This window comes from Bos grunniens, chromosome 27 (assembly GCF_055505025.1).
Source record: "Bos grunniens cultivar Pamir isolate PY7600 chromosome 27, Bosgru_T2T1.0, whole genome shotgun sequence".
NCBI lineage: Eukaryota > Metazoa > Chordata > Mammalia > Artiodactyla > Bovidae > Bos > Bos grunniens.
The window spans coordinates 31541909-31613997 of NC_141191.1; the positions used below are offsets into that span (position 1 = coordinate 31541909).

Here is a 72089-nt window from a genome sequence, read left to right on the forward strand (position 1 = left end):
AAGTTGTCCATTTTATTGGCATATAATTGTTGATAGTAGTCTCTTATGATCCTTTGTATTTCTGTGTTGTCTGTTGTGATCTCTCCATTTTCAATTCTAATTTTATTGATTTGATTTTTCTCCCTTTGTTTCTTGATGAGTCTGGCTAATGGTTTGTCAATTTTATTTATCCTTTCAAAGAACCAGCTTTTGGTTTTGTTGATTTTTGCTATGGTCTCTTTTGTTTCTTTTGCATTTATTTCTGCTCTAATTTTTAAGATTTCTTTCCTTCTACTAACCCTGGGGTTCTTCATTTCTTCCTTTTCTAGTTGCTTTAGGTGTAGAGTTGGGTTATTTATTTGACTTTTTTCTTGTTTCTTGAGGTGTGCCTGTATTGCTATGAACTTTCCCCTTAGGACTGCTTTTACCGTGTCCCACAGGTTTTGGGTTGTTGTGTTTTCATTTTCATTCGTTTCTATGCAAATTTTGATTTCTTTTTTGATTTCTTCTGTGATTTGTTGGTTATTCAGCAGCGTGTTGTTCAGCCTCCATATGTTGGAATTTTTAATAGTTTTTCTCCTGTAATTGAGATCTAATCTTACTGCATTGTGGTCAGAAAAGATGCTTGGAATGATTTCTATTTTTTTGAATTTACCAAGGCTAGCTTTATGGCCCAGCATGTGATCTATCCTGGAGAAGGTTCCATGTGCGCTTGAGAAAAAGGTGAAATTCATTGTTTTGGGATGAAATGTCCTATAGCTATCAATTAGGTCTAACTGGTCTATTGTATCGTTTAAAATTTGTGTTTCCTTGTTAATTTTCTGTTTAGTTGATCTATCCATAGGTGTGAGTGGGGTATTAAAGTCTCCCACTATTATTGTGTTATTGTTAATTTCTCCTTTCATACTTATTAGCATTTGTCTTACATACTGCGGTGCTCCCATGTTGGGTGCATATATATTTATAATTGTTATATCTTCTTCTTGGATTGATCCTTTGATCATTATGTAGTGACCTTCTTTGTCTCTTTTCACAGCCTTTGTTTTAAAGTCTAATTTATCTGATACGAGTATTGTGACTCCTGCTTTCTTTTGATCCCTATTTACATGGAAAATCTTTTTCCAGCCCTTCACTTTCAGTCTGTATGTGTCCCCTGTTTTGAGGTGGGTCTCTTGTAGACGACATATGTAGGGGTCTTGTTTTTGTATCCATTCAGCCAGTCTTTGTCTTTTGGTTGGGGCATTCAACCCATTTACGTTTAAGGTAATTACTGATAAGTATGATCCCGTTGCCATTTACTTTATTGTTTTGGGTTCGAGTTTATACACCATTTTTGTGTTTCCTGTCTAGAGAATATCCTTTAGTATTTGTTGGAGAGCTGGTTTGGTGGTGCAGAATTCTCTCAGCTTTTGCTTGTCTGAAAAGCTTTTGATTTCTCCTTCATACTTGAATGAGATCCTTGCTGGGTACAATAATCTGGGCTGTAGGTTATTTTCTTTCATCATTTTAAGTATGTCTTGCCATTCCCTCCTGGCTTGAAGAGTTTCTATTGAAAGATCAGCTGTTATCCTTATGGGAATTCCCTTGTGTGTTATTTGTTGTTTTTCCCTTGCTGCTTTTAATATTTGTTCTTTGTGTTTGATCTTTGTTAATTTGATTAATATGTGTCTTGGGGTGTTTCACCTTGGGTTTATCCTGTTTGGGACTCTCTGGGTTTCTTGGACTTGGGTGATTATTTCCTTCCCCATTTTAGGGAAGTTTTCAACTATTATCTCCTCAAGTATTTTCTCATGGTCTTTCTTTTTGTCTTCTTCTTCTGGAACCCCTATGATTCGAATGTTGTAGCGTTTGATATTGTCCTGGAGGTCTCTGAGATTGTCCTCATTTCTTTTAATTCGTTTTTCTTTTATCCTCTCTGATTCATTTATTTCTACCATTCTATCTTCTAATTCACTAATCCTATCTTCTGCAAGACGATACTTTATACACATATTTTTTGAAGAATCATATAGGAAAGACAACTGGAATGGAATAATGGGGATTCTATGCATAATGGCTTTTTTCACCCCATGGGCACAAGGCATGGCCTATTCTTGAACTATTCTCGTCTTAATCTTGACCATAGATCATGTCTCCTTTACTTGATCCCTTCATGAGTGAGAACACAGTGTCTCTTATCTTCTCATCCCTAAGAGTTAGCATAAAACCCAATAAAATATTCTTAATGTTTATTAAATGAATAAACCAAATCCCAACTATAAGCAGCAAAATAGACATTGGTCACTTATGTATCAGCTTCATTGCTGTTTTGAAAAGCAAAGTTTGAAAAAGGCTTCCTTACCCTCTTGTACCTGTTGGTGGGTATGTAAATGGATATAACCACTATGGAGAACAGAATGAAGTTAAAAAACTAAAAATAGTTTAAATACTAAAAATAAAACTACTATATGATCCAACAATCCCACTACTGGGCAAATAGCCCAAGAAAGCCATAATTCAAAAAGACACATTGCCACCCCTGTGTTCATTGCAGTGCTATTTACAAAAGCCAGGACATGGAAGCAACCCAAGTGTCCACTGACAGATGAATGGAGAAAGAAAATGTGGTCATCTATACAATGGAATATTACTTGGCCATAACAAGGAATGAAATTGGAGCATTTGTAGTGATGTGGATGAACCTAGAGTCTGTCACACAAAATGAGTTAAGTCAGAAAGAGAAAAACAAATATTAATGCACATTAATGTATATATATATATATATATGCGAAATCTAGAAAAATAGTACAGATAAACCAAATTTGCAAGGCAGGAATAGAACTGTAGATGCAGAGAACAGACTTGTTGACACAGGAAGGGGAAGAAGAGGGTGGGACAAACTGAGAGAGTGGCATTGACATATATATACTCCCATGTGTAAATAGCTGGTAGGAAGTGGCTGTGTAACACACGGAGATGAGCCCGTTCCTCTGTGATGACCTAGATGCATGGGGTTGGGTGGCGGAGAGGTCCACGAGGGAGGGCGTATATGTATATACATATAGCGGATTCATGGTTGTTGTACAGCAGAAACTAACTCAACATTGTAAAGCAATTATACTCCAATTTAAATAAACAAGTAAAAGAAAAAGTCTTCCTTATTTAGAATCCAACAGTATTCAGTTCAGTTCAGTTCAGTTCCCTGTTTTCTGTCTGGATCACTGGGCCATGACAGAGGTTTATGGAATAAATGTTACTGTAATTACCTTGGAGGTAAAAATAAGGAAGCAAGAAAAGACTGGGCTTGTTTTCATCCTTGTGTTATGTCCACTCTGAGGATGTCTCAATATATATCCATGGGAAATGTGAGCTCCGAGAAGATGAAAAGTTTTAATTGTAAAAGCCCGTGTTGTTAGTGCAGTCAAGAGAGACAGCAATGAGGAACTGCCCAAGATAAGTGAAACATCATGTAAATTGATCAGAAAATTACTGGCAGTTATGCTATCTCCAACAAAATGATTCATGCTGATTTGAGGAAGTATTTCTTGCCTCTATTAACAGCCTTAATGTTAGGAGCAGTGGGAAAGTCATGGAAGCTGAAGAAGCCGGCAGGTCTTACAAATTTTCTGCTCCCAGGAAGGGCATACCTGCTCTGCGCAGATCTTTAAGGGCTTTAGTTTGCCACAGGGAATTAAATTCGGTAGAGCTATAGCCAGGTGCTCTCTTTTCACCCTTCCTTCACTTCCCGGCATCCAGCATGACATGGAATGTCTGGCTGGTGAGCTCAAGTCCTAGAGATAAATGCATGACTTTACATCCATTTATTTTCTTCAATGAAGTCAGTAGCTTATTGGAAGGCTGTATTCATTGGTTGATCTACTCTGCTTTTTATTTATTTATTGGCTTTCTTTATCAATGTTACTTATTTATTTTAAAATTTTTATTGGAGTACATGCATGTGTGCTAAGCTGTGGCTGACTCTTTGTGACCCTATGGACTGTCTCCCACAAGGCTCCTCTGTCCATGGGATTTCCAGGGCAAGAATACTGGAGTGGGTTGCCATTTCCTTCTCCAGGGGATCTTCCTGACCCAGAGATCAAACCCAAATCTCTTATGTCTCCTGCATTGGCAGGCAGGCTCTTTACTACTAGAGCCACGTGGGAAGCCCCTTTATCAACGTTATTTATTTATTTTAAACGTTTTATTGGAGTATACTTAATTTTCAAGTTTGTGTTAGTTTCAGGTGTACAGCAAAGTGAATCAGTTACACACACACACACACACACACACACACACACATATAGCCATTTTTTTTTTCAGATTATATCCCCATATAAGTTATTACAGAATATTGAGTAAAGTTACCTGTGCTCCATAGTCTGAGTCCTTAATGAGTTTGAATGTGATTTTGTGCTTGTGTAACAAAGGTGTCTTTGTGTGTTTTTAACTTCTCTGCAGTAGTGATTATCCACTTAGCATATTCTGCTTTTTTTTTAAAGTAGCTCAGCCTAGGACACCAAACTCAGAGAAAAAGAAGAAGCGAAATGTTTCACTCCCTCCCTTTGCAAAACATCTGCTTAAGATTTACAAAAGACTGAATTATAGTGTTTCACTCCTAGTTCATCACTCACCTTGAATAAATCAACTCTCTCTGAATCTTAGTTTTTCCACCTGTATATGGGGAATCACATTTACACATGCATCCAGTTGGGCAGAAGTCTGCAAATAGAAAGCAACCAGAAAGCAGAATTTGTAATCTTTTATTTTTATACTGTATTTGATTTATTTTAGGAATTTTGGTAATCATCCTCTTAAATCATTTCTAAAACTGTCAGTAATTTGCATCGTGGTTGGGCCAGAAGATCGCAAAATTGAATATTCATATCAGTGCAAATCATTTCAGTACTATTCCTCTATAAACCTGGAGGAAATGAACTTTAGTTTAAATTTTCATCAGCACAGATACTAAGTAGCTGCCCTGGCTCATTTGCAGAAGAGCCACCTATTATACCGCATTCCAATTTATAGTCTGAAATATGTTTAACACCTACTGCAAAGTATTTCCTAATGTCCTCCTAAAGGTCTTTTTATATGATTTATAGTAGTTTCCCTAGAAAATCATACAATCAGTTTTAATGTGTATTTATTAAATTTCTGTTCTGTGTCCAGTACTGGGTTTGTAACTGACGATGCTACTAAAGAAACATGAGAAAAATCTCTGCTGACCGAGAGCTCAAAAATCATTTGTGCTGATTTTCTGACTCCAACCAGATTGAATTTTATGGTGTCTGTGTCAGTTGACCTCTTAGGAAAAAAAAAGTATACCATGTACTGGAGTAGTTGGAGAAATCTTTGAAGGTGATGGGCTGAGCTGGTAAGTGATGATAGAAACATTTGGAGGGATCACGAAGGTAGATTGCGCAGGCTGCTTAACTCTTGGGAGTATCATTCACATAACAAAGTAAATAACACTCCGTAGAGTTGTGCAGTGTCCAAATCACCGAGGATACAAGAGCATAACTTAATGGGAAGTAGAGGCAGAATAGACTCTGAGCTGTGGGTTTCTATGAATCACACATATGATATTTCACAGCCATGAGACCTTGTTAAAATTATCTTTTCTAAATCTGCATTTCCCCACAATTAAAATCAGGTTTATAAGATAGTTTCTTATGCACATGTGAGGATGGAAAAAGATAAGGGTGGTTAAATATTCAGTAGACTCCTGGTCAGTGAAGTACATTTTAGTTTTTGCTACTGCTTTTATTTTTAATTAAGAGCTTGGGAGAGCCTGTGCAGCCTTTTAGCTATTCAAGTTATTCAGGAAACTTCGAATGTGGAGTGAGTGTGCATGTGTGTCTGGGTGGGGGTGAGGGTGGCGTAGCGTCTTTCTCACTGAAGATTTAAAAGGGCAAATCTTTTGTGGACATGGGAGAAATCTTGAAAAGAAAGGCTGCATCTCTATAATCGTATAATCCATTTCCTGCTTTTTGATAGATTATTCAAAATCTGCTGATAAGAAAATGCCTGGGCTGGCCCTGTTTTGCTGTTTATTTGGAGTGTAAACAGACATTGATATCAGCGCTTCACATGTTTATAAGGCTGGATTTTTCCAGGAAGAGTAATGCAGTGAGAGATGACTATTTCTGAACAAAGAAGTATGGAAGAGCAAGACCTCTTCGCCTAGTGTGCCCTGCCAGAAATGCTCCCACTGATGGGAGACACACAAATGCCTGACCTTATATCCTTTGTTTGGAAGAAGGAGTGTGTGTGTGTGCATGCGCACACGCACATAACCATGTGTGTTGGGGAAAGGATTAGGGAGAATAGGGATACAGAGATTTTTATAGATACGTAGAATTTTACAGATTTGATACAAGGATATGTGGCCCTAACTCCTGTTTCCTATTTTCTTAAAAGGAGCTAAACATTTAAATACATAGTTTTACTAGTTTATAAGTGATTTTAGTCAAAAAGTATAGGCATACAATAAAAATCGGGAAAATAGGATTATGGCGTTTTGTTCCTTCTTAACATTATTATTTCATTTCCTCTTGGTCTATTTTCCCTGCATCTTTTTTTTTTTTTTTTTGCAGTGCTTTCACCATAGTGTAAATATTAATTTGCATATTCCTTTCTCACTAATGATATAAGTATTTTTTGTGTTGCTAAATCTTTTTCATTACCACTCATTTTAATCTCCGGAAAGCACTGTTAAGACTGAATATAAACATTTTATGCCATTATCATCCTACTATTGGAGAGCGTAATGGTTTTTTACTATAAATACTATTTTGATGGTCATCTTACTGCATAATTTCTTTCCTACATTCCCACCACCGCCCCCCCCCGTCCCGCCACCTTTGGAAGGGATTTACCTAATAGAATTACTAGTAAAAGGATATGAAGATTTGCATGGTTAAATGTATTTTATCAGGGCCTATTTCTTGAGAAGATGTAGATGTGTAGATTTTACCAATGCATCCTTCTAAATTCCCACTTTCCAGTCCCCAGATCTTATCGCCAACAATGCTTCTAGAAGATGTAGAACATCAGTGCTTATGCAGAAGTCGACTAAATCTCAGTAACCCCTATAGGCAGTGGGATTCCAATAGAGGTCTGAATCATCCTGCTTGTTAAATAAGAGCAAAGTCTAAATTACAGCTAAAGCCAAAAATCTTCTGATCTTTATTTCTCTTGTTTCTGGATGTAGAGGGTAAAAATGTACCTCCTTGGATGAGTCGGGCAGTGGTAGAGTAGCTCAGCACAGATGTGGTATTAAGGAGGGCGTGGGAATTGCAAACAGCTCGCCTATTTCTAGAGCAGTGGAGAGGCCAGAACTAAACAAGAGCGATGCATGAAAAATGGCTTAAATATTAAGCAGCTACGTCCTGCCATTCTGGTCCGAGTGGGTGAAGAATATGCATAAATAAAAATTAAATACGAGAAAAGGTCTAAAAATAAAATCATACAAAGCTCATGAAGCTGAAACTCTGAATACAAATACAATCCCACGTCTTTGGGTGAAATCCATAACCAGTTTTCGGCAATACCCACCTGACTCGCTCACTGAATTGCAAAATGAGAGAATATAAATCAGAGTTGACAACGAGGTCTTATTTCCCTCTTTAGAGGTTTTAGCTGAATAATAAATCATACAGATCCAGCCTCGTGGACCTCTTAGGGTTCAGAACCATTCTCTTTGTTGGAGCCTACAAACAATAATTCCTACTATGCGATACATGTACAAAGCGAACCTCCGTCCCTCACACTGTCACCTCCCGTTCCAATTAAGCAGATCAGTAAGGAGAGAGAAGGTTTACTTACTCTAGTCAGCCAGAACACAATTGGCTACTCATCTGAAAAATCTCCCGATTTCAGTTCTCGCTGCAGGTTGCTATCAAATTATTTTTTAAGATAAACTTTTCTCAGATGTTACATGTAATACATGGGTATCTGCCTGTTAAAAATTCCAGCCCTCTGATATGTAGAGAACACTACATTATAATTTGAGCTAGCCTCCAGTCACCTCAACTGTCTCAGAATTAATTTCATTAATATAGTTAGTCATAGAAGCACACACTGTCTCACACCATACTTTTCATATACATTTTATATTTATATGTATATATTATAGACAAACATACATATATAATTTAGTTTTTAAAAATTAATAGTATTTTACTATACATATTACAGATACTGTTTTGTGACTTCTAATAATATGTTTTAGGGATCTCTCTGTCATTATAAGATATATGTATACATTTATACATACACATGTAGACATATAGATGTCTACATGTATATACATATAGATGTATACATGTGTATGTATAAATGTATACATATATCTTATACTGAAAGAGAAACTCCCCAGGTTAGTAGGTGCCCAATATGCTACTGGAGATCAGTGGAGAAATAACTCCAGAAAGAATGAAGGGATGGAGCCAAAGCAAAAACAGTACCCAGCTATGGATGTGACTGGTGATAGAAGCAAGGTCTGATGCTGTAAAGAGCAATATTGCATAGGAACCTGGAATGTCAGGTCCATGAATCAAGGCAAATTGGAAGTGGTCAAACAAGAGATGGCAAGAGTGAATGTCGACATTCTAGGAATCAGCGAACTCAAATGGACTGGAATGGGTGAATTTAACTCCGATGACCATTATATCTACTACTATGGGCAGGAATCCCTCAGAAGAAATAGAGTAGCCATCATGGTCAACAAAAGAGTCTGAAATGCAGTATTTGTATGCAATCTCAAAAACGACAGAATGATCTCTGTTCGTTTCCAAGGCAAACCATTCAATATCACAGTAATCCAAGTCTATGCCCCAACCAGTAATGCTGAAGAAGCTGAAGTTGAACGGTTCTATGAAGACCTACAAGACCTTTTAGAACTAACACCCAGAAAAGATGTCCTTTTCATTATAGGGGACTGGAATGCAAAAGTAGGAAGTCAAGAAACACCTGGAGTAACAGGCAAATTTGGCCTTGGAATACGGAATGAAGCAGGGCAAAGACTAATAGAATTTTGCCAAGAAAATGCACTGATCATAACAAACACCCTCTTCCAACAACACAGGAGAAGACTCTATACATGGACATCACCAGATGGTCAACACCGAAATCAGATTGATTATATTCTTTGCAGCCAAAGATGGAGAAGCTCTATACAGTCAGCAAAAACAAGACCAGGAGCTGACTGTGGCTTAGACCATGAACTCCTTATTGCCAAATTCAGACTGAAATTGAAGAAAGTGGGGAAAACCACTAGACCATTCAGGTATGACCTAAATCAAATCCCTTATGATTATACAGTGGAAGTGAGAAATAGATTTAAGGGCCTAGATCTGATAGATAGAGTGCCTGATGAACTATGGAATGAGGTTCGTGACATTGTACAGGAGACAGGGATCAAGACCATTCCCATAGAAAAGAAATGCAAAAAAGCAAAATGGCTGTCTGGGGAGGCCTTACAAATAGCTGTGAAAAGAAGAGAAGTGAAAAGCAAAGGAGAAAAGGAAAGATATAAACATCTGAATGCAGAGTTCCAAAGAATAGCAAGAAGAGATAAGAAAGCCTTCTTCGGCGATCAATGCAAAGAAATAGAGGAAAACAACAGAATGGGAAAGACTAGGGATCTCTTCAAGAAAATCAGAGATACCAAAGGAACATTTCATGCAAAGATGGGCTCGATAAAGGACAGAAATGGTATGGACCTAACAGAAGCAGAAGATATTAAGAAGAGATGGCAAGAATACACAGAAGAACTGTACAGAAAAGATCTTCATGACCCAGATAATCACGATGGTGTGATCACTGACCTAGAGCCAGACATCCTGGATTGTGAAGTCAAGTGGGCCTTACAAAGCATCACTACGACCAAAGCTAGTGGAGGTGATGGAATTCCAGTTGAGCTATTCCAAATCTTGAAAGATGATGCTGTGAAAGTGCTGCACTCCATATGCCAGCAAATTTGGAAAACTCAGCAGTGGTCACAGGCCTGGAAAAGGTCAGTTTTCATTCCAATCCCAAAGAAAGGCAATGCCAAAGAATGCTCAAACTACCGCACAATTGCACTCATCTCACACTCTAGTAAAGTAATACTCAAAATTCTCCAAGCCAGGCTTTAGCAATATGTGAACCGTGAACTTCCTGATATTCAAGCTGGTTTTAGAAAAGGCAGAGGAACCAGAGATCAAATTGCCAACATCCCCTGGATCATGGAAAAAGCAAGAGAGTTCCAGAAAAACATCTATTTCTGCTTTATTGACTATGCCAAAGCCTTTGACTCTGTGGATCACAAGAAACTGTGGGAAATTCTGAAAGAGATGGGAATACCAGACTACCTGATCTGCCTCTTGAGAAATTTGTATGCAGGTCAGGAAGCAACAGTTAGAACTGGACATGGAACAACAGCCTGGTTCCAAATAGGAAAAGGAGTTCGTCAAGGCTGTATATTGTCACCCTGTTTATTTAACTTATATGCAGAGTACATCATGAGAAATGCTGGACTGGAAGAAATACAAGCTGGAATCAAGATTGCTGGGAGAAATATCAATAACCTCAGATATGCAGATGACACCACCCTTAGAGCAGAAAGTGAAGAGGAACTCAAAAGCCTGTTGATGAAAGTGAAAGAGGAAAGTGAAAAAGTTGGCTTAAAGGTCAACATTCAGAAAACGAAGATCATGGCATCCGGTCCCTTCATGGGAAATAGATGGAGAAAACAGTGGAAACAGTGTCAGACTTTATTTTTCTGGGCTCCAAACTCACTACAGATGGTGACTGCAGCCATGAAATTAAAAGACGCTTACTCCTTGGAAGGAAAGTTATGACCAACCTAGATAGCATATTCAAAAGCAGAGACATTACTTTGCCGACAAAGGTTCGTCTAGTCAAGGGTATGGTTTTTCCTGTGGTCATATATGGATGTGAGAGTTGGACTGTGAAGAAGGCTGAGCACCGAAGAATTGATGCTTTTGAACTGTGGTGTTGGAGAAGACTCTTGAGAGTCCCTTGGACTGCAAAGAGATCCAACCAGTCCATTCTGAAGGAGATCAGCCCTGGGATTTCTTTGGAAGGAATGATGCTAAAGCTGAAACTCCAGTACTTTGGCCACCTCATGCGAAGAGTTGACTCATTGGAAAAGACTCTGATGCTGGGAGGGATTGGGGGCAGGAGGAGAAGGGGACGACAGAGGATGAGATGGCTGGATGGCATCACTGACTTGATGAATGTGAGTCTGGGTGAACTCCGGTAGTTGGTGATGGACAGGGAGGCCTGGCGTGCTGCGATTCATGGGGTGGCAAAGAGTCGGACACCACTGAGCGACTGATCTGATCTGATATCCTATATATATATGTGTATATGCATATTATTATTATGTATATATGCACATAATAAAATGACAAGAACTTCTCTGACATTAAGATATATATGTATATAAATACATATTAATATGTATTACCTATATATTATATATATACACACATATATATATGGCTGTGCCTGCTGCTGCTGCTAAGTCGCTTCAGTTGTGTCCAACTCTGTGTGACCCCATAGACGGCAGCCCACCAGGCCCCCCCGTCCCTGGGATTCTCCAGGCAAGAACACTGGAGTGGGTTGCCATTTCCTTCTCCAATATACATAATGGCTACCTTATTCTATTTAAATGCTACATTTCATTCCATTTGCAGTTGTACAATAATTTACCCAACCCTTTAATACTGAAGAACACTTGAATACTTTTCAGATTTTCAAAAGCAATGCTATTGTACAGCATGTGCATGCGTGTGTGACTGTGTGTGTGTGTTTGTGCATGTGTGCATTTATTTGTGAATCTATCAGGATAGACTTCAAGACTTAAAACAGCTTTGTCAACTAGGCTTGAGTATTTAAAGTTATATTAAATCTTATGAAATTGTTCTTCTACAATTTAGAGGAATACCATTTCCCCCACTATTTGCCAGTATTGGTATTAGAAATAGATTTGCTGGAGTGGGAAATATTGCTTCTTGTCATTCATGACATGTCCCTGAATGTTAATGAAATTCAGCTTTTTTAATGTTTCTCATCTGAATTGTATTTCGTTTTTTGCAAATTTTCTATTTACATTTCTCCTAGTTTTTTTTCTCATGGTTCTTTGTCTTTTTAAATTGAATTTTATATATTTATATAAAATTCTATAAAATTTATATGCATATGAAAGCCTTTTCTGTTTGGTCAAAAGTATTTACTTAAGATTTTTGTTGACTGTGTTATACTAGGGAGAAGGCAGAAGGGATGGGGACTAAGGAGAGAAAATAAGTTATATTGTGCTCTTATAGTATTGTTCTGAAGACAGAGCTATTCCTGTTGTTTAGAAGAATAGACAGCACTTTGTAAGATCTGAAAAAGATTATGAAACATAAGTGTTAAGGACTAAATCAGTATATATAAAAAATTGCTCGCTTTCAGTATGTTTCCCTCTCACTTCTATGTTTTAGTTTATATTTTCATCCAGTATCTAAATGCAGGTTTATAACTGAATCCAATAAAATGGCTATTTTTTGTGTAAGACAAGTGATAAGGTCTTATACTTTATACTCTGTGTCTTGTCATGATTACCCATCATTATATTTCTTTGGCTTACAGAACAAATCTTTATTCTTCATCAGGAATAGATAGATACATGGGACTTCCCTGGAGGTCTGGTGGTTAAGACTCCATGCTTCCAATGTGAGGGGCATGGGTTCGATCACTGGTTGTGAACTAAGAAACCAAATGCTGTGGAATAGCCAGAAAAAAAAAAAGCCCAAATACAATGAAAACAAACAAACAAAAAAACAGAATAGATAGGTATAAATGGTAAAACTTACAATTTCCTAAATTTAAACTACTCCTAAGGTCTAATATTCAGTTCTAGAATGAAACTTATTGATTAAATTCCTATAAATGTATAGAACATTCAACATTCAGCTCAACATCCAGAAAACTGAGATCATGGCATCCGGCAAATAGATGGGGAAACAGTGGCAGACTTTATTTTCTAGGGCTCCAAAATCACTGCAGATGGTGACTGGAGCCATGAAATTAAGATGTTTACTCCTTGGAAGGAAAGTTATGACCAACCTACACAGCATATTAAAAAGCAGAGACATTACTTTTCCAACAAAGGTCCATCTAGTCAAGGCTTTGATTTTTCCAGTGGTCATGTATGGATGTGAGAGTTGTACTATAAAGAAAGCTGAGCACTGAAGAATTGATGCTTTTGAACTGTGGTGTTGGAGAAGACTCTTGAGAGTCCCTTGAACTGCAAGGAGATCCAACCAGTCCATCCTAAAGCAGATCAGTCCTGGGTGTTCGTTGGAAGGACTGATGTTGAAGCTGAAGCTCCAATACTTTGGCCACCTGACACGAAGAGCTGACTCACTGGAAAAGACCCTTGATGTTGGGAAAGATTGAGGGCAGGAGGAGAAGGGGATAACAGAGGATGAGATGGTTGGATGGCATCACCAACTTGATGGACATGAGTTTGGGTAAACTCTGGGCGTTGGTGATGGATAGGGAGGTCTAGCGTGCTGCGGTCCATGTGGTCATAAAGAGTCGGACATGACTGAGTGACTGAACTGAACTGAAATATATAGATGTTTGAAATAAAATCAAATACCTTCCTCACCTGCACTTTTCACTTACTTTCTTCACCATAGATGTGAAATTTATTTATTCAGAATTCAAATGCCTATAGAGGCAGATCTCGTTTTATTGAGTTTTGATATTGTGCCTTGCAGGTTCTGTATTTTTTACAAATTGAAGGTTTGTGGCCACCCTGTGTCCAGCAACTCTATCGGTTCCCACTATTTTTCCAACAGCATTTGCTCACATCATGTCTCTGAGTCACATTTTTGTAATTCTTGGAATATTTCAAACTTTTACACTATTATTCTATTTGTTATGGTGATCTGTGATCATCGATCTTTGATGTTGCTATTGTTACTGTTTGGGGGTGCCAAATTAAAATTTAAGTCTATATTAAAATTTCAATATAGCTTTAGATTATTCCCTAGGTATTTTTGCACTTTCTACTTGTGCTTATTATAGACATTTCCCCAGTGGATTGTAAATACTTCTACATATGTCTCTCCACTGTTTTATTAACATCTTGATAACAAGGATCTTTTTTCTCCATTAGTGCATCATTAATGCCTGAAATAATTCATAAAATATAGTAGGTGATCCAACAAACATTGATTTTTTAATATACAGTTGTGGATGGAATCAGAAGGCAATGGCACCCCACTCCAGTACTCTTGCCTGGAAAATCCCATGGATGGAGGACTCTGGTAGGCTGCAGTCCATGGGTTGCAAAGAGTCAGACACAACTGAGTGACTTCACTTTCACTTTTCACTTTCATGCGTTGGAGAAGGAAATGGCAACCCATCCAGTGTTCTTGCCTGGAGAATCCCAGGGACGGGGGAGCCTGGTGGGCTGCCATCTATGGGGTCTCACAGAGTCAGATGTGACTGAAGTGACTTAGCAGCAGCAGCAGCAGGATGGAATACCCTCCCTTGCTCACCAAATTATATTAAATGCACACCTGTGGCTTGGTTGTGACCTGTCTTTCCTGGCTCTTCTTTAGTTCCTTCCCTGACAGGGACTTCCCTGGTGGTCCAGTGGTTAAAACTCTGTGCTTCCAATGCAGGGGGTGTGGGTTCGATCCCTGGTCAGGGAACTAAGATCCCGCATGCCTCATGACAAAAAAAAAAAAAAGAAACAAACAAACAAACAAAAAAACCCACAAAGCAGAAGCAATATTGTAACAAATTCAATAAAGACTTCAAAAAGGTCCACATCAAAAAAACACAAAAAATATTAATGACGTTTGGAGGGATAAGAGGACAAGAAGGTTATTGCTACTGTAGCTCTGACTTTAGAAGCAGCAGTGTTCCTTCTATAACAGAAAAGGGGGAGAACAACTCTTTTGCTGTTATAAGTCTCATAAATTGAATAGTGATGATTGTTGAGTATCATGAAGGAATAATTTTAAAAGTCATAGAACTGTGCTTTGCTCCTCATGGAAAAACTGAGTGATCACTCTTTTTTGGTTTTATATTGGTGTTTTTTTTTTTTAACTTTTTATTTTGTATTGGGGTATAACTGATTAATAAACAATGTTGTGATCGTTTCAGGTGAACAGCTAAGGGTTTCAGCCACACATATACATGTATCCACTGAATGATAATTCTAATGAGAGCAGCAAACCACTGTTTTGCTTCTCTCCTTACTTCTTTTATTTTAAAGCCAGGATAGGAATGGTTTCCTTATTTCAAGAGCTGAAATCTTAAGGCTAGTTTTGTTTGAAAGAAAATATATATGTTTAATATGAGCTCATGGAGATTTTGAAATTGCAGAGCATTTCCATGGGCTTACATAAGAAGAGGGAATGCTTCTCTCAGGAATTATACTGACTGCTGTCTCCCGAATGTCCTCCTGCAGGCTGGTAGGTACTGGTTTTCCACTTCTTTATGAGTCACTCCCAGAATCATGTAATTTGTCTCCTCCACATAGAACAATAGCTCACCCATCTGAGATAACTGGGCGGACAGCTATTGATCTTACCTTCTGCAGGCTCTCCAGAGCTCTTTCTAAGACTCTGTTTTACCCCTTTCATTTACCTTTGAAATGGATCGCCCCACCACCATGCAATGTACGGTCATATAAGTGTAATTGTGAAAAATGCAAATCCAAAGCTGCGCAATGAAAATATGAAAGTCTTATGAACATAACACAAAATTATGCTAATGCTGTGAATTGAAAATTCTTTTTCCAGAATCACAGAATTCCAGAGTTGGCAGGCAGCATGAGCTGTGTTGACATTGTGACTGCCACATGGCATTGCCACTTTAGCTGGTGAACAGAGAGAGCTGTGTCATTTGACAGGATTAGTTTTACAAAATGTGTATTTCCAATTAAATGCGGCCTTCAGGATTCCATCCCTCAAATAAAATGCAACCAATTTGCATGAAAATGATAAAAATTGCTCCACAGAAGTTGTGCATAATTTGTAATCTGTAATAAACAAGACATTTATATGGTTGGATAAGAAAAAAAAGGATGGAAGAAAAGTCAGGATCCAGGAATAGATGGTGGTAGTGGGGAACGAAAGAAGCCAGAATGAAGACATTCAGAACAGAGTGAGCAACAGAGAGATAATTGATGCAGAGCAGGCTTCTCTGGTGGCTTAGATGGTAAAGAATTTGTCTGCAGTGCAGGAGATCTGGGTTCCATCCCTGGGTAGGGAAGATCTCCTGGAAAAGGAAATGGCAAGAATACTCCAGTATTCTTGCCTGGGAAATTCCATGGGCAGAGGAGCCTGGTGGACTACAGTCCCTGGAGTCCCAAAGAGTCAGACACGACTGAGTGACTAACACTTTCACTTTTACTAATGCTGAGAGCAGGGGAAGGACATGGAAGCACAGGCAAGCCCAAGAAGGACTAAGACTTGGAACAACACTAGCATTCAGGCCTTCCCATTTGGTCCATTTATCTCTAAATGGAGCCAGGAAAGACTAGAAAGGGCAAGAACAGAGACTCTGCTCAGAGCTTCAGATCAGCAGGTGCCCCTTGGCATCCATTAGCACGACTTGGGGACCAAGATATTCAGCTGGCTCCTGTCTAACCTTGAGTCTTCCTCCTGTATTAACTGAGGGTGTTCCCTGGCTCTGCTCTTGACTTCTAATTCCTCCTTTGTTGTTCCTGGGATCTCTGGCATTCCATCTTGGATAAACACGTGGGTTTATTCATTTCACAAAAAGAGTGATGCTAGCTACCACTTGGTGGATACTTTGCATCAGGTTTTCCTCATGGACTTTTTCCAGTGATGTAAGATACTGATATCCTCCTCCAAAGGAGTACTACACTTAGATATTTCAGGGGTTTTTTAGACATCTTCTGTTTCTATTATCAATGTGATCAGTCTCTCATTAAAGTAAAAATTATAAACTTAGCTTATAATTACAGGGAATAATTGTACAGAAATAATGAAAAACTATGTTATAACATTTTAGTACAGAGTTTCATATTAAATCAGTATTTCTACTTTTCAAGAAGTAAACATGTCTAATAACTCTCACTTCCAAATCAAGACTTTTTGTAAGGAAAAGAAAATAGCTATATAGACAAATACCTTATGATATCACTTTTTTTCAGAATCTAAAATATGATACAAATGAACCTACCCACAAAACAGAAACAGAGTCACAGATAGAAAACAAACCTATGGTCACCAAAAGGGAAAGGGGTGGGAGAGGGATAAACTAGGAGTTGGGAATTAGCAGATACAAACCATTATATATGAAATAGTAGAACAACAAAGTCCTATTGCAGAGAACAGGGAATTATACTAAGTATTCTGTTATAAACCATAATAGAAAAGAATCTAAAAAGAATACACACACACACACATATATACATGTAACTGAATCACTTGACTGCACACCAGAAACCTGCACAATATTGTAGATCAATCATATTTCAATTAAAAAAAAAAGAGTTAACCTCCAGCTCTTTAGGCTTTTCATACTAGTGTTTATTTTTTCCATATATTTAGAGATAGCTCCCCATACAGCTATATGATTCACATGTATCTTTTAAAGAAGTATACACTCTATAAAATAGTAGTAAATTGCTATGCATTTCAGTTTTTATGTAACACAGAGAATGGACATTGTTTTGCAATGTGAATATAATTTTGAGGGGAATAATTCCTATTAATTAAGACCTTATGAGCAGGTACTATTAGGCAACAAGTTCAATCATCCTGCCATGTTTTTGTGGTAAATGTTGGTCTTGGTGTATAATCTCTACTCACTGTGTTCTTGTATTCCAAGTTCTTGCATGCAAATTTTAAAATGCTTAATCTAAAAATCATGCTTGACCTAAAAGATCATGGCATCCACTTCATGGCAAATAGATGGTGAAACAATGGAAACAGTGACAGACTTTATTTTGGGGGGCTCCAAAATCACTGCAAATCATGACTGCAGCCATGAAATTAAAAGACATTTGCTCCTTGGAAGAAAAGCTATGACCAACCTAGACTGCATATTAGAAAGCAGAGACATTACTTTGCCAACAAAGGTTCATCTAATCCAAGCTACAGTTTTCCATTAATCACGTATGGATGTGAGAGTTGGACGATAAAGAAAGCTGAGTGCTGAAGAATTGATGCTTTTGAACTGTGATGTTGGAGAAGACTCTTGAGAGTCCCTTGAACTGCAAGGAGATCCAACCAGTCCATCCTAAAGGAAATCAGTCCTGGGTTTTCATTGGAAGGACTGTTGCTGAAGTTGAAACTCCAATACTTCGGCCAACTGATATGAAAACTGACTCATTTGAAAAAACTGTGATGCTGGAAAAGATTGAAGGCGGGAGGAGAAGTTGATGATAGAAGATGAGATGGTTGGATGGCATCACTGACTCAATGGACATGAGTTTGAGCAAACTCTGGGAGTTGGTGATGCGCAGGGAGGCCTGGTGTGCTACAGTCCATGGAGTCTCAAAGAGTTGGACATGACTGAGTGAGTGAACTGAACCTAGAACATACTTTATGTTTTTAGGTTCACCTAAAAACATACTGTGATTTGATGCAAAAATAGCTCCCCAGCAGTTTGTGTCACTCCTTCTACACAATCTCTGAACAACTTTGAAATGGCAAACCCTGGTAGGAAACTGCTTCAAGTTCCTAGCTGGTTAAGGAGTTTTATACATTTTATTAGTGTAATAATAGATTTTATAGTCAACTGAAATATGTAATTATAAGTGCATATCATCCATATTACCAGCTTGATGCTTGGGCTTAGCTTTGCATTGATTGAAGCACTGCAGCTTTAAAATTAATGATGAAGAGAGTTGATGGTCATTTAAGTTTTCCCACATGAAGGAAAGTATAGGAATAAAGTTTGCTCAGGTAGTGGGGGATGGCCTAAAAGTTCACTCAGGTTTTTCCGTAAGATGTTATAGAAAAACCCGAACAAAATTTTTGGTAGGTAAAGATAAAATGTTGTGGATGAAGAGAGAAAATATGTCATGTGATCTGGGTGCTGTGGGTTTTTTTTTTTTTTTTTTTTTTCCTTTTTTTAATTGGGGAATTGAACAAGTGGTCCTGCCGTGGCTTTGGGGAAAGAGAGACTGAGGTTGTACAGGATGGAGGTTTTGGAGAATAATGGGCTATTCATTGGGTCTGCTTTCATGGTCTTCACAAGTCACAGTTAAAAAATGGAGTCTGTTTTTAATTATTTTGTGTTGCTGGGTTGTTTGTTTCTTTTTAAATGCTACTCCATCCAGAGACTAAATAACTTGGGGCCTGGGAAGTAAGTGTTCAGGTCAGACAGGTATGTATGTCTGTATGATTGGGGAGCAGACATGGGAGGTGCCAAATCAGACTGGGATTCAGGGGAGGGCAGAGAGGGAAGCTGGAGGAGAGGAAGCATTTGAAAGAAGAAGGAGCAGCGTGGTTCTTTGGATGGGCTCTCCCCGAATCTTCTACTTGAAAGATCCTGTGATGAAATATTGAGAAGTCCTCTGGGGACTCCCCGGGTGGTCCAGTGGTTAAGACTCTGCACTCCCAATGCAGGGTATGTGGGTTGCATCCCTGGTGGGGAAACTAAGATCTCACATGCCACAGCCCATGGCCAAAATAAATAATTTTAAAAAACACATATGAATACTTATAAGAAGAAGGCCGCTGGTCCCAAGTCACCCAGATTCTCATCCCTGTGTGTTGTAGTTGCTAACTCGTGTCTGACTCTTTGCAACCCCGTGGACTGTAGTCTTCCAGGCTCCTCTGTCCAAGGAATTCTCCAGCAAGAATCTGGAATAGGTCGCCATTCCCTTCACCAGTGGATCTTTCTGACCCACAGACTGAACCAGAATCTCTATTGTATCCTGCATTGCAGGTAGATTCTTTACTGCTGAGCACCAGGGAAGGTGAAAGCATTAGTTACTCAGTGCTGTCCGACTCTGTGCAACTCCATGGACTGTAGCCTGCCAGGCTCCTCTGTCTGTGAAATTCTCCAGGCAAGAACACTGGAGTGGGTTGCCAATTCCTCCTCCATGGGATCTTCCTGACCCAGGGATCGAATCCGAGTCTCTAGTGTCTCCTGCATTGGCAGGCAGGTTCTTTACTACTGAGCCACCTGGGAAGCCATTCTCATCCCTAGGCCTTTAGCAATTTACTTGATTTGTCTGGCCTTAATTTCCTCCTCTGAAAAGTGGGAACAAATGGAAATTACCTATCTTATAGGGTTATTGTAAAAACTATGATATTAACATGTACCTGAAGCATAGCAGTATGGTGTAAATTGTGAATGATCACTATTACAGCATGGGATAAAGCAAGAGAGGATGCAACATACGCAGAGAAACAAGCAATTCTGAATAACTGAAATTCAGAGTTCGGATGGGAGATGAGGCTGGAGAGACAGAAAGGGACAAAAGAATTTGAATTCCATCCTGAATGCAGTAGGAACCATTGAAAGGTTTTGACAGGAGGAAGGATTAAATTGTGCTTCCCATGAAACAATATGTTGAACTCCCTCAGAGCCCTCAGGAATAACCACCCTGCTGCCATCTTGATTTCAGACATCTAGTCTGCAGAAGCCTGAGAGAATACACATCTTCTGTCTTAAGCCACTCAGCTTGTGGTGCTTTGTGTCAGCAGCCCTAGAAAACTAGCCTAAGGGTAAGAGGGGTCTTTTTTTGGCTCAGAGAAAAAATTACCAACTGAGGTAATTAGGGAGTAATTTTTATGTATCAGGAAATTTTTCAGAGAAAGAATGTTTAATTTGTAAATAAACAGAAAGTATAATACAAAAAAAAAACACAATGAAATATAACTTTGTTTTTTTCATGTGGGAGATAATTGGGCTTCCCTGGTGGCTCAGATAGTAAAGAATTTGCCTATAATGAAGGAGAACTAGGCTTGGTCCCTGGGTCAGGAACATCTCCTGGAATGGCAACCCACTCCAGCATTCTTGCCTGGAGAATGCTATGGACAGAGGAACCTGGCAAGCTACAGTCCATGGGGTCACAAAAAGTCAGGCATGACTGAGCAACTAACACATGAAAACTACAAAGAAAAAATATAACTTTGGTTTTCATGTGCGAGAGAAGAGTAGAAAGGAGAAAGCATGAACGTAGGGAGCCTAGTTGGAGCAAACAAGAGCCTCATTGTCCCAACACTCTGCCTTTGCTTCTGGGGGTTTCTCAAAGCAGACCCCAGCTCTAGCTCCCTGTAGGGGAAGGGGGGAGGTGTCGCATCCATGCATCAAGTACAGCTGTCCTTTCCCAACCCCTAGAGGGCATGCTGCCATTGTGAGCAACGAAATGCTGCTGGATTTAACTCTGGAACCCAGCACTCCCTCTGTAGAGGAACTTATAACACATTTGAACCTTGTTACTGGGAGACCATATATATAAAAAGTTGAAGCTTTAGATCTATTAGAATTTAGAAAGCAAGTAGCTCAGGCTAGCCTATGGAAATAACTGAAGTGAATTTTAACAGTTAAAGTATAACAACGAACTGCTTTCTGCAGGTCCGTTTTCCAGGAACTGCAGAGACAGGCAGCGGTAGGAGTCTAGTCTTGTATTCGCTCACGTTTTCCTTAGTGCTCAATACAGATCCAGTGCCCCTGTGCGATGAACAGGTGAAAAGTCCATGGGTTATATGTGTAAGTGCTGATTTATGCTTTACTTCTCATGGAGGTGGTATCACTACCACTGTCAGGAAAGATGCTGAAGAAGGCCAATCCTGCCAGAGAACCTGACTCCTGGGCCCTGGGTCACTAAGCTCAGTCTGGGAAGGAAGTAGCTTACTGAGTTAAAAGAGATCAGGTAGCTCATATTTAGAGCAGCCAAAAACTGGGGTTAAGTGCTTGCTTGCTCTTTGAGGGGACAATCAATATGATACTGTATTCCAGCAAGAGAGTGGATAAAAGTGTACCCCAAACTATAAATTAAATCAGAATTACCCCAACTGTGCTCTGTGGAACAATGGGATCCTTCGTGAAGTTAACTATGTTGAGATGAGGTGTATTTTTTTCTTGTAAACTTCACTGGGTTGTACACTATTCATTTTCAGGGGTAGCATAAACAGACACAACTTCCTAGAAGTTAGTTGATGATGGAGAATTTCTGTCAGCATCTCCCAGGATAAGGCTTCCCTGGTAGCTCAGCTGGTAAAGAATCTGCCTGCAGTGCAGGAGACCCTGGTTTGATTTCTGGGTCAGGAAGATCTCCTGGAGAAGGGATAGGCTACCCACTCCAGTATCTGTGGGCTTGCCTGGTGGCTCAGATGGTTAAGAATCCACCCATGATGTGGGAGACCTGGGTTTGATTCCTGGGTCAGGAAGATTCCTTGGAGAAGGGAAAGGCTACCCAGTCCAGTATTCTTGCCTGGAGAATTCCATGGACAGGGGAACCTGGAAGGCTACAGTCCATAGGATTACAAAGAGTCAGACATGACTGAGAGGATTTCACTTCACTTTTCCCAAGATACCAATGTTGTATTGACTATAGCTTGGGTTATAAGGTATTAAATCATAGAAGGCAATTCCAGCTCATCCTCTGCCTCTTTAATAAGCATATACAAAAATTTCGGAATTAGAGAAATGTTCAATGATCTAAATTGTCTCTGAATGAAACAATTCCTTTAAAACCATCTTATTATCTTAAGTTCTTTACAGTGAGGATGCCTCTGTCATGTGTACGCCTTCATGCAAGGGCAGTTGCTCCCCTAATCTATGTAATTAACAAAAGCCACATGCACATCTGCTTAAGAATATCTTCCAAAGGCCAGCCATGAGGCCCAGACTTCCAAACATTCATTTTATGTTTATCTTAGGGGATCATTTCTAGAAAGCTCCATTAAAATGGAGCCAAGACTTACAAAAGATCAGCCATAAATTCCAGGGATAGGGTTTATCAGAGACATTTAGAATTTAGACGGTAAACAAGGAATCGTTAAGAAAAAGAACACCAATACAGTATACTAATGCCTATATGTGGAATTTAGAAAGATGGTAACGATAACCCTGTATGCGAGACAGCAAAAGAGACACAGATGTATAGAACAGTCTTTTGGACTCTGTGGGAGAGGGTGAGGGTGGGATGATTTGGGAGAATGGCATTGAACCATGTATAATATCATATGTGAAACGGATCGCTAGTCCAGGTTTGATGCATGAGACAGGGTGCTCGGGGCTGGTGCACTGGGATGACCCAGAGGGATGGGATGGGGAGGGAGGTGGGAGGGAGGGTCAGGATGGGGAACACATGTATACCCGTTCATGTCAATATATGGCAAAACCACTACAATATTGTAAAGTAATTAGCATCCAATTAAAATAAATAAATTAAAAAAAAACACAATAGAAAGATTAAAAAAAAAGGACACGGAAATGTGGGACATGGCACACTTCACTAAGCAGAGTTAGTGATGTGGATTCCAAAACATGATTCTAACTTTTCCAAAGGACTCTATTGGGCTACACCCCACATTCCTGCAAGTTTTACAGTTCCCCAGGCTCAAAATTGAAGAAAGTGCCCAGGGACAGCAACAGAGTCATCAGTGGCTTATTGGACAAGGGGATCTTACATATCTGAAGGAAAATGTCCCAGAGTGAAACCCCACCATGTGCAGGAGATGGCAGGCAGGATATGGCAACAATCTTTACTACTCGGAGGAGAAGGAGGTTACCATTTAAAAGGGATTGATGTCAGGGTGGCTCATCAGTTACTAGGGAAACCAAAGGCTGGAGCAGGAAGCAAGCACATGGGTAGTTACTGATTAAACCTTATGATTAAGAGAATTGAATAGTCATGTGAGTGAAGCAGGAGCTGGTCAAGTAGGGGATATACAGATAGCAAGGGAATAGCCATCTTGAATGGCCTGACCATATAGGCTCCTTTCAAACAGTGGGTCTTCTTGGTAGGCTGATGGGAGATCCTTTCCAAAATGGAAAAGAAACAGTAGACGGAGAAGAGAATGGAGTCCTTAAATTTCTCTGTAAACAATCTTGCCCCTAACAATATCTATCAAGACTTCCTGAGTCCCCAAGGATAACGATCATCTAAAACAACACCATCAGCCATACCAAACCCACTAAAACTCTTCAGGCACACTGAGGCAGAGAACAGGTGGCTAAGACACGATGTCACTGTAGATTCTATCTCTCTTGATGTCTGGCCATATGTGCAATTTCATATAATTCACACTCATGATTTCATGAAGTTCAGGATTTAAAACCTTTCGATACTTTGATGTTTGACAGGTATGCTCTGTCATTCTCCTTCACGTTTCCCTTTGTATTTTCAGCTCCAACAGGTGCAGATTTGCCAAAATGAATGTTAATTGCCTATTTACTGTCTCCTGGCTTGTTCAATTTACTCACAGATCATTTCCTATTCAGAGCCCTGCAGCAGTTTGTCTCTCATTTACTTCCTTAATCAGTTCAGGTTCTAGAAAAACCACATTAAAAAAAAAATAGCCTTTCAAAACCTCACCTTCATCCATAAAAGCCCCCACTGCACTCAGAGAGTAGTTAGTCCTGTTGAAAAGCAGACAGCAAGAAGCCAAAGGGAGAAAAACATCCCTGGGCTGAATTTCCGTTAGAACCAGTCACAAAGAAATGAGGGAGTAATGACTCTGCAGATAGATCTTTCAATAAGCTTAATTCGACCTTCTTGATTTCTCATCCATTCAAGGGTTTTCCTGGAGTTCATCCCTTCTACTTAGTAGCTCAGTGGTACATCTTAGTTCCATCTCACTGATCTCATCACCCGAAATCTTTCATTCCATTTGTTCTGATGGTTAAGGAAGAAATACAAGCAGAGAGCAAACACTGTGGCTTATCGTGAGAGACTGTTTAACAGGTCTGATCAACCAGAGCTCAGAGATGAGAAAAAAGGTGATTTGGGGTTTATGGGTGTACTTATAATGTCTGTTCCCAGGTTACCAAACTATGTGTTTGCAGTAGAAAGCTCAAACTTAAGACTTCAGTTTCCCTTTTTAGACATAAAATTCATATATATATATATATATGAATACATACATACATACATATGAAGACGTATTTTTTCCTTTATTAGCTCTCTTGAACAATAGGAGTCAAAGACCAAATAACTTGTCAGCATCTATAGGATTGGTGAATATATGACCAAACTAAGAAAAGGAAGCTGGGGAAAGGTACTATAATTCTGAGATTTTCTATTTTCAAACGTAAAAGCTCCATGCACAGAGTTGATGCATGTCTGGATTTTGGCATCGTGATGCCTGTTTATATGAGGCACAATCAGTATACGGTTCACACGTGCAAACCTCAGCAGTGGTAAGACCAGACAAGTGCCATTATCATGCAATCTGATTTGATTGGACCCGTATACCTGGATCTTTAAAAAGCAGAGACATTACTTTGCTAACAAAGGTCTGTCTAGTCAAAGCTATAGTTTTCCAGTAGTCATGTATGGATGTGAGAGTTGGACTATAAACAAATCTGAGTGCTGAAGAATTGATGCTTCTGAACTGTGGTGTTGGAGAAGACTCTTGAGAGTCCCTTGGACTGCAAGGAGATCCAACCAGTGCATCCTAAAGGAGATCAGTCCTGAATATTCATTGGAAGGACTGATGCTGAAGCTGAAACTCTAATACTTTGGTCACCTGATATGAAGAACTGACTCATTTGAAAAGATCCTGATTCTGGGAAAGATTGAAGGTGGGAGAAGGGAAGGACAGAGGATGAGATGGTTGGATGGCATCACCAACTCAATGGATATGAGTTTGAGTAAGCTCCGGGAGTTGCTGATGGACAGGGAGGCCTGGCATGCTGCAGTCCATGGGGTCGAAAAGAGTTGGACATGACTGAGCGACTGAACTGAACTGAAATGATACCTGGATCTACATTGACAAAGATCAGAGAAAGTTACAGCTTAAGTGATTAGCCCAAAGTTACGGCTGACAGCTGAGCTGTCCAATATGGTAGCTGCTAGCCTTGTGTGGCTGTTTAAATGTAATTTTAAATGCATTAAACTTAAATAGGATTAGAAATTTAGTTCTTGCATCACGCTAGCCTCATTTAAAGTGCTCAGTAGCCATACATTGTCAGTGGCTACTGTATTGGTCAGGGCAGGTATAGGATAATGTCCTTATTGCAGAAAATCTATTGAGGAACACAAGAGAATTGCCATTTTGTTTTATGGATATTCAGCTCACTTAAGGTAGCTCTGTGACTACACAGAACATTCTAGTCTTTATGTCCCTGAAGCAGCCATATAAGAAGAAATAATTGACTTAATCTAGATAGGAACTTACTTTTTTACTATCAGAAGGAGCACCCACATTGAACTGAAGTCTTTGTGGGCAGAGATGGGAGTGGGGAAACTATTCCCAAGTACGGAAGTACTAGGTCACAGAAGAATTTTCTAGAGCAAGAGTCTATCTCCTTATCAGGACCTTTATTTTTTCTCATGGGAAGACTATAGAACATGGGCTTCCCAGGTGGCAGTAGTGGTAAAGCCAACACAGGAGACGTAAGAGAGGTGGTTCGATCCCTGGGTTGGGAAGATGCCCTGGAGAGAGAAATAGCAACCCACTCCAGTATTCTTGCCTGGAGGCTCCCATGGACAGAGGAAGCAGGAGGCTATTGTCCATGGGCTTGCAAAGAATTGGACATGACTGAAGCGACTTAACACACAGCACATACACTGATGCCCTTTTCTCTGTTAATTAGAATCATCTTACTCTGTAGTTTAGTGAAATGCCCCACCTCTGCCATATGTATTTTGCGCTTGAGATCACAGATGTAAATACAATCTTATTTCTTACCTTCATCTTCTTTCTTCATAAAGTCAGATTATAGCCTACCAGGCTCCTCCATCCATGGAATTTTCCAGGCAAGAGTGCTGGAGTGGGTTACTATTTCCTTCTCCAGGGCATCTTCCCACAACCCAGGTTTCCCACATTGCAGGCAGATGCTTGGCCCTCAGAGCCACGAGGGAAGCCCCAGATTAGCTTAGACAACACTGTATACCCTCTAGGTGTTCTACCTCTTCTTTTTCCAAGAGTTATCTTTCAGGAGTTCTTTCTAAACCTTCTGACTTCTTACCCAGAGATTTGTTTCCTATCATTCTACCTACATGTGTGTGTCTGTCGTGGGGACTGGACAATTTGCTTGAAACCAAAACAAATTCGGTCTTTTGAGAGGTGCCATCACATATCCATGGACAACACCCTTGCTTTTGGTCCTTCATCTCTTCTGAGAGCTTCGACATGCTGCGTTGTCCTCCTCTGAGGGCTACATATCACTCAGGTGAGACTGTTTATGTGGGTTTAATAATAAACTCTTAAAAAGTAACTTTAAAGTGAAAACGTTCGGCAAATACACTAAACAATTTTTATAGGTGCAATCATTTCAATAATGTTTTCAAAAAGGCATAGAAAGGTTTGAAAAGAATAAGCCACATTAACAATGGCTATATCTGTGTGGAAGAAACATGCATCATGCAAATCTTCTTTATACCACTTGGCATTAAAAATACTTTCTTATAAGAGAATCATTTGAAATAGCATGTATAAGGCTATGATTGTGGTGTGTTATTTTCATTTCTTTGTTCCCTTCTAACCTATATCAACATATTTATATAATTTTGTATAATTGTATTTGTGGTCTCCAAGCAATTTTGTTTTCTATTTTTCTTGAAGCAATGGATAAATACATTTTAAGTTAGAAAACATGAATTGTATGTCAAAAAAGAAAAGACATAAATCTAGTTCTGGAGACCTTGATGTCTAGAGATGAAAATAATAAACAAGATGTATCTTGATAAATGTTAGAATAGAGGGACAAAGTTCCATAAAAACATAGAAAAAAACAAAAGTGGACAAGACAGAAAAGGTTTTATTAAAAAAAAAAAAGACATTCAGACTGGCTCAGGATGCCACATAATTATATAAATTAATTTTTAACAGCTTCATTATATTTCAGTCAATTTATATGTCAGATTTTACTTAATATAATTGTTTAATTATAGCTATAACAATGTCCATCTTAGTTGCTTTCAAGTTTTCACTCCCTTATGTAGTAGTGTTACTATGATCACATTAATTCAAAAACCCTACATACTAGGAAGTCAGCTAAAAGAAATTGTTGAAAATATATAGAAAAAAACCTGCAGTATTACAGTATTTACTTTTGATTTATAAACATTTCATGAGTGTTGCTATATGTTGCTGAATTATTATTATTTTTACCTTAATTATGATTATATAAATTTATAATTTTTGTACTTACTTGGATCCTTCTTCATCCTTTAATATTTTTGTCCTTTGGGTGTTTTTTGGCCTTGGATTTTTTTTTTCCATTTTTCTGATCTACCATATGTCTGCACTAACATTCCTGGTGCATGCTTTGGCTCAAAATATCAGCTATTGAATCAGCAGTTGTCATCTGGATTTCAAAGTGAGCCATTCTGAGTAGCCTATGTAGTGACTAAGAGATCAACTTGGTGTTGCCCTGTTATGTTTTAATTCAAATGAAACTAGTATAGATACACACACATATTTGTAATAACTACTTCTGTGTAGTAAAAGCCATCTTAAAATGTCAAACGAGGGACTCCCTGGTGGTCCAGTGATTAAAACTCCATGTTTCCATCACAGGGGCCATGGATTCAATCCCTGGTTGGTGAACTACAATTCCTCATGCTACACAGTGCAGCCAAAAAAGAGAACCAAATAAATCATTAAAAATGTGGACAAATGAAGCAAGCAGTAATACAATATACAAGCGCTCAAGAAAAGTTATGTAAAAATGACAAATGACTATAGATAAAAACAGACATTAAACATGGAAATATTTCATAGAGGAAATACAGTTGAATCATAAACATATGAAGGAATCTTGTATGAAATCAGAAAAAGGCAGGTTAAAACGGTGAGGAACCATTTTCTTTACTCAAGAGAAATACAAAAGTTAGAAATGATTGCTATATACTGTGAGCAAGAGTGTGGAAAAAAGACACTTGAAACAATGTTGGTGGACATGAACAGCTCTTGAGAAGGCAATCTGGTAGTAATTATGAGCGATTTAAATGCACATACATCATCAAGCAGTTTAGGCTAATTTATGCTTTTGTGTTCAAGAACCCCATAACTGCAGTCATTAACAACCACCAAGACTTACTACTAATTCTTTGGTCTCCCTACATATCCATCATGGGTTAGCAGTGGGAAAGAAAACAAATACACGCCAGTTTCTACAGTGCCAGGACCCAGATCCCTTCTGCCTATGTTTTATTGGCCAGAGCAGGTCACATGACCAGGTCACATGACTATTTTCTTGTGAAGCAGGGACATACAATCTCTGGTGAGCCAGACAGTCTGTAGGGAGCCTGGACAAGTGTTCTGAGGAACAATACATTTATCTTGTATACCTTCATCCTCTCACCAGGCAGTTCCTCTCAGAAATCAGCTTTTCCACAAAACCATCTGGACAAATGCTCAAAGATCAAGGGTGTGTATTTTTATAACTTACTTTTAATTGGAGGATAATTGCTTTACGGTGATATGTTGGTTTCCGCAGTACAATGTGAATCAGCTGTAAGCTGAAGCTGGGATACTTTGGCTCATTTCAGTTCAGTTCAGTTGCTCAGTCATATCTGACTCTTTCAACCCCATGGACTACAGCACGCCAGGCTTCCCTGTCCATCACCAACTCCGAGAGCTTACTCAAACTCACGGCCATCGAGTTGGTGATGCCACCCAACCGTCTCATCCCCTGGTGTCCCCTTCTCCTCCTGCCTTCAATCTTTCCCAGCATCAGGGTCTTTTCCAATGAGTCAGTTCTTTGCATCAGGTGGCCAAAGTATTGGAGTTTCAGCTTCAGCATCAGTCCTTCCAATGAATATTCAGGACTGATTTCCTTTAGGATTGATTGGTTTGATCTCCTTGCAGTCTATACTTTGGCTACTTGATGCAAAGAGCCAACTCATTGGAAAAGACACTGATGTTGGGAAAGATTGAAGACAAAAAGGAGAAAAGGGCGACAGAGGATGAAATGGTTAGATAGCATCACTGACTCAATGGACATGAATTGGGGCAAACTCCAGGACACAGTGAAGGACAGGGAAGCCTGGCATGCTGAAGTCCATGGGGTTACAAAAAGTAGGACACAACTTAGCAACTGAACAATAACAACAATACATATATACCATCCCTTTTTGAAGGCTTATGCATCACAGTATAAAGGGGAGGCAAACTAATACTCTAGACAATTACTGCAAAGAATGGAGTAATGCTTCATAATGTTAACATATGAGGGATGCATATGTTATACTAAGTTAAACAACTGTAAGTTGTAACACAGTGTACTCATTTCCTATCACTTGCTGTAACAAATTGCCACAAATCTAGTGACTCAGTTCACTTCAGTTCAGTCGCTCAGTTGTGTCTGACTCTTTGCAACCCCATGAATCGCAGCACACCAGGCCTCCCTGTTCATCACCAACTCCGGGAGTTCACTCAGACTCACGTCCATCGAGTCGGTGATGCTATCCAGCCATCTCATCCTCTGTCGTCCCCTTCTCCTCCTGCCCCCAATCCCTCCTAGCATCAGGGTCTTTTCCAATGAGTCAACTCTTCGCATGAGGTGGCCAAAGTACTGGAGTTTCAGCTTTAGCATCAGTTCTTCCAATGAATACCCAGGACTGATCTCCTTTAGAATGGACTGGTTGGATCTCCTTGCAGTCCAAGGGACTCTCAAGAGTCTTCTCCAACACCACAGTTCAAAAGCATCAATTCTTCGGCGCTCAGCTTTCTTCACAGTCCAACTCTCACATCCATACATGACCACTGGAAAAACCATAGCCTTGACTAGACGGACCTTTATTAACAAAGTAATGTCTCTGCTTTTGAGTATCCTATCTAGGTTGGTCATAACTTTCCTTCCAAGGAGTAAGTGACTAGAACAACATAAATTTATTCTCTTACAGCACCGAAGGTCAGAAGTCTAAAATCAAGGTGTCAGCAGAACTGTGTTCCTTCATCGGGGAAGACTTAATCAATTTCTTTGCCTTCTTTCCTTTTGGAAGGCTGCCTGCATTCTTGAGTTTATGTCCCCTTTCTCGAGTCACTAGAACCTCTTGCTTGTCATAACATTTTGTACTTCAAGATCTTATGCTCTTCTAAGGACCCTTGTGATAACATGGGCTCCCCTAGATAATCCAGGGTAATATCCCCTCCTCAAGACCCTTAACCACACCGGCACAGATCTTTTTTCCACATAAGGTCATAGATTCATATGATCAAGTGATTAGAAATGTGGACATCTTTGGGGTCATTATTCAACCCACTGCAAAAGGTATTGATACCATAGAAGTCAATATTTATACACACAAACACAGACTCATATACACACACATGCATGGATAATTTTTATCCATACATGGATAATGTATGGATAATTTTTTTAAAAGGCTGTAGGAAAATATAACTAATTATTGACATAGTTATCCCTAGGGATGGGGGTAGAAATAGGTTAGGAAGTGGGAAAAACTGCACTTTTTACCTTGTACATTTCTATACTATTCTGTACTATTTCATATTCTAGAGGAAATCAATGAAAAGAAATATGTAATTAATGTGTAATTAAATATATTAATATGTGTTTGCTAGCTTTGATCTAAATAGAGCAATGGGACACTTTTATGAATTCCATATTTTAGATATTTTCACCAAAAACCCTGCTTATTTTTTAGTGTTAATGGAAAATTATAGCTCTATGAACTAATACAATAGCTAGGATACCTCTGTCTTCTGAACCAAACTTTGGGCCTTTTAAACTTAGAGAAGGGCTAAGGAACTTAGGTATATTATTATTTTCTTTATTTACTGTTATTTTGTGAGACATCCCCTGTCTAAACACAGTGGTAGATAGGAATCCTCTCCTCAGAAAAACATACCTCAACCTTAACATGATTATCATGTAATTTTGCCCACTGGCTCCAGTTTAAGAACCTCTGTCCCTAAAAATGTTTGCAAAAACAAATATTGTCTTCCTTAGGGATGTATCGCTAAGAATAAATACTCAGCTATAATAGGACTACCCTATTGGGGTCAAATTCTTTTCTGAAGCTGCTCTATCCCCCTCAGTAGCTACTAACCACACGTGTCTACTGGAATGTGAGTTTCAATTAATTAAAATTAAGCAATTAAAAACTTCAGTTCCTCAGTCATCCTGACCACATTTCACAAGCTCAATAGCCCATGGCACTAGCTCCTGCCATATTGGATATCACAAATATGGAATATTTCCCATCACTGCAGAAAATTGTGTTGAGCAGCATTGTTCCAGATCAGGTGCTCCAGGCTACAAAGTGAATCAAGATGAAATTTAGGTTAAATTATTCTAAATAATAAATTATTTAAAAAGAAGCTATATTTCTTTAGCTGTAGGCACTGTCATATAGGTTATCTTATTTATGCCCTTTAACACTCGTGTGAGGGAAGTAATATCTTTCTTTTACAAACCTAGGCAGTTGGAATTCAGATGGCAAACTTTGGCATAACCTGCATTTTCAAACCCCAGATATTGTTTGTGCCTAACGAGCAGTCTTAGATACTCTAAGCTGACTTTCCTATTTCAATACTTCAGGCTCACACCCCTCTGGAAGATAGAATTTTAAAGCTTTCCACCTTCAAAGGTGTCATATTCATTTGTTATGCATAGACTAACTATTTTCTGACTATTTTCTCATATGTTTGTATGTACAGTAATAGGACATCTTGCCTTAAGTTATGCGGGCAAATAGTCAAGGCTCAGCAATTGTAAAGCTTATTCCCATAAAACAGAGTTAACACCAGGAAGTGTATTTCTCTCCCTCTGCCTGGCAATGGCACCTCATTGCTTTGCCTCTGGACTAAGGCATTGTTTGGAATTTGAAATGATACTACCAAGGATATTTCAAGAGAAACTGATACACAAGAAAGCCTCTATTATAATCATTAATGGCACAAAGTACCTTTAAAACATTGCCTATGTTTGGAATTCTCTAAAAAGTGAGAATTTAACCAGGACCTGGAATATATTTGAATTCATTTTTGTTTCCAAAATATCTTTTGATACATTAGACTTGGAGCCAAAATAATCAAGTGTAAATAGGGCTTTCAAGCATCATCATGTGTGGAGTTCTCTAAAACGAGACCGCAGTCAAGGGGCCAGTTGAGATCTGAACCTGCTTGCTCAGCCCACCCAGCCATGAATAGGTCAGATCTGGGTTTGTCAAGGAAAATGCTATCTTTTTCTAATCTGCCTATAGGTGCTATGGGCTTACCAAGCCGTATTGTCATGGGAACTTTTCCACTGAAAGGAAGTTCTCACAGAGGGAAAGACTTGCTGATTTACTTGAAGGTATTGTGCATGTATACATAGTTAAAATTTTTTTGAATGATACTTTATCACAGTTACTGATTTAAAGAACATAAAGTAGGAAATTGTGGCACTGGAGAATTGTAGTGCTGGAGAAGACTCTTGAGAGTCCCTAGACTGCAAGGAGCTCAAACCAGTCAATCCTAAAGGAAATCAACCCGGAATATTTACTGGAAGGACTGATGCTGAAGCTGAAGCTCCAGTAGTTTAGCCACCTGATGTGAAGAGCCGACTCATTGGAAAAGACACTGATGCTGGAAAGACTGAAGGCAAAAGGTGAAGGAGTGGCAGAGGATGAGATGGTTAGATAATATTACCGACTCAATGAACATGAATTTGAGCAAACTCTGAGAGATAGTGAAGGACAGGGAAGCCTGGAGTGCTACAGTCCATGGGAATCCCAAAGAGTCAGACACAACTTAGCAAAGTAAGAAAGCCTGAAATGCACCATGGATTTTAAATGACACATGGTGCCCGTATAAGAGAGAAGAATGCTTTGAATACTAATGCTCAAAAGCTCTGATAACGGGAAATAAATCTTAGAAAAGAGAACTATGGATAAAGATCAATTCATCTGTTTATTCAATTCATTTTGAAGGAAGGTGCTTTGCGAGTTGCGATCTGCAGGTTCCTTTAGGTGTGGAAGTGAGCCTGGGAGAGAGCAGGGCTGTGCATGCCTTGGTGCCTCAACTCTGCTTCCAACAGAGCAGCTCAGAGTTAATCCATTTTACATACCAGACTTGTAACATTTGAAGAAACTTTCATGGCTGAATTGTATTTGAAAACAACTACCCTAGACATGTTATTGTAGCCACACTCATTATTCACCACGTAACCCACATTCACGGGTATTATCATTTTAATCTTTAAAATAGGCTTATGTAGCCTTATTATCCTCTCTTCATACACGAAACAGCCTTAGAAAGGTTACATAATTCGTTAGTATCACCCAGCTAGTAAATGGCAAAGCTGAAATTTCAATAGGATCTAACTTCCTTCAAAAATGTTACTATCAAGTACTTCCACACACAGTGTTAGCTTGATCTGGAAAAATAAATTCATATTCAAAGCCAATGATCAAGATACATATGAGATAAATACAATCAGTGAATTTGTCTATAACCATTTCATTTACAGCATTATGTGGCGATTACTGATTTATATCATTTGTCCAGCCATGTCTTCTCTGACATCACCCAAACCTGACCTGGTCTCACAGAAAAGCTCAAGAGTCTTTTTTCCCTGCCTTGGCCTTATTGAACAGCATGTGGGCTCTTAGTTCCCTGACCAAGGATTGAACTTGCTTCTCTTGCATCGGAAGTACACAGTCTTAACCACTGGACCACCAGGGAAGTCACAAGCTCAGTCATCTTCAGATCATCCTTTTTTAACAAGTGTGCATTTAGCAGTCTGTTCCTCTTCATCTCTTTGTACAGTAAACTTTCCATTAGCTCTAAATCATTCTTATTCATCTTTGAAGGTTTAACTTCCTTATGGCACTTGATATTCTTACCCATCATGCAGTTTCCTTTTCTGAGGGTCTGTAGCATTTTGAATAAAATTTCCTTATATTGCTAGACACAAAAATATAATAAAATGTGCTACAATTATCATGTTATACATTGTGTAGGGCAAAGATTATGTATGTTTCACCTTTTATATAAGTCAACATCTATTAGAGCTGCCATAAAAATTGATTGAACAAGTAAATATACAAACAGATGGAAACCACTGAAAATGTCCACATCTTGAAAGTGTGAGTACTGCATCACCTTCATGCAGGACTCAGCACAGTGATCTTTGTAGGTCACCCTTGACACTATTAAATAAAATGACTATCTCTGGTATATCTCTATACAAAATGCAATAGAACATATTAATATTACTAATGTATTGCAAGCCTATTAATGTGTTGCATTCTCCATTGCAAATCACACAGGACTACATAAAGAATAATTTTTAGTCACTATTCTAAATAGGTTTATATTTAAGTTGGTAAGAAGCTTTTTCTTCCTTACCAGGCATTGGGTGGCATGAAGTGCTTGCCACACTCACAAACTTGTTTGAGATAAGTGGCCGTGGTCAGTTTCTTACACCTAGGGCATCATGTTGGTCATGTGATTCTGTTGGATAAAGAGTATGGGGCACGTTGAAAGGCTGGATCTGTGCCATGTTGCCACAGGAGAATATTGACTAGTATGTTCTTCCTGATTGAAAGGTGACTACTGATTCAATTGGGTATTCCTTTTGGTGGAATTTTGACTATAAGGATCAGAGAAAAGCAGTGGAAAATGTTGAAAGTAGTCATAGAAGTGGGGAAGTGAGAGAGAATTAGAATAAAGAGAGAAGAAGAGAAACAGAGGCTGAGTCACAAGTATGAGAAGCTTCTGGAATAAGAAGTCATTCTTATTCTTATAAGTGAGCATTTTAATAACAAGATACTCAAGTGGAGCTACCAGACATCAGCTGTTGCATCTGAAGAGTAATGACTGTCTTAATTCTTCATGAAGTTTGACCATTCACTTTTCTGTTTTCTTTTCTTTTAATTTTATTATTGGAGGATAATTGCTTTACAATATTGTGTTAGTTTCTGTTGTATAATGAAGTGAATCAGCCATATGTACACATATATTCCCTCCCTCTTGAGCCTCATATTCACTTTTCACTCTGTTTTTTTCCTCTGTTTTCTGAGGTTACCTAAATACCTCAGGCTCTTTTGGGTTTCTTTGTGAAACATTATTCTGTCAATGAACTTTCACTTAAAGAAAAAAAAAAAGTTAATAACCTTCAGGTTAATTACAAACTCACCTTCCTGTTCAAGATTTGGCATATGAACTGATTTTGAATTTAAGGAGTTTGCTTAGAGTTGACGACTCAATATAACTAAACTCTAGATGGGGGCAGAATTCCTCATTTATATTTCTCCTTTCTCAGTATTTGATTTGGTGCCTTTGCCCTAGAGTACCAATAATGAAATTTGTGTTTAGGGACCAAAGAATGTCCAAAGGGATTAAAGTCAGTGTTTATATTAATTGTGAGAAAGAGTTAAGGCAGTTGAGGAAGTTCTGTGTTCAGTCTTGAGAAGTGAATTCTATTCTGTGTTTTCAGTGGGATGAAGTAGATATGAAATATTATTTCAAACCCTGTAAAGAAATATATATATATATATATGGACTGCTGCTGCTACTAAGTCACTTCAGTCATGTCCGACTCTGTGCAACCCCATATATATATATATACACACATACATCAAAACTCGAGGACCAAAAAGTGAAGTACCAAAACAGTCTATTTAAGGTATGGTGAAGACGCCAAGCCTGGTGGCCACTAAAAAGAACCAAACAGGGTCATCTATAGGGGTGTGGATGGATCTAGAACTTGTCACACAAAGTGAAGTAAGGCAGAAAGTGAGAAACATGTATCATATATTAACCCATATATGTGGAATCTTGAAAAATGGTACCTATGAACCTATTTCCAAGGCAGAAATAGAGATGCAGACATAGAGGACATGTGGACACAGTGGGAGAAGGGGAGGATGAGATGAATTGGGAGATTGAGATCAACATACATGCATCACCATGTGTAAAAGAGATAGCTAGTGGGAAGTTGCCATATAACACAGGGAGCTCAGCTCAGTGCTCTGAGATGACTTAGAGGGTTGGGGGGTGGGACGGAGGTCCAAGAGGGAGGAGGCATATATATATATATATACACACACATGCATATGGCTGAGTCACTTTATTGTATAGCAGGAATTAACACAACATTGTAAAGTAATTATATTCCAATAAAAAACGGGATTGCAACTATACGTCTTTGACGGTTTGAATACTTAACCATCTAAGGCAGTGGACTGGATAAAATTACTTTTTGGAAATCTTCAAAGGTATGATTCTGTGTTCATTTATACCTTTTGTATAGCAGATTTTAAAATGTGGGTAAATACAACTTGAATAATAAACAGGTTAGAAACGTCTTCTCAATGACTGTAGATTTGTGACTTCTCAGCTTTGTCACATATAGTAAGTGCTCTAGAGTAGTACAGTACAATGAAGCAGGATCATTAGGGGATAGCAGTCACTGATGTGATTAAGAAAGGCCCCTGTCATGGTTAATAATGATGATCTCAATAAATTGTTATTGCCAGAAATATTCCATTTGGCTCAGTTATCCTGCTGCTTTCATGGCCTCTGCAGTTGGTTCAAAGACTCTGAAACAAGAAGCAGGACAACGATTATTTGAATAAAGGGCACTACAAGTACAAAACTTTTATAGAAAAACCCAGAATCACAGTACCTAAGTCATAAATGGTGTTTCCCACATGGAAAAACTGTTCTCCCAAACCCACTCGGGTGTCAACACACTTTGAAAAAGCCATTAGCAAGGCAAACGGTTTAGTACCTCTGAGTTTTTAAGAACAGAACACAATTCCCAAGAAGGTTTTTTTTTTTTCCCCACACTTAGTTTTCTTTTATAAGGTACGAGGGGCATCTATGCAAGTGCCTGAGACCAGCTAAGACTTTTGGACCACTTAGGTTGAGGTCTCTTGGGAATGCATACTCACTCTGACTTATTTCCCTTTGAACAGCGGGAGGGATCCGTTTTCATGAACAACAGCTGTGGCCCCATCCTCACTTGATAATTTCCTTATTCGGTGAATCCAGATTAAGTACATTTTATGCATCAGATGTGGTGCTGGACACCCAGAACCGGATGGACCCTTGAAAGGAAGTGCAGATGATCTTCTACGGAGAACCACCCAAAATTATCTTTGAAAATAGTTCTTCAAAAAGAAAAAGGTAAGAAACATTTTGAATTTTTTTGAAAAAGAAAAATTCTCATGGTCAAGAACTGAAGGGGATTTTTCAAGAGCATTTTCGAAGAAGCTTATGAAGGGTCTAGACCAATAGAATATGTTAATTGAATGAAAGATAAATGAAATAGACACAACTCAGTTTAGGGCCCCATAATCAGAAACAGAAAGTCTATTATATTTAGAACAGATAAAGAACAAGGTCCTACTGTAGAGCACAGGGACCTGCATTCAATACGCTGTGATAAACCATAAAGGAAAAGAATATTAAAAAAGAATGTCTATATGTGTATAACTGAGTCACTTTGCTGGACAGCAGAGATTGATTGGCACAACACCGTAAATCAACTATAGTTCAATAAAAATATTGAAAAAAAGAAAACAGAAGGTCATCACAATCCGGATTCTGATAAAGATACCCCCTTTTCTAGGTTCCCACAGCACAGTGACCAAATTTAAATAGTAGGAAGTTTTCAGCGGGTTTTGTTTTTTCTTTGTTCCTCTGTGATGTGATCCCATGAGGTAAATATATATTGCTAACAGTCCATCTCTGCTACTGACTGGATTCATAATATGGATCACCAGGGCCCACACCACTAAAAGCCACTTCCTCTCCACTTGTATGTGCTTAATAGTTCCCTAGTTTGTAGTTGTAATTCTGTGCCAGAGGCATGAACCAGCATCTCTGAGTCAGGAGATGACAGATATGAAAAAGGTATAAACAAAAGCCCAAACCTCATCTGGAGGAAAAAAAAAGAAAAACAAACAAACAAACAAACAAAAAAAACTGGCTTCCCAGAGTCATTATAACAAAGTAATGGTCCTCACCAACAATAAATAATATTTATTAAAAACAAAATCTATACAAGGTTCTTTGTTGGACATTTTTCATACATTATTTCACTGAATGCTTTCTCTCAGCCTACAAGGTAGAAATTATTTCTCCTCTTTTATAGATAAGGAAACAGGCTTAAATTGAATCATTTGTTTTCGCCCACACAGCTAGTAATTGGATTCAAATGAAGATGTGTCTGCCCTCAAACCTGTATTCTTACTGACAGACCAAGTATTCACTGGGGACCATGCCCTCAGCCGTGATACTGGGGTGAGAGGTGATGGAGGAGAGAGAAAGACAAGGACAGATTAGAGAAGAGAGGACACGAAATAGTGGAGAGACGCAGAGAAGAACCAACTCTAGAATCCTATGGAACTAATTCAAGTCCATCCACCACTCTTAACTGCTGTGATACCTTAAATAGGTCTTCTGAGCTGTGGTTTCCTCCTGTGTAAACTGCGGCCTGCAGTTGTACCTATTCTGAGGCTCTTGTAAATTTTAAATGAGGTCATGCATATTGCATAACTTCCCTATTACTGTAACAAATTACCACAAACTTAGTGGCTTAAAGCAACATAGATTGATTATCTTTTTTTTTTAATTAAATTTTTTTGCCATGCCACGCAGCTTGTGGGATCTTAGTTCCCCAACCAGGGATGGAACCCGCTCCCTCTGCATTGAAAATGCAGAGTCTTAACCACTGGACTGTCAGGGAATTCCCCACAAATCAATTGTCTTATAATTCTGTAGTTGAGAAGGCTAAAATGGGTCCTGCTGTATAAAATCAAGATGTCACGAGGGCTACATGTCTTCCAGGACCCCTGTTGGAGAATCTGCTTCCTTGCCTTTTCCACCTTCTGGGGGACATTCATAGGTCCTGGCTCATGGCCCCTTCCACTGTCTTCAGAAACAACCAGCTGAGTCCTTTTCACAGTGCATGGGTCTGACATTAATTTTTCTGTCTCCTGCTTTCGACTTTAAGGACCCTTCTGATTACATTGGGCTCATCCAGATAATCCCTAAAAATCTCCCTAATTTAGAATCAGATAATGGGCAACCTGATTCCCCTTTGCCATGTAACCTAATATAGTCACAGAGTCCAGTCATCAGATTGCGAGCAAGGGTGGGGGCATTAATCTGCGGACCACCAATATAACGTCTTCCCATAGACTTCCCAGGTGATGCTAGTGGTAAAGAACCCACCTGTCAATGCAGGAGACATAAGAATCGTGGGTTCAATCCCTGGGTCAGGAAGATCCCCTGGCAAATGGCAACCCACTACAGTATTTATGCCTGGAGAATCTCATGGCCAGAGGAGCCTGGCGGACTACAGTCTATAGGGTTGCAAAGACTTGGACATGACTGAAGTGACTTAAAACACACAACATAACATCTTATGCTTTTAAAGAAACTCAATATGTAATTTTTGGTGCAATTACTACTATTATTTTATTATGCAGGTCATATACTGTATAAATCTATTCTCCTTTGAAAAACTCAACTCAGACATACACACTGATATTTATTTTGTGTGTGTTTATCTATAGCCCTAAATTTTACTCCCCACCAGAGGTAACTATTGTTAAGGGTTTAGCATGTATCCTAAGAGAGTTTCCACTCCAGTGTTCTTGCCTGGAGAATCCCAGGGACGGGGGAGCCTGGTGGGCTGCTGTCTATGGGGTCACACAGAGTTGGACACGACTGAAGTGACTTAGCATAGCATAGCATAGCATAGCATAGCATAGCATAAGAGAGTTTCATAATTTATTTTCAAACATATAAATAGGCATTCATATATGCTAAGTCGCTTCAGTCGTGTCCGACTCTGTGCGACCCCAGAGACGGCAGCCCACCAGGCTCCCCCGTCTCTGGGATTCTCCAGGCAAGAACACTGGAGTGGGTTGCCATTTCCCTCTCCAATGCATGAAAGTGAAAAGTAAAAATGAAGTCGCTCAGTTGTGTCTGACTCTTCGAGACCCCATGGACTGCAGCCCACCAGGCTCCTCTGTCCGTGGGATTTTCCAGGCAAGAGTACTGGAGTGGGGTGCCACTGCCTTCTCCATGTACATATGTAGGTAAATACATAAATGGAAAATTTACATATATAAAAAATATAAATATATTTTTACACCTAAAATGACATCATGTCGTGAATATTGCTTTATAATCTGGACATTTCAAATAGTCATTCTCCTTAATAAGTCTCTCTACCTTATTCTTCATTCTGTGGTATTCTATAGTGGTAATATACTATAATTTATGAATCTGTTACCTTCATAGTGAATTTTGCTTTATTTCACTTCTGTTATAAACATGCTACAATGAGCATCTTTGTGTACCCTTGCAAATGTATCTCTAGAAGAGGTTTATCAGAGTACAAATTGATATTGTAGTTTAAAACCATGATTGAAATTCTTTACAATTGACCTACAGACATTTCCTATAAATGCATAAGTACAATCAAATCATCTGTTCCCTGTCCTTTTTCTTCTGTCCACATCGATACCCCAGCCACTGAGGTATCTTCCCACTATTAGTACTGGTGACAGATTCCATCTCCAGAATGCTTCCGGGCTTACAGATACAGAGTCTAGTATAATTCACTGCTGTTTTACCCCATGTTTCCTCACTTATCAGAGGTATTACGTAACCTTCCATGTGTTCCAAGTTTGCTTTTTGGTAAATTATTCGCAATTTTTTCCCCATGATTCTATTAGACTGGCTGTCTTTTCATTTTCATTGTAGAATTGTCCTTTATTAGAGAGATTAATCCTGTTACAAATATATTTCTCCAGTTCATCAATTTTACATTGTAATGTAACCACAGGAATAGCTAGCCCATCACCTTTGCCATATATAGTGACCCCATCAAGGGAGTGAGATCCTATTATACCCACAATTCCTTTCTGAACTCAAGAGGATGGGATGATACAGGGAGTGGATCTCAGGGGATGAAGATCTGGGGCACCTTTTTAGCATTCTGCCAACGACAGCTGTGGAGGGGAATCGGGGATGTTCAGCTGCTTCATATAAACCTTCAGTTAACTTTTTTAATGTTTCATACGAATTGGGGATGTTCAGCTGCTTCATATAAACCTTCAGTTAACTTTTTTAATGTTTCATACGGCACCCTCACTGTCTGAGACACCCGGGCCTCAATTTCTCAGCCTTGTTGGGGTTCATCAGTATAAAATGACATCCTGATAGTCTTTCCCAGTGATTGGGTTAGATTCAGATTGGGTTAGATTTTCTTGGGTCTGATAAAACTTAATGATGACTAATGAGAACCTACTGTCTAGCACAGGGAACTCAGTGCTCTGTGGTGACTTAACTGGGAAGGAAATCTAAAAAAGAGGGGACAGATATATACACATAGCTGATTCACTTTGTTTTACATAAGACACTGATACAGCAGGGTAAAATAATGTACTCTAAAATAAAAAAACAAACAACAAAAAATCTTAGTGATTCAGTTTCTCTAGATGAATTGTCTAAGCTCCTGTCTGCGGGGCAGGGTGGGAGGAGAGAGAATGTAAGCTCTCCTGGAACTTGTTAGGGAAAGAAAGCTGAAGGTCTCACCATTCAAATGTACAGATTTTCACATAGCCGTTTCATCTTCAGATCAGCCTCTCATCTGTACCATCTTTTACCAGTGATTCCAAGTCTGGCATCTCTCTGGTCTCCCATGAAGATCATGCAGGAGTGGTTGTCTGCTCCAAGTGGTGCTGAAATGCTGGACTTTCAATCAATATATATTTTTGCCAGCCACACAGCTTGTGAGACAGTTTCCCGACCAAGAATCGAACCTGGTCCCTTTCATTGAAAGTGCAGACACTAACTGCTGGACTGCTGGGAATTCTCTAGATTCACTTTTATTTTTTTTAAGATGTTTATTTATTTATTTTTTTTAATGTGGACCATTTTTAAAGTCTTTGCTGAATTTGTTACAATATTGTTTCGGTTTTTGTATTTTAGTTTGTTGACTGCCAGGCATGTGGGATCTTAGTTCCCCAAGCAGGGATGGAGCCCACACCTTCTGCATTGGAAGGCAAAGTCTTAACCCCTGGATTGCCAGCGAAGTCCCTACAGCCACCTCTTTAATACCCAACCTTGCCTGCCCCCTTCAGTGTTCTCAATCTTAGTGGGATTCTGTGAGGTCAACCTGCTTGTTGATCTCTGAATTTTTATGTTTGATAATTATCTGCCTTGGTGACTCATTTATTGTCCTTTACTAACAGCTGTTCATTCATTGTGCTTCCTTGTTACAGATATCCATCCTCTCATTCATTGAATACATTCACTGAATAGCATTTGGCTCCTGTGTCTATTATGATTGTTGTTTGAGGGCGAGTGGTTCTCATTTGGAAGAGGGGTCACATGTGTCTTCATTCTACCGTGAAAACCAAAGGTCACTCTTATGATAATGATGATCACTGCCATTATTTTGTAATAAAGCTTAGGGCATGGTATCTGCTCAGGGACTTGGAGTTCTTTTTATGGAAAAAAGGCTTAATCCCATTGTCCCTAATAGAATAAGAGGGAGAGCGTTGTGCCCCGCAAGCACAAGCCAGACTGAGGACCCGTGTGAATTCGTGTGAATTATCTGTGTTGGGTCAGTCATCTACCTGCTCTCTGCACTGAATAACGGAGACCATCTTGCTAAGTCAGTGACTTCCCTTGAAGTTGATGGAGTGAAGATGAGGTCGATGGATTTCTGCCTGCAGATAATTCACATCAGCAATAGATCTGCCGGTGGCCTCTGTGTTCTCCAAAACCACTTAAAAAAAATTCAGGTAGTAAACCCAAAGATCAATGGTTTGTATGGAGAAAATATAAATAATATGGCCCATTTGAGGAAGAGTTCATTAAAAAATCCAAACTGGGTTAGGCATTTTTTGTTTACTATGAATCCATTCTTAGAGAGTCATTGGCCTTCTTGGGAAAAATGATGATACATTTCTATTTATTGAAGATTGTTTGAGCTTCTGGCTAAGACATTATGGGAGATACTTGGTTGAAAAAGACACAACAGACTTCAAAGAACTTACTGGTGGTACTATTTACCAAGATATGAGTTGTCTCATTTTTACTGAAGAGATGGATAAGGAGGATTGGAATGAGGCACACTGGATATCAAATTTGCATGTTTTTTTTTTTTTAAATGAGGATACTATGCAAGCACCTGTTTGTGTATTCATGTGTGCATATGTGTGTGTGTGTGTGTATACAAATACACACACACTGATACCTTAGGTCACCCCAGAGCAGTTAAAGTAGAGCCTGAGTATGGTGCCTGGGTTGTGGAATTTTATTTCTTTATTGAGGGTTGTCAAGGTTTTTTTTTTTTTTTAATTGGAGTATAATTGCTTTACCATATTGTGTTCGTTTCTGCTGTACAGTGAAGTGAGTCATCTGTATGTACACATATATCCCCTCCCTCTGGGACCTGCCTCCTACCCACCCCTACCCCCATGCTCTGGTCATCACAGAGCAACGAGCTGAGTTTCCTGTGCTATACAGCAGCTTCTCACTAGCTATCTATTTCACACATGGTAGGGTATGGATGTCAATCCTATTTTCCCAATTCATCCCACCCTCCTTTCCCTCGCCTGTGTCCACACATCCATTCTCTACGTCTGCGCCTGTATTCCTGACCTGGAAACAAGTTCATCTGTACCATTTTTGTGAATCAGAAAGGGTCATGGAATTTTAAAGGTGTAGCTACTGCTGAGATGCTCTGAACTAGGATAACAGAAAACTTTGGCAGAATACATAGGCATATGTAGATACAAATGAGAGGAGCGGTTGTTACATTTCTCTTTGTATTGATGTCTTATTTGATAATTTCAAGAAAGCCAGAAGAGAAAACCCTTTCCATGTTTTCTGCTCTCTCTCTATGGAAAGGAAAGGCAGGTGATGAGCTCTCTGTCACCGAAGAGAGAGTCTCTTCACACAGAAAATCAAGTACCAATGTGCCCAGCTTTTGAGCAAAGCCTGGGTCAATTAGCATTAGAGGATTTTTCTCTGTTTCCAAAGGTAGAGTTCTCCCCCTTCGCCCCCCGCCCTCCCACTTTAATCAAACCACCAATTGCCATTCCATCAATTTAATCACAGGTTTCCTCTAGAAAGGTTTGCTAGTGAGGAATTAGTTTCCAGGGTCACTGAACCTCTGTGAGCAGCCTCACCTCTGAACACCAGAGAGAGTGCTTATTCTGAATTCAAAGGCTTTCTTGCTTAGATCTCTGCTGTAAACCCTAGGATGTAGTCAACCTATGAAAACATTGCTGGGAAATAAAGTTATAAGGGCTCGATTGGCCCCTGTGAAGGTATTGAGTGCAGCTCTTATTTTTAATCATGTTTAAAGATTGGATCGCTTTTTCATTCTTTGTAATAAAACCTGTCTTTCATTCTGAAAGGCACACTAAGGCAAGAACAAAACAGTGTCATCCATTCTTTTGGCAGTTTGTGTCTCATACGGACATATTTTAGAATCCTGGATATGAACATTTTTTATTCGTGTGTATTAATTCTAAGAAAAATTTCCCCCTTCCATATCAAAGAAGAGAAAGTTGTCAAAATGATTCTATTTCACTTAGAAATAGCTTCTGTCTGCATATCATTTTCTTTTCACTGTCATAAGCAGATTTTCATGTTTGTTATAGCCTCTGAAGACCCAGGTAGCTAGGCATAAGCTGTTCTGGATTCAATTCTATTTCAAAAATCAGTGAACAAAGCAGTCCTCCTGAAAAATTACAGCAAACTCTTCATTACAAATGACAATGAAGGAAGCTAGAAGAACACAGATGGAGTTCTGAATCCCAAGTGAGTTTTTCAGCGTCAGAATAGACTAGGGTAAAAAAAAAAAATGTCAAGGATGTTTGATTTGCAAATTTGTATTGAAATAAATACAGAACGTATCAATGCAAGTTTTACTGGCCTCTGTTTTCTGAAATAATATTGCAAATTTATTTAATTATTTATTCTTTCCTGCTTGACGATTCTCAAACATTCTTCAAGTGATGCATAGAGATGTTCCCCAGAGAAATAGGGGGAAAATAGCAGAAAGGGACAGTGAATACTGTCAGCTCTTCAGTGATGTTGGGAACTGTTTGGATTCACGAGATTGAGAACATGTATTCCTCCAATGTATTTATTAGGCAATTTTTCCAGATTTTAAGTCAAGTTTTTCGCACTGGAATAGTGAGCTGCTATATAATAAAGTTTCTATTTCAATTTTTTTTTAATATAAAGGAAGAGAAACAGAACTTTAAAAAACTTATTTACTTATACTATTACAGAAAATGATTTCTTTAAAAGTGACCACTAAAAAAAAAAATTTTTTTTTTTGAAAAAGGGTTTTGAAACATTCTGGTGCATTTTATTATTTCCACAGAATTGAGAAGAACATCCTTCCAGGAATAGGCACACGGATCTCAGATTCTCCCCCAAGAGAGACTTGCTACTTTTCTTTGCTCTCTTGTTCTTTAAGAATCTAAGAGAACAACACATCTTTAGAATCTCAGTTGATCCAAATTCACAGACATTCCATCTGTGGAATTCAGGATTGTGTTTTGTGCTTTGCTCAACTGTAAGCTGACTGCTCTACAGTCAGCTCTTCTAGAATAAATTAGACCTTTGTCTCTTTCCTTACATGGACCTGAAGGCATTGTTTTGGGTTCTTGGCGCATGCTTGGATTCTGGTTGGCCTGGGACACTTCATATTGTAATTTTGGCAACTCCAAGAATTACAGTGCTCTGTGCCAACAAAGACTTAGTTTAGTTTCAGGATTTAGTTTTAATATCCAGGTTTACAATTCAAAGACATAGTGAAGAGAAAGATACTCCCTGCCCTCAGGGAGGGTGTGTTAACACACTACCAGACAGCAATTTAGTAAATAATTTGAATGAAATTGTTTTAAGGAAAATCTGTAGATGGCCATTAGCAAAGAAGTACAAGGATTCATTAAAAAAAAAAAAAATTCTTAACAAGGGAATTAGGACATAACATTTCAACTAGACATTATTTTGAATTCTAATTGAAATTCTAAATTCAGATATGATAGGCAAGGTATTTCTAGAAATATGGAGCTGTGAAGAGCTTGTTTTTTGGTGGAGATCAGATAGTTTCCTTACATAAATTTATTTCTTCCATGAATTCATGACAGAATAACACAAAGAGATTGCTACATATAGAACATCCCATTTTTTTTCATTTCAAGGTTTAATAATCACAAGCTAAGATCATGGCATCTGGTCCCATCACTTCATGGGAAATAGACAGGGAAACAGTGGAAACAGAGTCAGACTTTATTTTTTTGGGCTCCAAAATCACTGCAGATGGTGACTGCAGCCTTGAAATTAAAAGACACTTACTCCTTGGAAGGAAAGTTATGACCAACCTAGACAGCATATTCAAAAGCAGAGACATCACTTTGCCAACAAAGGTCCGTCTAGTCAAGGCTATGGTTTTTCCAGTGGTCATGTATGGATGTGAGAGTTGGACTGTGAAGAAAGCTGAGCACCAAAGAATTGATGCTTTTGAACTGTGGTGTTGGAGAAGACTCTTGGACTGCAAGGAGATCCAACCAGTCCATTCTAAAGGAGATCAGTCCTGGGTGTTCTTTGGAAGGACTGATACTGAAGCTGAAACTCCAGGACTTTGGCCACCTCATGCGAAGAGTTGACTCATTAGAAAAGACTCTGATGCTGGGAGGGATTGGAGGCAGGAAGAGAAGGGGATGACAGATAATGAGATGGCTGTATGGCATCACCAACTCAATGGACATGAGTTTGAGTGAACCCCGGGAGTTGGTGATGGACAGGGAGGCCTGGTGTGCTGCAATTCATGGGGTCTCAAGGAGTTGGACACAAATGAGTGACTGAACTGAACTGAATCACAATTTAGCCTGACTCTTCACAACTCCATGGTCTGTAGCCTGCCAGGCTCCTCTGTCCATGGGATTCTCCAGGCAAAAATGCTGGAGTGGGTTGCCCTTATCCAGGGGATCTTCCCAACTCAAGGTTTGAACTTCGGTCTCCTGTGTTGCAGATGGATTCTCTACCATCTGAGCCACCAGGGAAGTCCATGTAGATTGGAACCAGGCCACAGAGATAGTGTTTCAGTTCACAGTCAATTTTCTATCAAGATAAAATTTAAATGTGCAACATAGGTGTGGTTCTTAGTAACAAAAATATAGAAAGCATTGAACCTGGCTCTTGTGGAGTTTCCAAACCTGATATTATAACATATTTGATTAACTAGATAAATGTTGACAGAGGGTATTGTGCTGTGGGGTGGGTAAGGAGCTCTTTATGCCTGCTTACCTTTATATTTTTGATAAGAAAGAAGGAAGCTTATTTATCATATCTCCCAAAGCAATCTCCAATCTAGTTTGGGTATATAGTTGATTAAGAGTGTTATGAGCCCTTAAGCCCTCAAAACAATCACGTATTATCATGTTTTCATAGAAAAGAGTTTTAGATACCACTCTCTTCTCCAAATATGTTTATTTGTAACCCTATTTGCAATCTTATTTTCCAGTATAAATTTGTCTTGAATTGGTTTGGAGCCAGAATTCTTGACAGGTAGAGTCAAGCAACTAATGTAGTTAGGGCTTCAGCTGCACTTGCTTCTCAGGATATAACCCCATTAAGTTATGTTAGATGGAGGGAGAGTCTTCAACATAAAAGGATTATGAAAAGAAATGCAATTAAGTAGGTGGATGGGAGCTCACTATATTATAAGACTTCTCAATATTGGAAATTTCCATTGTTTATACAATTTTGTCCTAGAACTTTTTAAATAATAAACCTTTAAGTATTTTTTATTGTTAATCAGAATATATCCTTTGCACTTGACCCTTTTCAATCAACATGTGCTTAAATGAATCAGACATGAAGAAAGACAAACTAGTTTTATAATAGGCCATTATATATTTGAAATATTCTCATTAGCATTCATGTAAATCCTTTAAAGGTCAAGAGGTCTCACCTGTATTTCAGGTCTAAAATGTTATGTGGTATATATCAGTAATTTTATCCTTTAAGAAGGAAGGTATAAATAGGAAATCCAGCCATGAAAAAGTATATTCAAGAAAATATTTTTTTCATATGGTAATTCAGAAACAATTCATTTAAGTATATTAGACATTTTATCCAGGTTATTTCTAGTATTTAAGGTCATGAACTTTAGTGATCTGAGGTTAGGTAAAGCAATGTGTCCCTAGTCAAGCCATTGGTAATCGCTCATATTTCTATGAGGTCTTAATTTTTCCAAAGATCATTACTACACCTTAATCCATTTGATTGTTGGTTTAATAAGGTGAGTTAGGTATTACTGTCTTCACTTTTTATATGAGAATATTCCAGCATAAAATCAGTTCAAGTCACATAGCAAATGGACAAATTACATAGCTGAGACTCAAAATCCAGTCTTTGGCTTTTTTCTTTAATACAAAAATCACATTATATATTCATTTAAAAACAATATTGTGGTTTTAAGTATTTTTATAAAGAAAAGACATAATAAAGATTGGATATTTATACAGCAAGATTTGACCATGAATTTCTTTGAGACCCTAAATTTAGAGTCTCAAAATTTTCTTCCCTTCTTTCTGATCTTTGGATGATTTCATATTTTTTTAGTGACTGTGTTTTATATTTTGTATTAAGGAAAAGATTCTTTTAAAAATATAGAAGCAGAATGTTGGCCAGTAATTTACAAATCTTATAGTTTGAAAATAAAAGGGGTTTTTGTTTGTTTGTTTGTTTGTTTGCTTTTTACTTATTTGAAGGCCACTAAGTAGGATGGGGTGTTTCCATTTACAAAATGATATCTGGAATGACCGCTATCCAGTTTCCATCTTTGCCACCAACTATCTGTGTGGCAAGATTCTATTTGTCTGAATCTGTTTTTTTGTTTCCTCAGTGAGAGAACTAAACTAGTTTTGTATATTCTTACATCATGTGTTTCTGGAGTACCTACTCTGGGCAAGACCTGTCTGCTTTTCAAGTCCACATTCTTTATAGTAAAGCATAGTTCTGGGTTAGTCATAATATATGTTTAGAAAACTCAAGGTATATTTATGTTCAACATTAACCAGAGGTCTGACTTTTCTCTGTACTCATAGAGGAGTTTAGAATAACCACCACATACTAATTTAAAAGGGCAACTTTGAACTCTTCATGGTTCATTTGAATTAATTGCTAGGATATGTTGAAATCAATGTATTTTCATCACATCAAACAGAAGAGATTCCATGCTAAAATTAGAAAAATAATCAGTGACCCATCTGATTCATTCTTTCAGCTGAATGCCTCCATTATTTATGACTGGAGGTTACAGAATGAGCACTATTGTATTCAACTGCCATGGTACAAGCAACCCATAAAGGCCTTTCTCTTGCTCTCTAGTGCATGACTAGCATCCTAAACGCATCACCTTGACCTACTGCAAATTAAGACTTTCTGAACTTTCTGTCTCTTCTGGAGTTACTCTTGTCTTCTCTGTCTACCTTCTGGTTGGTACTGTTCTATAGTTTAGAATATTGACTTTGCTTTTCAACTTTCACTCTATCACTTCTAAATGCTCTAGGTCAAAGTTCTTGCTGTCCGATTCAGCATTTTTTTCAAGTGTCCTTCCAGGTCCAAGAAAAACACCAGAAAAATGGGAAATACCAAACTCAGTAGCTCCTGCTTTATACAAGTATGGAAATATTGGTCACAGTGACCTGTTTTAATCCTCACGTAAAAGTGAGAGCAGATTTCAGATGCCTGCTGCTGCTGCTGCTGCTGCTAAGGCGCTTCAGTCGTGTCTGACTCTGTGCGACCCCATAGATGGCAGCCCACCAGGCTCCTCCGTCTACAAGATTCTCTAGGCAAGAATACTGGAGTGGGTTGCCATTTCCTTCACCAGTTCAGATGCCTAATTCAGCTCATATTAAATATCATGTTCATTTCCATTCTTTAGATGGGGCAGTAGCTCTCCAGCTGTTGCATTCCATTTTAGAAATGGCTGTCATAGTAGTGGTGGATGGATTTGTATTTTCTGTGTATGTATATATATATATATATATATCACTTTAAAATTGGGACAAAATGTTCTGTGTAAGTGTAAGCTATTAACAACCATTTACAGGATTAAGGACTTACCCAATATAGGCTGATGCCAGATACATTAACAGTTCTGAAGAAGCCATCATGGTTTATGGTGTCAGTGATCTGATGAAAGAGTATATAATAAAAGACATTAAACTTCTGGGATATCTTAAGATACAAAGAATGGTAGGAGACTATTAGGTGACCTTGTGAATCATATCTGTCACTGTTCCAGAGACAGTATCAAAGGCTCAGATGGAAAATATATTCACTTATTTATGAAAACTTTCCAAAGTATCTAGGAAGCTGAATAGATAACTGAAATAAAATATTCATAAATAATAGTATGGTAGAAACCAACCACAGTATGCATAAACACACAAATAGACTTTCTTCAAAGCCCAGAGCTAACTACCCAGCCATAATTTCTTTATGTTTGAACTCATGCTGAAAAAAAGGACTCCTTTCCTCCTCCAACTCCCAGGCTCAGAAGATTAGCTATAAAAACAGCCATTTGGCATAATGTAGGTTTCAAGTTCATTTGTATAGGAGTTTAATGTGTATTTATTGGACACCTTCTATCTACATATTGATATTTCTACGCATTTATCCATCCCATTGAACAGAATTTATGAAGGCAGAACCGAAGAGGACAATTTGTTGTTTCCCGGGCTCAACTCTTGTTTGTTTTCTCTTCTTTTCTCCCACCAACTTTCTTTTTACTGCTGTGATTGTCTGGCTGATTTCACTTTGAGGAATCATTTTTGCATTTCTCTTGATCTGTTTGACTCGTATCTCAGTAGATACCAGAGGAGAGTCCAAATCAATATACATACTTAAGTCAGCAGCACTTAAAAGGAAATTAGGTCTTAGTGTGAGTGAGAAACAATTTGCAAGAAAGGAAAATAAGAAATTTAGGGGGAAAAAAATCCATCCCGTAGCTGTATGTTTCCTACTTTCTTATATTGAAATGCCCCATCACAGCAGATATGCTGGCTAATTGAAGCAGGTTTATATGCATTCTAAATAATAAGCAGAGTTGAAAATCTGATATTTGTCAAATGGCAAATGACCCAGTCATGGGGTGTTACTGTCATCATGATAATATTTGTGCCACAGGTGTATCAAAACTTTATATTTTGCATGTTTTGTGTAAGATGATAAACATTTCCTTGTAAATGAGTTGCAAAACACCTGTGTTAAGGTAAACAGAAGTTACTGTCTGTATCTTACAGGTAAACATATTAGGATACAAAGATAATATGTAACTTGTCCATGATCATAGAATCTGTCAGTAGCAGGAAAGAGATTTGTTGATTTTTTTTCCTAAAGCACAAACTTCTCACTACCCTCTTACAATGCCTCCAAAGAGATGGTTAGAAGCTAAATGTCATCATTTGTGTAGTTTCTGTGTAATTGTACTGACTGATGTCTTTTTTTCCCCCTCCAATTAAGAGTCATATTTTCTTATTTCTTCATATATATCTAATATTTACTTGGGGCTGTATGTTGAGAATGTTATTTTTGAGAGTCTGATTGTCAACCTCAGCTTGTTCTGGGCAGAGTTTACCTGCTGTTCTTCATTGTACCCCACTTCCTTGTGCTATGATTTGAACTTGGGTACAGGCAGAAATGGCACCCCACTCCAGTGTTCTTGCCTGGAAAATCCATGGACGGGGGAGCCTGGTGGGCTGCCGTCTCTGGGGTCGCACAGAGTTGGACACGACTGAAGCGACTTAGCAGCAGCAGCAGCACAGGCAGAAAATCTATTGAATTTGGAGCTTACATTAGATATTTCCTTTATCTCAGGAATTATATTCCTACACTGTATGAAAAGAATGGCTTCATATATTTTGTCCAGCTTTACAGTATCTTAAGATGAAATTATAAGTACAATATCTGTTATTACCTAATGACTTGAGCTGAAAGTCACTTATTTGACATTTATTTAGTCATTCTACCAATTTTGTCAGTTTCAAAATATTCCAGAATTACCATTTTCCAACATATTACCCTAAATGCGTGTCTTTCTTCCCAACGCCCTGCAAACATATGAGATTATAGAGATTTTATATCACAAAGAATAGGGAATCTCGAATACTAAATATATTTTAAGTGAGTGACTATTGATGAAAGTGAAAGAGGAGAGTGAAAAAGTTGGCTTAAAGCTCAACATTCAGAAAAATAAGATCATGACATCCAGTCCTATCACTTCACAGCAAATAGATGGAGAAACAGTGGAAATAGTGGCTGACTTTATTTTTCTGGTCTTCAAAATCACTGCCGATGGTGATTGCAGCCATGAAGTTAAAAGACGCTTACTCCTTGGAAGGAAAGTTATGACCAACCTAGACAGCATATTAAAAAACAGAGACATTACTTTGTCAACAAAGGTCTGTCTAGTCAAGGCTATGGTTTTTCCCATGGTCATGTATGGATGTGAGAGTTGGACTGTGAAGAAAGCTGAGCGCCAGAGAATTGATGCTTTTGATCTGTGGTGTTGGAGAAGACTCTTGAGAGTCCCTTGGACTGCAAGGAGATCCAACCAGTCCATTCTAAAGGAGACCAGTCCTGGGTGTTCATTGGAAGGACTGATGTTGAAGCTGAAACTCCAATACTTTGGCCACCTGATGCAAAGAGCTGACTCATTAGAAAAGACTGTGATGCTGGGAAAGATGGAGGGCAGGAGGAGAAAGGGATGACAGAGGATGAAATGGTTTGATGGCATCACCAAGTCAATGGACATGGGTTTGGGTAAACTCCAGGAGTTGGTAATGGACAGGGAGGCCTGGTGTGCTGTGGTTCATGGGGTCACAAAGAGTCAAACACGACTGAGCAACTGAACTGACTGACGTGTAAAATAGATAGCTAGTGTTATGCACAAGGAGCTCAGGTTGGTGATCCGTGGTGACCTAGATGGGTAGGATGGGGTGGGGTGGGGTCAGAGGGAGGACCAAGAAGGAGGGGATATATGTATCCATATAGCTGATTCACTCACGACAGAAACTAACACAGATTGTAAAGCAACCATATCCCAATTTATATATACACACCAGAGAAGGCAATGGCACCCCACTCCAGTACTCTTGCTTGGAGAATCGCATGGATGGAGGACCCCGGTGGGCTGCAGTCCATGGGGTCGCACAGAGTCGGACATGACTGAAGTGACTTAACAGTATATATATACACACACATATGTTTATATATATATATATATATATACACATATATACACACACACACACACACACACACACGTGTTTCAAGTGACAAAAAAAAAAAAAAAAACCTTTTCAAGGAACAGAGAAAGACCAATATGTAAGCATAGAGACATTCAATGATACTCAGCATTTTTGAGGAAGAATCACAGATCTCTGGTTAAGGTACAGAGAAAGAAGCGAGAGTAAGAAGCTTTCTGCTTTTTGGCACAATTCACCCTGGCTTTGTTTAAATTTCAGATTTTCATGTGATTTATATAAGCCCTCCAAAATGTTAGTTAATGCAGGGATATGATGACTTAACTTTACCTTTTAAGCTCAATTAACTCCTAAGAATGAATAGAGTGAGGTTTTTAAAAAAATTCTCATATAACTATGACCTGAATGTTCCCAGCAACTTCTTGGTGACAAGCAAAGTTGCAGTTAAATTGTGTGCTTATGTGGTATGATTTAAGGGACATCAAAAAGCATCAACATAATTTTTTGCTAGTTTTTTTTTTTAAGGCACATGCTATTTTAATGTCTATTTGTTATTGCTAAATAAATGGCAACCTTAGTTCTTTCAAAAAAAAAATGTCTTCACTGTGCTTGATATTTGTTTTCAGAGACAAAGCTTTTCAAAGACTCCACTTTTCAAAGAGTGATTTTTTTTTTTGGACCCACCCTCTAGAGTAATGAAAATAAAAATAGAAAAAATATATGGAGCCTAACAAAATTTAAAAGCTTTTGCCCAGCAAAGGAAACCATAAATAAAACAAAAAGACAACCCTCAGAATGAGAGAAAATATTTGCAAACAAAGCAACTGACAAGGGATTAATCTCCAAAATATACAAATAGCTCAATCCAGTCAAAAAATTGGCAGAAGATTTAAATTGAAATTCCTCCTTTGCTAATTCTTAATATCACCTGAAATATTTATTTGACCCTTTTCCTTTGTTAAAGATACTGGCTTCAGAGGGTCCCTCCCAAAATACGGTATACGAAGAGTCAATTTAGGTAACTGGCTTTGGTCATTAAATATTGAGCCGAGATTATGGAATGTAGAAAGTTAGCTTTTTTAGAAGAAGGATTTGGGTAGTTCTGGAGCATGGTGTGCCACTGGCTTGCGCAGGGTTAGAAGAGTGAAGCAGCCTGACAAGTAAAGAAAAGCATCAAACACATGGGGCCCTGCAAGGAGAAGGGGAGGATCTAGAAGAAACAGTTGTTCTCTGCACTTTGGCTTAGACTCCACTTTATAGAAGATTTTTACAAATGGCACCCCACTCCAGTACTCTTGCCTGGAAAATCCCATGGAAGGAGGAGCCTGGTAGGCTGCAGTCCATGGGGTCACTACGAGTCAGACACGACTGAGCGACTTCCCTTTCACTTATCACTTTTGTGCATTGGAGAAGGAAATGGCAACCCACTCCAGTGTTCTTGCCTGGAGGATCCCAGGGACAGGGAAGCCTAGTGGGCTGTTGTCTATGGGGTCACACAGAGTCAGACACGACTGAAGTGACTTAGCAGCAGCAGAAGCAACCAATTAATCTTTGCAACATCCTACAGAGGGGTGGGGAAGTGGGAGCTAAAAACTACTGGGTGTGAGATAGACTCAAGGATGAAGTGCACCAACATGGAGAATAGAGAGCATATTTTTTTAATAACTGTAAGTGGAAAGTAACTTCTAAAAATTGTATAAAAAACAGTCCAGAAGGATTCATGCACCCTAGTGTTCATTGCATCTCTGTTTACAATATCTAAGACATGGAAGCAACCAATATCCATCAACAGAGGAATGGATAAAGATGTGGTACAAATATGCAATGGAATATTACTCAGCTATAAAAAGAATGAAATAATGTCATTTGCAGCAGAGATTGTCAAACTGAGTGAGGTAGGTCAGAGTGGGAAAAATATATGACATTCCTTATATGAGGAATCTAAAAAGAAATGATGCAAATGAACTTATTTACAAAATGGAAACAAACTTAGGTAATGAAATGATGGCTGCCAAAGGGGAAGAATGGGAAGAAGGGATAGTTAGGGAGTTTGGGATGGACATGTGCACACTGCTGTATTTAAAATGGATAACCAACAAGGACCTAACCGTGTATCACAGAGAACTCTGATGAATGTTATGTGGCAGCCTGGATGGGAGGGGAGTTTGGGATAGAATGGATACATGTATACGAATGGCTGAGAACCTTTCCTGTCCGACTGAAACTATCACAACTGTTAATTGGCTATACTATAATCCAAAATAAAAAATTTTTAAACATCTATTGCCAATAATAAATGTTATTTAGATGAAAAAAATATATAAAAATAAAAAAAGTTTTGGAAAGAAATTAAAAAAGAGGTAATGGTTATACAAAAGAGGATGTATCAAAGAGTTTGGGGGATAATCTAATTTTAGTTTGAAGATTAATATACTGCATTTTGGGGGCTTCCCTGATGGTTCAGATGGTAAAGAAACTTTTTGTAATGCAGGATACCTGGGTTGAATCCCTGGGTTGAAAAGATTCCCTGGAGAAGGAAATGGCTACCCACTCCAGTGTTCTTACCTGGAAAATTCATGAACAGAGGAGTCTGGCAGGCTACGGTCCATGTGGTCACAAAGAGTCAGACATGACTGAATAATTAACACATACTGAATTTTCACCTAATTCTATGGCCAACGAATTATATAATGATTTGCTCTTCAACACTGAACTTGTGAGTATTAGATCTGGGACTAGAACTCAAGGCCTCTGGTCCTTGGCCCTTGATTATTTCCGTCTTCCAGAACTCTTACTTTGCTGGTTATTGGCACTTTCAGTGAGGACATAGCCCACCTACAGTCACAGCCCTAAAACTAAGAGGCAAGATTCAATCTCTGCCAAGACTTCTGAACACATGCTCAGACTCTCAGGTGTTTCCAAACCTCTTTAAGCACGCTCTAGTCAAGTTTTGGACAGAAATATAGATGCATGTCTCAATCTACAGACAGTGAGCTATCCTTATGGTATATATCATCATTTTCCAGAATCCTGTGCTGGCATTGGTACTACCCAAGAGATTGAAAAGATTGATGTATACCTGGAGCTCTTTCCATTTCAAGAATAAATACATATTGCAAGACTGTCTTCTGGTTTTAGTCACTGTCAAGCCTGTGATTCTTGAGATTGTGTGTGCATATTGACAAGCACCCTCAGTAGTTCTTATGTTCAAAATTCTGCAGAATAAATAATTGTATGCATTTATAAGAAACTTGGTTAGTAAGTAAATGGGTACTAACAATGCAGATTTACCTTCTCCATATCTAAAAGGAAAGCTACCCAGGAATGATTCCCAATTCAATAATCATAGAATGAGATTCTGAAAGGCCTACTTCTCTTCTCCACAAATGAGAAAATATACATACCAAAAGGTTCACTGGCTCACTTGAGACCACACCAGTAGTTTGTAGCAAGGCTTGGATGAAATCTGGGCTCAGGGTCTTATTCCAGTGGTCAAGGCTCCAGTGAGGATTTGCATCATTCCAATGGGGGGAAAAAAAACCCCCTAATGTCAGGAAAATACCTTGAAAAACAAAGTTTTTCACATTTCAAAAAGAAAATGAAACAATGGAATATATCATAATTGGCTGTCAAAATCTGTGTTTTTTTATTGGATCTGACACTCACAATCAGACTTATAAATACAGACACATACGTATACACATTTACTCAGAAATGCATTCTGGATAAAAATTGGGTGAAATTCCCCATGTTGCTGCTGTGTCGGCCACTGGTATCATGAAATATTTTTTAATCTCTTTTCTGAGCACAATTCAGATATTCAACAGCTGGGAATAAATAAGCAATATAAATCTCTATTTCTTGAAAACAGAAATAAAGTCTCTACCTTTCAGATAACTTAATAACCTCTAGCATCAGTAATAAATACCCAGCTTTCTGTATAAATTACATTCGGTCTTGGAATATTGTACTCAGCCTTGAGTTATTTGTTTCATATATCATATCTCTAGGTATACAAATTAAAAAGAAATGTTTCAGAAGGTGATTAAATCACCACTGAAGGGAGGTATATGCTGACAGTGTAACTTTGAGAAGTGTTCCCCTCCATGGGTTCCCTGGTTCTTGGTTATAATTGCCTTTAATTAAATAACTAGAATTTTGAAATAAGGCATTCATTTTCAGTATCAAGGGAAATGGCCTAATAACTCCCATGTTGAAACAGTGTAATCTTGCCCTGGACAGTGAAGGCTCAAAATTTGATGGTCATAAGGTTTCATGCTCTTCCAACCTTTGCAGAAAGCAAGAGTCAAATGTGGCACCATTTTAACATTTTTATGGTTCAGATTGAGCTGTGGTACTTTGCTTATGTTTGACTAGTAACGTGCAGGCATGTTGCATGGCCAATCTGATTTTTGCACCTATCATTAAGGCTTGTTAATGACCAGCAGAGTCATGCTGATCCAAGATGGATCTTAACCAGGATCCATTCTTCCCTGGTTCTCTAGGAGCCCTGAGAAACATGTCATTATAGAAATAAATGCGGTGAGTAGGTCTCCTTTGTGGAAAGGTTTTGAAAAGTTGAAATGAAGCTCAATTATGAGGTCAATAAGTTTCAGCCCTGACTAAACAGAACCTCCATGTTCTAGGAGAAGCTGGAGAAGATCATTTGGACAGCTCAATGATCATCGGTTCAACACTTCATTTTTAATCAGAATGCATTCTTCAAGAAGCTTATATCTGATATGCAGAACAATGAATTTGTATCTGCCTGTGCACAGCCCACTATATGAAAGAAATACACCCACAGAATAAGATGCACTACGTCCCATTCTCTGCAAATCATTGTCTCCTGGAGTCAGAGATTTCATTATGTAAAAATCTCATTATGAATTTTGCTTGGATCACTGAATCCTTGACCTTTTTTGTTGCTTTTTTGACAAAAAATATTAAGTTCAACATACTAATATTTTAGACAATCAATGAAATGTGTTTGAGAGAAAATTAAATCTATGTCATACAGTTGTATATCCATATACATCAAATTGAATATAATAGTTCTGGCTTTGTGTTTTTTCTGTAAATTATTTTTTTTAGAATTCATCATAATTCAGAAGGCTGGAAGTCAAAATGTTAGAACTACTAGTTCTGTAGATAGAAGCAAAACATATAGACAAACAACTTCTGCATGGAGCAATGTTCATGTCTATCTTACAGGCTTACAATGTGGCAATAGTTCTGTAGCTCGAGTCTGGTACTCAGCAAAATCTTAGCATGTCAGGTACACTAAAGGAGGGGAAAAATGGCAGAAACTCATTTGATGAAGCTCTATAAGCCTTTTGGACAAGCTCATCTGTGGGGATGGAAGAAGTTATCCAATAGTTGCCTTGTCCCCTAGATGTGTCATGAAATAAGGGACTGATACAGTTCAAAAGAGGAATCAAATGATCTTTTCTTAATCTTTGTACTATGTTGCTGCTGCTGCTGCTGCTGCTAAGTTGCTTCAGTCATGTCTGACTCTGTGTGACCCCAGAGACGGCAGGCCACCAGGCTCCCGCGTCCCTGGGATTCTCCAGGCAAGAACACTGGAGTGGGTTGCCATTTCCTCCTTCAATGCATGAAAGTGAAACATGAAAATGAAGTCGCTCAGTCTTGTCCGACTCTTAGTGACCCCACGGACTGCAGCCCATCAGGCTCCTCCGTCCATGGGATTTTCCAGGCAAGAGTACTGGAGTGGGGTGCCATGAGGGTATAAGAATACCATTCTGAGAACTTCTAATATCATAAAAAGGAACGCTCCTCTTCCCCAAGGTAACCATGGATTCCTTTCAGGTTTGATACCTTTTGGTTTTAAGGGACAAGCTGTATGCCCAGTGACAGGTGTCCTGAGGTGGGAGGTAGATGCATCCCCCCCCACCCCATCCAAGGGGGAATTAGAGATTCATTCCCCCTGGACTGAAACTCCAAAATACTAACAGCAGGACAACTGAGAGAGGAGACTGGGCTCTGCCCAGATAAACGTTAAGATACCACATATTTCTCATTCTTAAAGTCGTAAGACCTCCCTGACTACACATACACAGAAAGGGTCCTTGGAGGTCAAAAGGAGAGTAATGCTAAGGGATGCTCTACCCATAGGCCTTTGCGGTAAAATGCATCTTGGCTAAGAGATGCACATGCACACATGGGGGATCCAGAGATAGGCCAAGTATGGACTCTAAAGCAGATAAATCAAAATGATTGGCCAAAGGAAAACCAGAAGAAATGCCCATTTAAATGATTTAAACTGCTTACAAGGTTCAACCTCTCTCTCTGAGGCTGCCCAGGTGTCTTAACCACAGGTGCTGTACACTTTATTCCTCCTAATAAATAACTGTATTTGTCTCACTAGTTTCCATCTTTATGGGATTCTTTTTCTGCACAACAAAAGACTTTGTCACTGACCACTGGTTCAGTGGTTAGGTTTCATTGCTCTCACCGCTGTGAGCTGACCTCAATCTTTGGCCAGGAACCAAAGCCCTACTTCAAGCCACTGTGGGCTGAAGCCACTTGAGATCAGTCTTAAGAGCAGTCATTTCATGGGACCACATTTCCTTTGCTAAGAGAAGAATATTGGCTTATCAGAAACAGATCAGGAACAGAAAAGACCCATGCTGAGTTCCAGATTGGCCACCAGTTTCCCTAGCCCAACAGTCACCTGGAGCTTGGATTATACATTTCTATTACCTCATGTGTGTGGGTGTGTCCAACTCAGTTGTGCAACTCAGTGCTCAGGTGTGTCCAACTCTGTGTGACTCCATGAACTGTAGCCCACCAGGCTCCTCTGTCCATGTGATTCTCCAGGCAAGAATGCTGGAGTGGGTTGCCATGCCCTCCTCTAGGGAGTCTTCCTGACCTGGGTATGAACCTGTATCTCCTGCATCTCCTGCATTGGCAGGTGGGTTCTTTACTATTAGTGCCACCTGCGAATCCACATTAACTCATATTACCTGTGAAAAAACTAGGTTCATTTTACTTATTTTGTTCTGAGGCTTTTATATCCCTCAAACTGAGATTTAAGATAGTTAACATGAATAAAGAAGACTGATTAATATCATTACAACAGCTTATAATGATCTTTTAAGGTTGTATTTTGATTCTTACAGATATGGAAAAAAGTCTAAATTATGGTTTGCTTTGATAAATATTATATATTACTAATGCTTAATAGTGTAGTCTTTGGGGCCAGACAGCCTTGGATGATAATTAACCTTTTAAACTTATTAGCTATATGATTTTAGGCAAGTTAATAATGCTTCTGTGTCTCACTTTCATTAACCATAAAATATTTATAAAAATAGTATCATCTTCAGACTTGCTGTGGGGTTGAATGATGAATACTTGTAAAGCAATTAAAGGAATACTTGACATACAGAAATAACTCAATAAAAATTAACTCAATACCATTATATTTTCACAAAAAGAGAAAGTATGAAAATAGAATTCTGAACAACATGCTAAGCATAGAAACTTCTACTGATTCCCTGCAGGTTCTGAATGGATCCTTATGTGAGGCTTCTTTCCAAGGTTACAGAACCAAGTTCAGTCTCTTAATTATAATATGAACTCAGTAAATATCAGTGTAAATATTTATCCATTTTGCAACCTATTGGTATGATTATAAGACATAGTACTTGAAGGAAAAGAGTGAGAATTGCTACTAAAAAAAAATTGCTGTGACATGAATTATTTTTTAAAATTTTGGGTTTTATTTATTATTTTGAGTAGTGTTAAGTAATTCTTGTAATCCCCAAGACCCACTGAACATGAAGACTTTTCATCCCAGATTGAAAATGGGATGGATACAGTAAACACTATATAAGTTTTCATATTTTTTATCAGTTCTGATACATTATACAAATGAATTGTAAAACCAAAGTTGATTAATTCAATACAAAGCTCAAATTGAGGAGAGGGATGTATTATTTGATTGAACTCTTTTTAGATTGCTATACATTCATATGCAGCTCTAAGAAATAATACAAAGAGTCATCATATACTCTTTGAGAAGTTTCCCTGGAATTCGCTGGTGGTCCAGTGGTTAAGAATCTGCAGGCAACAAAGTCACCCCCAAACCATAGACATCTCATAACTCATTACTGGACACTTCATTGCACTCCAGAGAGAAGAAATCCAGCTCCACCCACCAGAACACCGACACAAGCTTCCCTAACCAAGAAACCTTAACAAGCCACCTGTACAAACCCACACACAGCGAGGAAACGCCACAATAAAGAGAACTCCACAAACTGCCAGAACAGAGAAAGGACACCCCAAACTCAGCAATTTAAACAAGATGAAGAGACAGAGGAATACCCAGCAGATAAAGGAACAGGATAAATGCCCACCAAACCAAACAAAAGAGGAAGAGATAGGGAATCTACCTGATAAAGAATTCCGAATAATGATAGTGAAATTGATCCAAAATCTTGAAATCAAAATGGAATCACAGATAAATAGCCTGGAGACAAGGATTGAGAAGTTGCAAGAAAGGTTTAACAAGGACCTAGAAGAAATAAAAAAGAGTCAATATATAATGAATAATGCAATAAATGAAATAAAAAATACTCTGGAGGCAACAAATAGTAGAATAACAGAGGCAGAAGATAGGATTAATGAATTGGAAGATAGAATGGTAGAAATAAGTGAATCAGAGAGGATAAAAGAAAAATGAATTAAAAGAAATGAGGACAATCTCAGAGACTTCCAGGACAATATTAAACGCTACTACATTTGAATCATAGGGGTCCCAGAAGAAGAAGACAAAAAGAAAGATCATGAGAAAATACTTGAGGAGATAATAGTTGAAAACTTCCCTAAAATGGGGAAGGAAATAATCACCCAAGTCCAAGAAACCCAGAGAGTCCCAAACAGGATAAACCCAAGGTGAAACACCCCAAGACACATATTAATCAAATTAACAAAGATCAAACACAAAGAACAAACATTAAAAGCAGCAAGGGAAAAACAACAAATAACACACAAGGGAATTCCCATAAGAATAACAGCTGATCTTTCAATAGAAACTCTTCAAGCCAGGAGGGAATGGCAAGACATACTTAAAGTGATAAAAGAAAATAACCTACAGCCCAGATTATTATACCCAGCAAGGATCTCATTCAAATATGAAGGAGAAATCAAAAGCTTTATAGATAAGAAAAAGCTGAGAGAATTCAGCACCACCAAACCAGCTCTCCAACAAATACTAAAGGATATTCTCTAGACAGGCACAAAAACGGTGTATAAATTCGAACCCCAAACAATAAAGTAAATGGCAACGGGATCACACTTATCAATAATTACCTTAAACGTAAATGGGTTGAATGCCCCAACCAAAAGACAAAGACTGGCTGAATGGATGCAAAAACAAGACTCCTACATATGCTGTCTACAAGAGACCCACCTCAAAACAGGGGACACATACAGACTGAAAGTGAAGGGCTGGAAAAAGATTTTCCATGCAAATAGGGACCAAAAGAAAGCAGGAGTAGCAATACTCATATCAGATAAAATAGACTTTAAAACAAAGGCTGTGAAAAGAGACAAAGACGGTTACTACATAATGATCAAAGGATCAATCCAAGAAGAAGATATAACAATTATAAATATATATGCACCCAACACGGGAGCACCGCAATATGTAAGACAAATGCTAACAAGTATGAAAGGAGAAATTAACAATAACACAATAATAGTGGGAGACTTTAATACCCCACTCAGAGCTATGGATAGATCAACTAAACAGGAAATTAACAAGGAAACACAAACTTTAAATGATACAATAGACCAGTTAGACCTAATTGATATCTATAGGACATTTCATCCCAAAACAATGAATTTCACCTTTTTCTCAAGTGCACATGGAACCTTCTCCAGGATAGATCACATCCTGGGCCATAAATCTAGCCTTGGTAAATTCAAAAAAATAGAAATCATTCCAAGCATCTTTTCTGACCACAATGCAGTAAGATTAGATCTCAATTACAGGAGAAAAACTATTAAAAATTCCAACATATGGAGGCTGAACAACACGCTGCTGAATAACCAACAAATCACAGAAGAAATCAAAAAAGAAATCAAAATTTGCATAGAAATGAATGAAAATGAAAACACAACAACCCAAAACCTGTGGGACACTGTAAAAGCAGTCCTAAGGGGAAAGTTCATAGCAATACAGGCATACCTCAAGAAACAAGAAAAAAGTCAAATAAATAACCTAACTCTACACCTAAAGCAACTAGAAAAGGATGAAATGAAGAACGCCAGGGTTAGTATAAGGAAAGAAATCTTAAAAATTAGGGCAGAAATAAATGCAAAAGAAACAAAAGAGACCATAGCAAAAATCAACAAAGCCGAAAGCTGGTTCTTTGAAAGGATAAATAAAATTGACAAACCATTAGCCAGACTCATCAAGAAACAAAGGGAGAAAAATCAAATCGATAAAATTAGAAATGAAAATGGAGAGATCACAACAGACAACACAGAAATACAAAGGATCATAAGAGACTACTATCAACAATTATATGCCAATAAAATGGACAACGTGGAAGAAATGGATAAATTCTTAGAAAAGTACAACTTTCCAAAACTGGACGAGGAAGAAATAGAAAATCTTAACAGACCCATCACAAGCACGGAAATTGAAACTGTAATCAAGAATCTTCCAGCAAACAAAAGCCCAGGTCCAGACGGCTTCACAGCTGAATTCTACCAAAATTTTAGAGAAGATCTAACACCTATCCTACTCAAACTCTTGCAGAAAATTGCAGAGGAAGGTAAACTTCCAAACTCATTCTATGAGGCCACCATCACCCTAATACCAAAACCTGACAAAGATCCCACACACACAAAAAAAACTACAGGCCAATATCACTGATGAACATAGATGCAAAAATCCTTAACAAAATTCTAGCAATCAGAATCCAACAACACATTAAAAAGATCATACACCATGACCAAGTGGGCTTTATTCCAGGAATGCAAGGATTCTTCAATATCCGCAAATCAATTAATGTAATACACCACATTAACAAATTGAAAAATAAAAACCATATGATTATCTCAATAGATGCAGAGAAAGCCTTTAACAAAATTCAACATCCATTTATGATAAAAACTCTCCAGAAAGCAGGAATAGAAGGAACATACCTCAACATAATAAAAGCTATATATGACAAACCCACAGCAAACATTATCCTCAATGGTGAAAAATTGAAAGCATTTCCTCTAAAGTCAGGAACAAGACAAGGGTGCCCACTTTCACCATTACTATTCAACATAGTTTTGGAAGTTTTGGCCACAGCAATCAGAGCAGAAAAAGAAATAAAAGGAATCCAAATTGGAAAAGAAGAAGTAAAACTCTCACTGTTTGCAGATGACACGATCCTCTACATAGAAAACCCTAAAGATTCCACCAGAAAATTACTAGAACTAATCAATGATTATAGTAAAGTTGCAGGATATAAAATCAACACACAGAAATCCCTTGCATTCCTATACACTAATAATGAGAAAACAGAAAGAGAAATTAAGGAAACAATTCCATTCACCATTGCAATGGAAGGAATAAAATACTTATGAATATATCTACCTAAAGAAACTAAAGACCTATATATAGAAAACTATAAAACACTGGTGAAGGAAATCAAAGAGGACACTAATAGATGGAGAAATATACCATGTTCATGGATTGGAAGAATCAATATAGTGAAAATGAGTATACTACCCAAAGCAATTTATAGATTCAATGCAATCCCTATCAAGCTACCAACGGTATTCTTCACAGAGCTAGAACAAATAATTTCACAATTTGTATGGAAATACAAAAAAAAAAGCTATCTTGAGGAAGAAGAATGGAACTGGAGGAATCAACCTCCCTGACTTCAGGCTCTACTACAAAGCCACAGTCATCAAGACAGTATGGTACTGGCACAAAGACAGAAATATAGATCAATGGAGCAAAATAGAAAGCCCAGAGATAAATCCACGCACATATGGACACCTTATCTTTGACAAAGGAGGCAAGAATATACAATGGATTAAAGACAATCTCTTTAACAAGTGGTGCTGGGAAAACTGGTCAACCCCTTGTAAAAGAATGAAACTAGAGCACTTTCTAACACCATACACAAAAATAAACTCAAAATGGATTAAAGATCTAAATGTAAGACCAGAAACTATAAAACTCCTAGAGGAGAACATAGGCAAAACACTCTCTGACATACTTCACAGCAGGATCCCCTCTGACCCACCTCCCAGAATATTGGAAATAAAAGCAAAAATAAACAAATGGGACCTAATTAAACTTAAAAGCTTCTGCACAACAAAGGAAACTCTTAGCAAGGTGAAAAGACAGCCTTCAGAATGGGAGAAAATAATAGCAAATGAAGCAACTGACAAACAACTAATATCAAAAATATACAAGCAACTCCTACAGCTCAATTCCAGAAAAATAAATGACCCAATCAAAAAATGGGCCAAAGAACTAAATAGACATTTCTCCAAAGAAGACATACAGATGGCTAACAAACACATGAAAAGATGTTCAACATCACTCATTATCAGAGAAATGCAAATCAAAACCACTATGAGGTACCATTTCACGCCAGTCAGAATGGCTGTGATCCAAAAGTCTACAAGCAATAAATGCTGGAGAGGGTGTGGAGAAAAGGGAACCCTCTTACACTGTTGGTGGGAATGCAAACTAGTACAGGCACTATGGAGAATAGTGTGGAGATTCCTTAAAAAACTGGAAATAGAACTGCCTTATGATCCAGCAATCCAATTGCTGGGCATACACACTGAGGAAACCAGGATTGAAAGAGACACATGTACCTCAATGTTCATCGCAGTGCTGTTTGTAATAGCCAGGACATGGAAGCAACCTAGATGTCCATCAGCAGATGAATGGATAAGAAAGCGGTGGTACATATACACAATGGAGTATTACTCAGCCATTAAAAAGAAAACGTTTGAATCAGTTCTAATGAGGTGGATGAAACTGGAGCCTATTATACAGAGTGAGGTAAGCCAGAAAGAAAAACACCAATACAGTGTACTAACGCATATATATGGAATTTAGAAAGATGGTAACAATAACCCTGTGTATGAGACAGCAAAAGAGACACTGATGTATAGAACAGTCTTTTGGACTCTGTGGGAGAGGGAGAGGGTGGGATGATTTGGGAGAATGGCATTGAAATATGTATAATATCATATATGGAATGAGTCGCCAGTCCAGGTTCGATGCACGATACTGGATGCTTGGGGCTAGTGCACTGGGACGACCCAGAGGGATGGTATGGGGAGGGAGGAGGGAGGAGGGTTCAGGATGGGGAACACATGTATACCTGTGGCAGATTCATTTCGATATTTGGCAAAACCAATACAATGTTGTAAAGTTTAAAAATAAAATATAATTAAAAAAAGAATCTGTGGGAAAGTACAGGGGACATAGGTTCAATCCCTGGTCTGGGAAGATTCCACATGCTGTGAGACAGCTAAGCCTGTGCACAACAGCTACTGAGCCTGGGCTCTAGAGCATGTGCTCTGCAACAAGTCATGGCAACTAGAAGCCTGCACACTGCAATGAAGAGTAGTGCCTGCTTGCCACAACTAGAGAAAGCCCACACGCAGCCATAAATAAATCAGTAATTTTTTTTTTTTAAAGTAGATAGCTCTCCAGAAGGAACAAAACACACACACACATTAAAAAAAAAAAAAAAAAAAAAGGTTTTCCCAATGTTAACATCTTAGAAAGCCTACGGTATGGTAACATAACCAGGATAGTGATATTGATGCAGTCAAGATTCAGAATATTTTCATCACCACAGGTATCCCACCTGCTGTTTTTGAAAGCCAGACACACTCCCACCCCTTCACCGCACACCTCCACAACCATCTTCTTAATCCATGACAACCATTTCTATCTATGTTTTATCTTTCTATAATTATGTCCTTTGGGAATGTCATATAATGGAGTCATACAGTATGGGCTTCCCTGGTGGCTCAGACGGTAAAGAATGCATCTGCAATGAGGGAAACCTGGGATCTATCCCTGGGTTGGGAAAATCTGGAGGAGGGCATGGCAACCCACTCCAGTACTCTTGCCTGGAGAATCCCCATGGATAGAGGAAGCTGGTGGGCTATAGTCCATGGAGTCACAGAGAGTTCTGACATGACTGAGCGACTAAGCACAACACAGCACAGGGTATAAACCTCTGAGACTGTGTTGTTCACTTGGCACAAATCTCTGGAGTTTCATCCAGGCTGTGTGTATCAATAGTTTGTTCATTTTATTGCTGAGTAGTATTCTATGGCATAAGTGTGATACAGTCAGTTTAACTGTTCCTCCTTTAAAGGATATCTGGGTTGTTTCCAGTTTGGGGGGATTAGAGCTACTATGAACATTCATGTACAAGCTTTTGTGTTAGCATTATTTTTTATCTGGGAAAATACCCTGGAGGGCAACTGCTGGATCATGTTGTAGTTGCTTATTTCATTTTTTGAGAGACCTCTGAAACATTTTCTACATTGAATTTACCATGTTATATTCCCATTAGCAATGTATGCATGATCCTATCTCCAAATTATTACCATTTTTAATTTTAGCTATTTTGATATGTGTGTAGTGGATGTCTTGCTATCATTTTAACTTGCATTTCCCTGATGGCTAATAACGAGCATCTTTTCATGTATTTATCTGACATGAATATCTGTATATCCTCTTTAGTGAAGTGTTTATCTTTCCATCATAGTCTAAATGTATTTTGGGGGGGGTTGTTTATTTGTTACTGCTGAGTTTTGACAGCTTTTTACATATTTTGGATGCTGGTCTATGTTGGATATATAACTTGCAAATACTTTCTTCCAGATGGTACCTTGTCTTTTCATTCTTTTAACAAGGTTTTCTGCAGAGCAGAATTTTTTAATTTGTAAAAAGTCAAGCTTTTCCCTTTTATGAATCATGATTTTGGTTTCAAGTCTAAGAACTCTTTACCTTGTTACAGATTCCAAATATTTTTTCCGATGTTTTCTTTTTTTTTTTTTCCTGAAAGTTTTATATAGCATTTTAAATTTGGTTCATGATCAATATTGAGTTAACCTTGAGCATAAGATATGAGGCTTAGATCAAGGTTAGTAATTTTGCCTATGGATGTCAAATTGCTGTTTTTTGAACAGGTTATCTTTTCTCCATTGAATTTCTTTGTATCCTTGTTGAAAATCAGTGGAAAGTATTTGTGAGGGTCTATTTCTATGTTTTCTATTCTGTTTCATTAATCTATATATTTATTAACCAGTAACACATAATCTTAATTACTGTAGGTACATAATAAGCCTTGAAATTGGATAGTCATTCCTCTAACTTTATTCTTTTTCAAGGTTGTTTTAGCTCTTCTATTTCCTTCATCTTTTCATATGAATTTTAGAATAGTCTTCTCTATATTTACAAGATATCTTTCTGGGATTTGGATGGAATTTTGTTAAGTTGTATATCAAATGGGTAAAATTGACAAGTTGAATCTTTATACTCAGAAATATATCCATCCATTTATTCAAATATATTTTATTTCTTTCATCATCATTTCCAGCTTTAGCATTCAACTGATACACAATTTTGCTATATTTTATACCTATTTTTTGAGTAATAGATGTCATATTTTTAATTTCAAAGTCCAAGCACACTTGCTAGTATTAAAAAGTACAATTTAATTTTGCAACTTTATCTTGTACCTCAAACTTGTCACTGATTCCAGTTTGTTTGTTTTTTTTGCTTGTTGTTGCTTGTGTTATGGTAGATTATTTGGGATTTCTACATCTCATCTGTAAATAGGGACAATTCCATTTTTTACTTTTTTAATCTGCATGACTTTTATTCCTTTCTCTGGCTGTATTGCTAGAATTTCTTGCATTTTATTAAATAAGAGTAGTGAAAGCAAAGATCTTTTCCTCCTTCTTCCTGATCTTAGGTAGAAAGTATTTCAGTCTTACATTACTAAGTATGCTAGTGGCAGTTTTTTTTTTTTTTCTTTTTTTTTGTGGATGCTTTTTTGTCAAGCTATGGACCTTCCCTCCATGCCCATTTTTCTGATAATTTTAATCACTGATGGGTATTAAATTTTGTACAGTGATTTTTCTGCATCAATTAATATGATCAGGTGGTCTTTTGTCTGTTAATATGGTGGCTTATATTAATTGGTTTTTGCTTGCATCCCTGAAATAAATACTACATATTTATGACATATAATTTTTTTCAGTTTGGTTGAATTCTATTTGCTAACATTTTGTTAAGAATTTTTGTTTATAGTCATGAAAGATATTGGTCAGTAGAGTTTTCATTTTTATTTTTGTGTGCTGTCTTTGTTTTTATATCATGGTGATATTAACATAAAAATGAATTACAAAGTGTTCCTTCCTAGTTCCAAGAAGAGATTGTTTAGAATTGATGTAATTCTTCCTTAAAAACTTGACAAACTTCTCAGTGGAACCATCTTTGTCTGGAGGTTACATTTTTTGAAATTATAAATTAAATTTCCTTAATAGTTTTGGTTTATTTTGGCTTTATTTTTTCCAAGATTTGAGGTAAGAATTTAGATATTTTGAGCCTTTCTCTTTCTTTTTTTTAAAATATAAATTTATTTATTTTAATTGGAGGCTAATTACTTTATAATATTGTATTGGTTTTGCCATACATCAACATGAATCCACCACAGGTATACACGTGTTCCCCATCCTGAACCCCCCCTCCCACCTCCCTCCCCATCCCATCCCTCTGGGTCATCCCAGTGCACCAGCCCCGACCATCCTGTATCATGCATTGAACCTGGACTGGTGATTCATTTCACTTATGATATTATACATGTTTCAATGCCATTCTCCCAAATCATCCCACCCTCGCCCTCTCCCACAGAGTCCAAAAGACTGTTCTATACATCTGTGTCTCTTTCGCTGTCCCTCATACAGGGTTATCGTTACCAGTCTTTTTCTTTCTTAATGTGCACATTAAGTGCTATAAATTTCCCTTTCAGTACTGCTTTGGCTGTGTTCCACCAATTTTGAAGCAATTGGCCCTCCATTTTCATAGCTACCACATCCACAGAGTCAACCAAACATGACATCACAGATAGAAAACCTATGACCAAACTAGACAGCATATTAAAAAGCAGAGACATTACTTTGACAACAAAGGTCCATCTAGTCAAAGCTATGGTTTTCCCAGTAGTCATGTATGGATGTGAGAGTTGGCCTATAAAGAAAACTGAGCACCCAAAATTGATGCTTTTGAACTGTGGTGTTGGAGAAGACTCTTGAGGGTCCCTTGGACTCTCAAGGAGATCCAACCAGTCCATCCTAAAAGAAATCAGTCCTGAATATTCATTGGAAGGACTGATGCTGAAGCTGAAACCCCAACACTTTGGCCATCTGATGCGAAGATCTGACTCATTGGAAAAGACCCTGATGTTGGGAAAGATTGAGGGCAGGAGGAGAAGGGGATGACAGAGGATGAGATGGTTGGATGGCATCACCGGCTCAATGGACATGAGCTTGAATATGCTCTGGGAGTTGGTAATGGACAGGGAGGCCTGGCACGCTGCACCGCATGGGGTCGCAAAGAGTTAGACATGATTGAGCAACTGAACTGAACTGAACGGATAGAAAATATTTTTTTTTAAATGCGGAAAATCCC

The 72089-nt window shown here is 38.3% G+C and overlaps 2 long non-coding RNA genes across 2 annotated transcripts; both read right to left on the reverse strand.

Moving 5' to 3' along the window:
* Positions 1-1362: 1362 nt before the first annotated feature.
* Positions 1363-23685, reverse strand: LOC147343736 (uncharacterized). The gene is made up of 3 exons (XR_015155960.1): positions 23601-23685; positions 4590-4677; positions 1363-2167 (listed from the first exon to the last, which is right to left on the reverse strand). It is a non-coding gene; the product is annotated as an uncharacterized LOC147343736 (long non-coding RNA).
* Positions 23686-37109: 13424 nt separating this feature from the next.
* LOC147343737 (uncharacterized) lies at positions 37110-42924 on the reverse strand. The gene is made up of 3 exons (XR_015155961.1): positions 42654-42924; positions 37991-38209; positions 37110-37636 (listed from the first exon to the last, which is right to left on the reverse strand). It is a non-coding gene; the product is annotated as an uncharacterized LOC147343737 (long non-coding RNA).
* Positions 42925-72089: the final 29165 nt, after the last annotated feature.